We start from the raw sequence: 71,497 nt of genomic DNA on the forward strand, positions 1-71,497 counted from the left end.
CATTTGGGGATTTTACTCGAGTTGCTGTCTAAGAGAAACTTGAAATGTACCCGTTTGATAACAATTGATCCCCCAAGTATCTTATTCAATCTTTTGTCGTTTGTTTAACTTTTTCGGCGATCAATTTCAAGACAGTCAAATAAAACTTTTACTTTTTACTTCTGAACCTACGGGAATTCGAAGTCGAATGAATGAAAGTTTGCCAGTGCCGGAGGAAGGTGTAAATAATTTCAAGTATTATTACATATTTTAAACTTTATTGCATTTTAAAGGGCAACCTTTGAGGTATTATGCTATAAACCTAACTCGACTGGAAATTTCATAAAAAGCTTCAAAGCGTAATTTAGACGATGTTGAAGATTTTATAGACGTCGTAAAACAGTTTCAAGTACAATATAACGTTACTCTAGTTTTAAACTAGGATTACATTTTGTTTACCGTTTAATTTTAAGTGTCGTCTTGGCTTACAAGTCGCAAGTTTTACTAGTTACCTTCAGGTGTATCGCGTAAAAGGGAGATAAAGATATGCTGCTATTAAAGTAACTGCAACGTTTTTATACCTTGCTAGAGCGGAGAGAACAGGCGAAAACTTAACATAAGAATAAAAACAAAAGGAACCAAAGTTCAAACGAAAAAATGTTAGTCTCAACAAAACTCTACAAACGTGGTCATTGTCGGTAAAGTAGGATTACCCTTAGTTTGCGCACACGTCATCAAATCTGTTTTTGGGGAATATGGTAATACTCTCGTATTAACAAAATTAAACAAATCATTTAAACGATAATAAACGTTGGAATTACGGGTATATGTATTTCACAAAATATAAGTTCTTGAGGTAGAGTTGTGCCTTATTTAAAAAAGAAAACCAAAAACCATCTTCCATGCCAATCGAAACTGTGGTAGCTTACGTCTACATTGCGACACGTCAAATTCGACAATTGTTTGCTTCCGTTTTCATTATTTTCTCGCGTTTTGGTACATTAGCTAATAAAAATGATAGTTTCATAACGAACAATTATAGAACCATAAATTCCGCAAGTCTCACTGCGTTTTCTGCGCCAAAACTTGTATAACCCAAAAATGCCATCGGTTTACCAAGAAAAAGTGAGCAACTTATTTCTAATCTTATTTGTTATTTTGAACGAGAAAGAGATCATGGTGATCCACTTTTACCAATCGTAAGAGAGGTGCTTAGTAATATAAAAATTCATGTACGTAACAAGTTTCATTTCACAGAGATTTGCGGATGCAGTCAATTTCTAAATGGGGCAAACCTCTAAAAAGTCCATAAAAACAAGGAAAGGCAATCCGTTAGTGATGTTGATGGTTTCACACTCGCAGCGATTCGGAACTCCATCTACGACATGATCCAACACAGTAAGTTAAAACACACATTGAATAGTTGAATGTATACAGGGTGATTCCTATAGTACCTGCCACCGTTTGGGAGCGTGTAGGTGGTGCGTAGGGGAGTATTTTGATATAGGACACTTGGGGTCGGAAATCTAAAATAAGGGTGCCAGAGCCAAATTTACCTTCTGGATTTTCGCGCCTGTAGGTAGGCAACCCAACCGGCCGGCGGTGCACACGGAGCGATCTCAGGCGGCGATGTGTGGCTGACACTTGATCAGAATTTTGTTTAAACCCACGAAATCCCGTCTGAAACGACGCGTATCAAGTGAATAAACACTATGGAAATAGTATAATAATAGTTGGCTAGATGTAGGAAGTGCATTGAGAACAACGGTGGCCACGTTGAACACTTGTAAACGTTATTGCTTTTGACTGTCGTTTTCCCTCCTTCCCTCCCATGTCGCTTCCTCGCGCTAACTCGCTCTGCATCGCTCCGCGCGAAACGTCGGTCGGTTGGGTTGCCTACATACAGGCGTGAAATTCCAGAAGATAAATTTGGTTCTGGCGGCCTTATTTTAGATTTCCGACCCCAAGTGTCCTATATCAAAATACTCCCCTAGGCACCCCCTATACGCTCCCAAACGGTGGCAGGTACTATAGGAATCACCCTGTATATCCAAATCTTGTGATCAACTAGACCAAATATATATTATTATTATTATAACTTTCAAAATACGTATTATTTCCAAATGTTGATTACATTTGGATGAGATACCAGGGAGGGAGGAATGAACTTAATTCTTTCCTTATTTTATACCATTTTTTACCAGAGCTAGCTGGAAGCAAACGTACCAAAAGTTATAAGGCTACGACAAGGGAACCAGACGAAGAAATCACCAGAAGAATTTGCACCACGATCCTGAGAAAGAATTCAACCCATTACAAAATACTGTGTAATATATTTGCAAATACATTATAAATAAAACAAGTCTAAATTGAATGTATTTTTAACGACGTTGTCGCGCCATTTTTCAGTTTTAAACTTACAGTTTTTATTTTACACCTTTTTTTCCTTTTGTGCTCGTTTTAGCAATAACAAATAAATCAGTAATTTTTGATATTGTTTCACCCCTCTTAACCGGCTTACTTCTTTTAACTTCGGCATTCGGGACCACCTCTACATTATTTACTGTAGACGTCGATTCTGAACCTTCTTCATGGGGCCGGTATTCGGATCCGCTATCGTTAAAAGGATCTGATTCCGAGTCGGCATTTGATCTGTACACACAGTTTTGGAAATTGAAATTGAATTGTGCTAATCAATTTCCAAAATTTAAAATGATTGCCATTTCGTACAAAAGTTGTAGATATTAAACTGTTGATTTCAAAAAACCTTGATTTTTTGAAATCCGACTACACATAATGGCGATGTAGAGATTTTTTCTAAAATAACCACAAAAAGGTCCATAATTCGGAAACAAAAGCAAAAATGAAAAAAATGTACTAAAAAAATTGGACGAGTTTTATAACCTCTATTGCGTTGTCCACTTTGAGTAGAAACATCCTGTATACTTTTAATTTTAAAAAGTTCGAACAAAAAATATCGAAGTGAATGCCAATTTAATGAAAATATTAAAAAGAACATGCAATGAATGCATATTATTTGTGAAAATAAGAATATATCGTTACAAAATTTTACTTTACATGATAAAAAAGCATCTTTAAATAATATATAACTGTGAAACAGCTTTCATTTTCTACACAATTGTTTTTTCTATGGAAAAAAGGTAGTGTGGGGGAAATGTTTATGAAGGGAAGGGAAGTTTTCAAACTTAAAAAAGCCCTGAAGAAAATTTGGTAGGAACTTTCAAAGGGCAAAGTGCTCCATCTTGTGGAATCTTCTGGACGTCTGCTTTTCCAGGCCATATAAAATTCCTTTTGGATCTAGTCATGAATGTTATTTGTAGATTATTACTGTCGGCGGATAACACCTGTCCTGGATACCACTGATCATAAAAAACGACGGCCACCCAATCGTCTTTCTTATATTTCCCACTGATTTGGTTTAGTTCGGTATTTTCTTCCTGTGACGTATTACCCTTAAATATAGAAATATCGGCGCCTATCTCTATTTCATCTAGGTCACTACCATTACATGTTATTTGTTAAAAAAATTTTCATAGACTAAAATTACCTACTTTTATCAAACAATTGAAACTAAAAAAATGTTTTAAAAGGATACATTTTTTTGGACATTTCACATTTGAGTTGATTCTGACTCGGTGTAATAGTATTATGCGGACAGGAAATGGAATTTCTACACTCAAAACTCGACAGTTATCGGAAATTCAACTTCATGGTGTTAGGCAGTGGCTGTATTTTCTTATCTTGTAGTAATTCCACCACTTTTATTTCCGCTCCAGAAATTTGAAAGATGCTTGTTCTTTCAAGTTTTTCTTTCACTATTTCTAGAAACTGCTGAATACACGATAGTACATCAGTTCCCGACAGTTTTTCCGTGACCACACTCAAAAAATTCCAAATACCTCAAATGATGTTGAAGGACAGATGATAATTGATAATTGCTGGTAGATCCAGGAGATTGAGTGGCAAATTTCTATGTAGGCGATGATTTAGAGACATCTTTCGTCCGTTGGGCATCCTCGCATCCATATACCTAAGTATTAAGAAAAGAACATCACGGCATTAAACAATTGTAGCCTTGTTTTATTGCATCGACACCGTGGAGAACAATCAAATTGACAAGAAGTTAGCAGAGAATATACGTCGGATTTGAGCTGAAAGAACCCAAACATATCGAATTAGTGTATTGAAAATCTTAAAAAAAGCTCATAAAAATTGGGAAACCTTTTAAATAGAAAATAGGCACAATGTAATGCACACAATACAGTATTCACATTATTTCGCAAAATTTCCTTTATCAGTTTTATATTTCACCTTCGATTGTCACTAGGAAAGTTCACCGTACTATTTGCATTAATCACGCTACTACACCTTTAGTATCTTATCTTCGGAATGATAATGGAACACCTGGATGTACACTATAAACTATAATGAAAGCTAGTTTTCAGGCTGGAAATTATGCCTTTCGCTCTCACAGTGTGTATCTCTCAATTTATATTTAATGCATGTAAGTAAACATAGTTTGATTCATTTACTTTGTCCAAAAACCTCTTCTTTCAGTTGTGTTGCTAGATTTAAATTCGCCTTTCGCGAACGCGCAACTTCGAGTAGTTGGAGGAAATACTGTGACAAATAGAAGCCAATTCGCTTTTCAGGTGAAACTATTTTAACTTCAACTCTTTCGAAAATAAACAAATACAGTTGGTCGGTAGCACAATGCGGAAAGAAATGTTTATTTGACTATTGAGTAATCGAAGTGGTATACTTGAAACGAATAAAATCATCCACTTATCAGTTATATGCATAGCTTTACAAACGATAATTTTTGAAGAATACGGCTTGGGTTAACGGCTTAACGCTATATCATTTCCAATAACAAATGCGGTTTGAAGATCGTTTGCGCAGGTGCATGTCTAGTGTATCAATTCTCTTGACAATGTAAATAAACACAACTACTCTGAACTACTTTTTGAATTCAAACTGCATTTTTGACCAGACAAAATTGGTCAGAATTTATGAAATTTTCTCTTTCTGTATTTAAGAAGAACACGCTTTTCTGCGCATGGCATTTCCAAAAGTAGGTGTGTTCGTTATTCTCATATTCAATGATTGCTATAAAAAATAGGACCATATTCGAGATCGAATTTTTTCGTACCACCATTTAGGAGTGCGCCATCTCTTCTCCTTTGTAGTTAGAAGATTCTGCTAGATATACTATAGAATGTCCCCAAACGAGAATTCGATATGTAATGTGGGGTTGTATTAGTGTTAAGTAGGTAACTCTGAGAATGTCTCTAGTTAATTTGTTCGACAATTGCCGTATCAAAAATGTGCTAGAATTGATTTTTTGATGCCCGATATCTGCAAGTTTTTAATTCTCGATCGTTGTTCGAGATCTCCTACTCGGGCGTGTATTTCTAGTCCAGTCATTTTAGAGGTTTTAAACCCTCATTACTGTCGCGTGTTGATGATGTTTTGCAAGCTTATGACACTCTTCTTTTAAATGTCCTAAATTTTTGCAATACATGCATTTTCAGGATTTGAAAACGATAACGGTTTATCGACAAGAGGATCGAAAGTCCTTTCCGCGAGTTGCGTTTTTTCTAAAAGTTCCGTAGTACTATTCATCTAATCGCGTGAACTTTTTTGAGAATTTTGCGATGTAAAAGATCGTACACTATGTCATTTGGTAACGGCGGAATAATAGAACGAGCTTTACAAATGAATACATCTGTTTTTAAGTCCTGTTCATGTAACAAACTCACGATGTACGCGAGAAGCTGATCTTGTGGAACTAAAAGTGGTTCGCAGCAAATCGACCGCACTGTAACAGTTGTAAAATAATATTAATATTTCTGTCCATATTTCAATTTCCACCTGTATATTTTCTAAATTTTCTCGAGTCATTGAATGCGACCAATTTCTAGTTACTTTTGCATTTCTGTGTTTGCCTCTCCGATTTAACTTGTTTTCTTGTCGTTAGAGGACATTTAGTTTATTTTGCTTTTTTTATGTTAACCATTAAATTACCTTATATTATGGTCATGTATCAAATACTGCTCTACTATTCGTCAAAGATAACTATCCGTAGCTTAGGCTTGGGTAAAATTTGGAAACTTGTGGCGTCTTCCAGCAACCTGCAATAGAATCGGTCGTGCTAAATTCCCGAATTTGGGTGTTTGATATATTTTCCAATGGTCGAATTGATTTAATATTTAACGGAAGCATCTTTAATCAATCGATTACCCGTTGTGCCGACAATTTGTTTTTGGACGTTCGGTTACAATTTTTTCCGAAATGGACTTTTAATACGGAAAACTCAAGCACTCCAAATCGTAAGTGTTTTCTTGTGCACGAATTGAGGTTACCGATGTTCTTTTTTCTATTGTAGGGGAACAAATACCGACCATATAGTAAATTTTGGAAGCCATTTGGACGTATCCAGTTCTTTTCTTTTGTGTACTACATCCCGTAGAATCATTAAGATCTTAAGGGCAGCCGAACGTAGATCATGAGAGAAATATACCTGGAGCACAAGCTTTGTTACCTCCGTAGGGGTTGTTTTTGGTTACACCAGGAACCTGTGGAATTGCCGACACACTTTATCGTTAGCGGTGACGTACCTTCAACCTTTTTTTTTCGTTTTTGCTGTTAAGACCTAAATATCTATGAACAGTTTATTTGACCCACATATGTATGTGGAAATTTTTACGTGTAATTAGTATGCTTGATCTTTAGGACTGTTTAACTATCAAGTACGAATTACTCTAGAGAAGTAATCACTTGTAAGGTAAAGAGCTCGTTACTACGATTAACTTCAACACCTCAAGCTACCGATTATAGTACATCATTTCAATTTTAATTTCTATTAATTATACTTGTCGTTGCTTAGCGGTACGAGGTGTCACATAACTTCAGGGGTTGTTGGTGGGTTCATTTTTGTGTTAATAGTTCATGGGAAGATTTAATTTTTTTGTATTTTGCATACTCTTTGGTTAATAAACAATAATTTTTCTTGTGGGTCAATTGTTGACTCTTTTTATACTGAAGCTGCCTTTCCTAATTCCGGTGGCTGCAGATAAAATTGTTATCGGTATTAGGTGGCGCCCGAAAGACTTGAATCGAAGCACCAGTAAGTATTAGTGGCGGAGATTTACTTGGAACCTTTTATAATAATTTGTTATCAAAGTTTTTAATTCGCTTACCTACTACCCTGAGTAAGAGCATATCTCTCTACGCTGTTAACTATTTGGCTAACGGAGCTAGCTGGCCGATCAGCGGCGTGTGTTGATTTCAAAGTGCACATGGTATTTTATAGTGCCCTGCATTCTAAGCTTGCGCGTTATAACACTTTTCCAGTCGTTTAGGGTTGTTCGTACCCCTTGGAACCGCTTAGTCGCAAATCCATCTAAAAGCATGTTCGTCCGAAACGCATACGTAATCTTTGTTTATTTCCACGGAGTCAAACAAATCATTTACGTCGCCGTCCTTTGATCTATCAAATCGCGGTGGACATTTTGAAAAGTTGCCATTCGTATCCACCACTGGCCTATTTAATAGTCCTCGGAATTGCGGGTCACTCTGTAATTGGGCATAAGCCCGTTGAGAGCCCTGAACAAGAGAGGGATAATAAATAAATAAATTGTTAATTACTTAACGTAATCGAACCGCCTTCCGCCATATTTTCGCAATTTTCTTTGACCCCCACACGCGTTGGCAAATTGTACGCGTTCCGTGTCAACTATAGTCTCGATTAAATTCCAGTGAGTCTTGAAATCGAGAACAAAAAGGGGAATTAAAACAGCAACAAAGCAAAAGGGTTGCACTTTGAACGTAACATTTGTTGCGAACTCCTCATCTATCCCAGTTGTAAATGCTTTTAATAAACCAGACGGACGTAGATCCAACACTTCACGTGGTTTATTGCTTTAAAGTTAAACAGAAACAAATTTCGTGAAACCTGACCTTTTTTAAAAAGCCGGTGCATTAACAAGCCCAAATGGCATGTGCAACTCGTTTCAGTGAATGATTTATACTTTTAGGTATCTATCACATATAAAAATCAACATATATGCGGAGGCTCAATCATAGATTCGCAAAGAATTTTAACAGCAGCACACTGCTCCTTCTCCGAGACTGGGGCTAGTCTTAGGACGACCGACTTAAACGTACTTGTAGGACATCTCAAACAAAATGGCGCAGCATACAAGTACAACGTGTTTAAGATAACTGCCCACCCAAACTACAACTGGAGGACGTTGCAGAATGACATCTGCATTATGGCGGTGACAATACATAATGACATCTTGCTTTTTTACGACCAAGCTTTACAGATAACACGTGGTTTCCAGCCGTGGAATGACTTGGTACGCCCAATACCTTTAACGAAATCGTTGCCTGCGCTCCATACAGAGTGCATCATTTCTGGTTGGGGAAAGTCACATGAGAACTCTGTAAGTCTAAATGGTACCTTCAACTAAGTCACTTGGTGAGTTTTACATATTTTAGACCACTGGAATGAATGCGCTACAGTTTGCCTACGTGGAAATACTAAATTGTAATGTAGGTATGGAATACGTCGCCATTCGCTACGGAATGTTATGCGCGGGAAGTGTCAACGGTGATGCCGATTCGTGCAACGTAAATTGTCACTTAATTGAATTATACCTAGTTAAAATTAGTTGTACCTCAGGGCGATTCGGGAGGACCTTTGGTCTGCAACGGTCAGTTAGTAGGCGTTGTATCTTGGGGACTTGGATGTGGACGTCGAGGTCTTACAGGTGTATATACCGATGTGTCTAAATATCTCGATTGGATTGCACTCACGGGTACCGCTGCGGTTCGAATCGGTTCCTTATCGCTAGGTTGCGTTTGTTTAATGACAATTTCTTGGATAAAGTAAGGCAATCAAAGAGTATAGTGGTACGGTTTTACCTTAAAAAATAAAATTTGTGATGGAATAACAGAATGTAACTGTGTAATCAATAGCATTAGGTTAATTATTTATTATATTTGATATATATTTTTTGTTTGTTATATGGATGGATGGTCATTTTAATTTGTCTGGTATTATTATAGTCATATATTAGTTGCCAGTTTAACTTTTTAGGCCATCGTACATTCGTAAACAATTTAAAGTGCTGATATGCAAATGCAAACGTCTTTCAAATTGTTTCCGAACTCGAAATTAGTTTAAGAGCCAGTGACAAGCAACCTGTATGTAAATTACAAAATCTGAAATGTTGCCCCCACCTATGAGATGAGGTCTCGCTAAGCCCGGCGAGTGAGGCCCTAGAGTCAGGCGCACCAAGTATGAAAATTTCATTAACTGACTATTTTATAAAGGCTGTCGTTTGATAAGTTCAAGCTATATATTTAATTAAATATAAAAATAACAATAGCAGACGATTATCGCGGTTCCAAGGTCATGACAGACATTTTGTAAATTGACAAAAATTCTTCAGTTGAATAAGCAAAGCCATGTCCGCAATGCATGCCCCAAATTTAAAAATAATTATGGAAACTGCAACAGAGTAAACGGGCTAGAAGCTCTAAAATAATAATAATAATAATAAAACTGTTCATCTTGTAGACTACGCAGTAGTAAACACTAATAATATAACAAAAACATACAATGAAAAAATAAGAAAATATCAAGATCTAAAGGTAGAAATAAAAGAACTCTGGAAAGTAGAGAAAGTTCAAATCCACCCAATAATTATGTCAACCACAGGAATAATACCCAAATCCATGTCTAAACACATACAAGAACTAAACATCGACAAATCAATTATAGGTAGAATGCAACAAACAGTCATACTGTCGATCTGTTACTTATTTAGGAAAACGCTGGAATGATCTGTTCATAAAGGAGATTATTCGAATTGACAAAGTCTGCGAATAACTCCCAATAATAATACCCATCAAGGAAGATACCGGAAGATAATAATAATAATAATAATAATAATAATAATAATGTTTATTTAGTAAAAAACAATTTCACATTGTAATACATCGTCACAAACAATACATTTACGAGGTGGTCTTCACAAAATCAAAAAATTAAGGCTTGGTTGAGTTTTGCACAGACATTAGAGACATGATCGATCCAGGACAAATTAGGATCAATGACAATGCCTAAAAATTTAGCATTGTTGACCCTAGGAATATTATTACCCTTCATCTTAAAGGAAAAAGTACTTGGTGCGGTGTAGACAGAGTGAATTTCTGTGAATACGGTTTTACAGTAATTAATGGTCAACCCATTTGTATGTCAAATTGTTGTAAAACTTTGTTTACTTTGATGGAAACTTCATTTGCGTTGTGTCCACTAACTGCAACGGTGGTGTCATCAGCGTACATGAAAATTTTTGCGTCTTGAATGTATTCTGGGAGATCATTAATGATGAGAAGAAATATTATAGGACCAAGTACGCTACCCTGAGGGGTACCCATGTCTGTGTTGTAGATGTCCGACAGGTTTCTGTGTATTTTAACTCGCAGCTTCCTATGTTGGAGATACGATGATATCCATGAGTTAATGTTTCCTCTGATGCCATAAGCTTCTAATTTGTCGCATACCATGTGACAATCGACGCTGTCAAACGCACTTGATAAATCGAACTGCACGGATACAACTACTCTTTTTTCATCAAGTTCGTCGAATAAATGCTGGATGTACTCGAAATTTGCTGTAGCGGTGGAACAACCTGGGCGAAAACCGTACTGGCGATCAGTGACGATTTTATGTTTGTCCAAAAAGGGCCACAGCTTAGCAACAAAAATCTTCTCTTTTATCCTTGAGAAGACGCTTAGGATAGAAATAGGTCTGTAATTTTTTATTATTTTTGGATCGCCTTTTTTTAATATCGGTGTTATCAAAGCCAACTTTAATGAATCAGGAAATTTACCCTGGACGAATGAAGCGTTTATCAGTTCAGCTAATCGAGTTGATATCTTATGCGCAGTTGCTTTACAGACCATGATGGTGATTCCATCGTCTCCTGAAGAATTCTTATTGGGCAAAGACGTGATAACATTATATATATCCTTAGCCAATACCGGATCAAAAAACATGCTGACAGGGTTGTGTTGTTTGGACGTTGTGCCCTTTAGGCTATTAGGTCGCGGTTGTGAACTACTGAAGTGTTCGGCGAACATCTTACATACTTTTAAGATATCTGATGTCACTTCGTTAGTTGTGGGAATTAATATATTTAATAATTATATATATTATATATAATTAATATATATTAATATAACGTTAATTAAAAGTAACCGTTCTTCAAAGAAGTGACCGTAAATCACGCCCCCTCCCCTCCCTCCAAATAATGGCGTACGTTGATCTGGGGAACAAATATTCCTTAATTTCACAAGAGTTAACGCACACTGAATCGAAATTCCACCAAATTATCTACATTTTTATCCGATAAATTTATCCCAGTCAATCCACTCGCGCGACAATACAAATAGACAAAATATCCAAGGAAATTAATTTTTAATTGCGCCTACTAAAATTACAAACTTCGACATTCTTATCGGGAAAAAATCTTATAGAATTGCCAGATGTCATGTATATAAAAAAAGTAGATTCAATAAATTTCTCTTGCGAAATAAACGACAAAATTACGCGTAAGGTACCGGATACGAATGTCGATGGGACCCTCTTAAACTTAGGAGTCGACGACCCAACGAGTATTTGCGCATGCCGTTCGGACTCCGTAATTCCCCCTCGGTATTCCAACGTATGATTAATATGGTTTTCTCGGAATTAAGGCTCACTAAAATTCCAGTACTGAAAGATACTCATCAGTTGCGGCAATTTTTGGCGTTCAGCAGTTCCGCAAATTGATCCACGTTTAGGCGCATAAATTGAAACCATTAATTGTCTTGCTGAGTCATTTGACGTCCCAACCTGTCCAATGGCAAACCACTAGTAATTCACTTTCGGACACTGCAGTTGCTCGCCATTCCCCACTCTTGTGTATTCCGCCTGCTAACATCTGAGCGTTTTATCTTAACATCACATAGAACTTCGAAACTAGCATCCTATAAGTGTTTTCAACACTAATAAAGTTTGTATGTCACTCACTTGTAAATGTGTATTAGAACCGATTACTGATTTAGTGAAAGTTAACCATTTGATTATAATCTAAACACTATTTGACCCCGTGTGAAGTTATCAGCCAGAATATTTAACAAGAAATCGAGCGCATTTCGAAGGAACCACAGTGAGATCATGAATATAAAATTAATGGAGTATCTGAGGAAAAAATATAGTAACATCATAAAGAGCAGTTGCTTAAGCGGAATTTTAATATCGCACTTCGCATTTTTTATCTTCTGAGCCTTCAGAACAAATCTATTTTGGAGGTCGTGATATTAACATACAAAGAACATTTCGCCCCGAAAGCTGTCTGATAGATTATTTTAGTTTATTGCGTTTTTTACAGGTCACAAAATTGAAGTAGGGGTTATAAAGACGAGGGTTAGTTCGCTAAATTGAGTTACGCGGAATAGACCGAAGAACAAGCGTTTCGTAGGGGTTAAATGTAGAAGAAACAGACACGTACGTGCCATAGTTGCTTTTATTATTGCGGTTCTACTTGGAAGCTTTATGCGCTGCGTATACGTTCCGCGAACCCTCATGCGTAAAATATTACAGGAATTTGAAATGCTTTGCAATAGATGGCTATCATTTCTGCAAAATTAGTACGTATGTGAAATCGTATACAAGAACACCCCGTGGATTATAACTTAACTAACTTCACTCTGTTATTATACCCACAGATAACCCTTTCATCACAATTCGCACATGTTCTGTGTAATTGGGTCGTAAAACTATGTTCCAATTTTTGGGAATGGTAAAGTAGGATAAATGCTGTTTGGACATGTATGTAGAACTTGTTTAATTAGTTTTTTATTATACCTGCATCACAATCTCCGTTTTAAACACTCAAATGCGTGCGAAAAAAGGCCTTTAAAACACGTGCTTTAAAGCTGCTAAGTAACGATACTTCAAGTATGACTTTTGAAACTGTCATCTGGGCGAAATAAAAAATCCTCTTAGGTCGCTTTCTGTGAATGCAGAACATTTCTTTGGCTTGTACCTATCCTTTGGTTGAAGCTTTCACAAACGCGCGTAATTTAGTGTATGCTTCCAAATCTGTTCCACTTTTTAATCGCAGCATTGTTTGAAGTTTTGAATGAATGCACCAAAAGATAGAAGTTTTAAATACCTTTGACATTTCCTTCATATTTAAGACTTTATTCGTAAGTAACTTCCTATTCATCCATGGAAACAACTTTTTCATATTCTGTATAATAGGCTTTACTGGAGTTGGATTTTACACGTACCAACGTTTGTTTAGATTTTACAACAAGCGATTTAATGGACGGTGTATTATCTTTTTCAACGGAAATCGTTTTATTCACAAAGAGGATGATTTTTATAAGCAAACGTCAAGTGACATTTCCATGGCAATCGTGAAATTACGAACACCCAACCCACTTAATTAGACATGTATTCGAGTATAACGTCAATATGATTTCATTGTATTTCCTATTTTTAAATTATACTGCAGGTATAATAAAAAATACTACAAGATACACGTGTATAATTGGTCTTTAAAGCATTTGCAACGTTCAAGGCACTCCGCTTCGCGTCGTGCCATTAAACTCGTTGCGCGTGCTTTAAAGACTTGATTATACACTTATATCTTATACTATCGAAAACTAAAGTTGGGTTACAAGAACTATACAGCGGCCTGCCATAAAAGACACCGAAATACCAGTTGGCTAATTATTTGATAAGTATGACAAAAAGCACTATCTATAGGACAGCGATAAACGTGATGCGAGGAAGATCCGCAACTGATCATAAGACCGATTTTGTTGATAGAGTAACAAGCAGGCTAAGAAGCCAGTATGGTTGGTTCCTGGGTTGCAAAAATTTAGACCGTTTTGAGTGTATATGGTGTGAAGGAGAAATATTGTGTAAAGTTGTGTATGGAGATTTAACAATTTTAATGTAAATATTAGTTATGTTGGTGACATGTACTTACTGTTAATGTAATTAAGTAAAACCTGTACAGTTGTAAATAAATAATAATAAATAATAATATAGCATATATGTTAAAAATGATATTTTAATATATTTGAATGTGTAGGCTAAGCCGTCCTTTAACCGTAAGGATAGATAAAGTGATCACTTTAACCGTAAGGGTAGAGAAAGTGAAACAGATGAGTGTGCCTTCTAATGACATCTGTCATTGTTATTTCAAATGCACGATATAAACTGACGTGCAGAACGTATGACAATTCTGTTTCTATAGAAACGATCACGACGGCAGAACCTAAGCTTGCTATTTTTGACGTCTCTTAATTAAATTCAGAAGCTTTAAAAGTTTTGTATTATACACGACGATAAAGGGAAACTAACCATATCGTGAAAGTTAATTCACTCAATGGTTAAAATATCCCTTTATCGTCGTGTATAATAAATAACCCTTATTAAAGTTAATTAATAAATAGTCAAAAGGTACGCTGCGGTGCTCACACTCGTACAGTTCGAACCAGTCTCATAGATAACGTCGATCGAGCGCATAATCAGCCCTATGATGTATCATAAACGTTATTCCTATTCTATCCTGTGCAGGCTATTCACAAATAATGAAATAACGTGTAAAGTTAACATCGACCATAACCTTTTATGTGACGTATCACGAGTTTAAACCTAAAAGTTATGGCACCCGTTATGCCGCATAGGTTAAAAAGGAAATAAATTTTGCAGCTGATAACAAGAACAACGATATACGAAAGCGGCTATAGTTAGAAAGAGAGAGAAAACGCGATAAAGCAGGCGATATGCGCAAGCGAAATAACAAATGCTGGAACTACAAAACAACTAACATGATTATTTATGTGCGGGTAAGTATAGTGGTAACTATAACTGTGCTTCATTTTGTTGATGCATTCTGTTACAGAACCTGCTACGCAAGATGCAACGCCTGAACGTTTGAAGGTAAGGTATGCCCTCTTAAATTTACACTCACAAACAATTTATTTCTTTTAAAGTTGTTCACGATTTCAATCCCCATGATGAAAACTCTGCAATGGAAAGTGCTGCTACGTTACGTTTTTTAAACTTCCAATCAGTTAGGTGTTTATGCCTTATTGCTACCAGGCTCAAATGTAGGTAATTTTGTAGCGATACTTTTTATAGGTGGGTACCTCTTTCAGATTTGTCGCAGTCGCAGTGATATAAATAGAAGACTGGTATAATTTATTCTACAAGTTAAATAAAAAAATCAATATCCTTAAAAAAATAATAACAGAAACTTCAACCTTAACGTTAATGACAACTCTTGTTACACGTTTCATAAAAGAATAGTTAATTTGCTAAATCTGAAACAGATATGTTAGGCCAAAATTTAAAATCAAATTTTAATCACACCATCATAATAAACAGTTAACTGTATCTGTACAATCCGCTCTAGATAAAATTCCTGCTGTTAAGAGTCTTCTGTACCCACTGCACCCAATGTAAATTTCCACAAGAGCGCCCGCCATAAAAACTCTAGTTGTTTTTCAAAAAAAAATTTTTTTAAAGAACTATTTTATAAATTTAGACCTTTATCTACAAAATGTTCGGACTATTTTTTTAAGAAAGTGTATAGCAACTGAATATCGATTGTTTAAAGATTAGCTGTTTTGCGCCGATTATTGCGCTAATCTGTTTCATTTTTTTACTCGCGATCAAGACGATTTATGGAAAAAGTAAACCGACGGTTTTTTAGATAAGTTCCTTCTAAACATTACCCCAAAAAATGAAATCATATTTTTTGTAAATAAAGTCTGTATCTTGGCGGGCGGTAAACCAACAATTTCAGTGTAACAAGTGCAGAGCTGGGAAGTATTCGAATACAATTGTATTCGAATACAGTATTTGATTACTTTTGGTGTAATCAGTAATCTGTAATCGAATACTTTTTCAATACTGTAATCGTGATTGTAATCTGACTACTTTTAGTCAAAAGTAATCGTAAAATAATCATAATGTATTCATGATTACAAAAGTAATCATGATTACTTTTGTATTCGTGGTTACTTTTTGTAACCATGAATACAAAATGAATACTTTATTTATATTATGATGACAAAGGTTCCTATTCATTCTTACTACAGAGTGCAGGTTGATTACTCATCACCTGAATGAACTGTTATTTTTAAGTCGTCTTGTTTCAGTTCAAAATTGTGAGTTGTTGCAAAAGGTGTGATTCTTTCTTTTTCTGACTTGTAAGTTGTGTAGTGTGTGTACGAGAGACGAAGAGTTTTCAAAAAACAATTGAGAGCATAATTGAAATGCAAGGTAAGGAATGTCTATATGCACGTTAACGTGTATAAAAAATTAAAAACCGAATGCACGGGTGGCGGGAAACTTAATCAGTAAACTATGACGTCAAAGTCAATGTGTTCCATGTTCGATAATTTTTTCATATTAATATTGGACGTTCTGCTTTAATAATTTCGCATATGTAAGGGCTGTTTTTTTTTAATCTTTACTTTTAAATAATATATTGATTGTCTACCCGTTGTTTTGTGATTAAGATAATTTAGGTAATTTCGATATTACTTTTCCTGTGGAAGGGTATTTATGGGTAGCTGGGAGAATCGTTTACGAATAGCGCCCAGATTTATCTGACAACGACATTGTGGAGTAATTGTCTTGTCGGAAGAACTGGGATAACAAACATTTAATTATGTGTGTATTTTAGGAGCAGAAAATGTTGTCGATGATATGTATTTTGCTGAAGACCCCTATGAAGATATTTCCGATGATGACCCAGAATACTATATACCAGAGACGCTAGAACACAGACAAAAAAGAAAAAGGAAGATTTCAGACTACCCAATGCCACACTCGTCAAAAAATAATCGTATTGCCAACACTAGTGCTTCCAGTAGGTCAACGAATCCCCCCTTAACACTAAACACAGAACAAGAGTCGACCACTGTTACTACTCCCACTAGTCCAACTCATAGTGATAAGACCTACCCCACTGCTACAATTCTTGATGGCACATTTTTTAAAGTACGTGGTCCTTCTAATAGCAAATGTGTTGAAGCAATTTGCCAAATTTGTCTTCCAAAGACAAAAATTATAAAAGGGTTCCATTCTACATCAACCAACTTTTTAAAACATCTTGACCGTATCCATCCTAACGATTTTCGGCGATACAAGGAACACAAGGAAGCGAAAAATAAATCTTCATCTGAACGTGAACAGCATAATAGAGCTATAAAGCTGCTATAAAGAAGATTTCCGAGCTTTATCACACAGAATGCAACAAAATCATTGAAAAGTTGAAGACAGTTGACCATGTATGTACAACAGCTGATATTTGGTCAGCTAAAAGGAGAAGTTTTATGGGAGTTACCGTGCACTGGATAAATTCAGACTTTTCAAGAGGATCGGCTGCATTAGCATGCAAAAGAATCGTCGGAACCCACGATTTTGCAAATATCGCAGACCATTTGCAAAACATAAACTTAAAATACGGTTTAGCTGTCACAAAAATAACTGCAACGGTCACTGACAATGCCAGTAATTTTGTGAAGGCATTCAGGCAGTTTTGCTCACTGGAAGAAGATGAGGATGCGCCAGAAGGAGCAATTAGAGAAAAAAATCAGGCAGATGAGGAAACAGAGATTTTATCCAATGATGAAGACGTTGAGTATGAAACCACGAGTTTAAGAGGAGACTTACTAAGTTTAAAGAATGTACTTCCAAATCATAAACGATGCGCATCGCACACATGCAATCTCATTGCTACAACGGATTGCCAAAATGCAATTTCAAAAAATGCCGCCATCAGAACGAGACACATGCATGCCTTCGATAAGTGCTCCAAATTGTGGAAAAAAGCGGGTAAGTAATCGATATAATATATTGATATCAGCAATCGGCATCTATGTAATTTTCAGGAAAACCAAAATCGAGTGAAATAATTTTGGAAGTGTTGAACCACACTCTCAGTTATCCTGGCCAAACTCGATGGAATTCTTATTTTGATTCCATTAGTCAGATTTTGAAGGAAAAACACAAACTTCCAACACTTTTTCAACGACTGGATCTTGTTGGTTTCAAAGAAACGGAAGTGCAATATCTTGAAGAATATGTAATGGTTATGTCTCCATTAGCGGCTACACTTGATTTCCTTCAAGGTCAAAATATGAACTACTATGGTTACCTACTGCCAAGCATCATTTCGTTAAAAAATAAGCTGGAAAAACTGACTGTAGAAAACTTTAGTTACGGCGGACAAGTACTGCTAGAAGCAATTCTAAAAGGAATTAATAAACGATTTTTAAGCATTTTAACATTACATGAGAGAGATGCCGTTTTCGCAGCAGTCTTGTGCCCACAATTTAAGTTAAGGTGGTTTCAATGTATTTCCAGCTCCAATTGCACTATAGAAAATATTAAACACGATATAGTGAAAACTGGAAGCAGAGAATTATCATGTCGTGACGACTTCGACGAAAAATCATCTCCACCATTGGCACCATTAGAAGTCGATGACAACTTTTTTGATTTTAACGACAACAATGAGAATGAGGAAACTGTATCAACCAAAGTAAAAAATAATCATAAACTTGAATTAGAGTTGATTAAATATCTGGATGATAAGAGAAAAAATTTTGAAATGCTGAATGATTATCCACTGCTAAAAAAATTATCTTTAAAATTTAATACATGCTTACCTTCTTCTGCTGCCGTTGAGAGAATGTTCTCCTTCGCTTCAATTGTAAATAGCCCTCGCCGTAATGCGCTGTCTGATGACAATTTTGAAATGCTTGTGTTATTAAAAGCGAATTATACCTACCAATAAATTCTAAATATTCTTTTATTGTATGTATATCGTAATCTATATTTTCCTATAAGTTCGCCGCCGAAGCCGCACGCCGATTTGATTTTCATCAAAATCTATGCTTGAAGTTGCATTTGTGCTTTGTTGTAATATAAACTATTTCTATTGATAAAGAATAATCCTAATCAAGATATGATCCCGGCGTCAGAAAAGAAAAGTAATTGTGATTACAAAAACAAAGTAATCGATTACAATTGTAATTAGTAATCAAACACAAATTATGTAAAGTAATCAATTACTGTAATCAAATACTTTTTTGGCAAGTAATTGTAATCAGTATTCGAATACTTTTTTTGAGTAATCATCCCAGCTCTGAACAAGTGGCGCCGCTGCACAGTGTCGGCGGAAACTAACTAACGACCAAGAAAGGGGTTGACAAAGCAAAAATACCATCTTGTCTCTTGCAACTATAATCGTCTATATACTATAATGTAAAAAAGTTGCGCTTGGGTAAAGAAGACTCTTAATAGAGACTATATCATTCAAAGAATTTCAAAACTATTAGACAAAACAATTAATAAATTTAAAGATAAAAAGTGTCTTACCTAACTCTATTGACTGCAGATAGAGGAAAGTAATATAATCGTATCAATTAATGATTACATCACTAGTGTAACAAAATTTTTCCAAATTCAAAACTATTCTTCGCTAAACAAAAATCCAACAACCAATTATCAAAAAAGTGTAAGAAATGTTATAAAATAATGTCAAAGTACACTCGCGAAATATATTAACCCTTCAAAATTAATATTAAAGAATCCTAGAACACCTCTATTATATTGTTTACCTAAATTACATAAAATTAAAGATGAATCTAACAATTTTATTAACATTCCACTCAGACCAGTCGTCTCTCAAGTGTCCTCACCTACCTATAAGTTAGCTAATTTTCTTAACAAGATATTCAAAGACATTACAAATTTCAAATCCCAATTTCCTATTAAAAATTTCTTAGACTTAAGACATTCACTTCCCAGATAAAAGTTTTCTAGTTAGTTTTGATATTACAAATCTTTTTCCAAGTCGATGAGACACAAAATTAATTAAAGAAATACTTTAGTCTGAACTCAGTAATTCAGATACTGATAACAGATTGCGCTAGAATCTCTATAGTTAGCGCCACTTTGAGTTCAGCTCGCGGCATTATAGATTTTGCAAAAAAAGCCCTTGACTTTCGGGGGGTGCTATGTTAACGCTAGCACCACCATTGTGTTCGATTACTACCTACCAAAAGCAAGCGCTGCGTTGTGGTCTTTACACGTAGCGCCACAAACTGCAGAGCTGGCGCCCAATCCCCAACATTGTGAAGATATACAAAACCATGATGTTTATTCAATAGGTTTAGTTTTACAAAACATACACGATTTAGAAAAAAGTCTAACAGTACATTGCCGAAAAGAATTATTATTGCAAAAACTGTTTGACACGAAATGCCATTGCAAAAATCTCACAAAAAAATTTTTACTTTTGGAACCTTTAAACATCGAGAGCAAAAACGGGGAACTTATGTTACAGCACATAGCCGTATCAGACAAAAAATATATATTACGTGGATGTATAGGCTTTACAGGAGGGTCGACCGTTAACATTAATTTAGCCGGTCACTTTATTGCCTACTGTATCGTCACAACGATAAGTGGGAGGAATTTAATGATTTGGCAACAAAGAGGGGGTCGATATTTGCATCAACGCTTTTCTCATCGGTATTATTGTTCTATACTCTTTAGCTTTAGTTATTATTTATTAAAAAAGTATATGTATTTTTTATGTTTTCGTTACTGGTAGTTGTTTTCAGCCATTAGTATTTATTTTGAAACATCGACGTTTGTTTTATTGTTTTTGTTGGACACCCCTGCACATGTTTGAAATACTTTGTACAGTTTATCTAATATTAATTTGTACGGTTTATCTAGATTATAAGTTATAACAAAAGGACCGGTCTAGGGCAGATAATTAACCTTGGCCGGACCACATTCCTTCAAATAATTAGCGCACAATTAGTTTTAAGGCATTACTCATATTGTATTCTGGATTCATTCTGTGTTTGTTAGTCAACGCAAGCAAATGTTCGCGTTATCATAATAAATCTTAAGAGAAAATATAGGCGGTTTTCTTTAACCCCAAAACAGTTTTATATACAGTGTGTCCGAGATCGGGTGGGATTGCATGGGTAACTTTCTTATTGTTAAAGATAAGTTTTAGATGCTTATTTAAACTTTCCTTGTGGGAATTCAAAATGTCGAGTAGGTTCGACGTAAATTCAAAAAGACTAAAATTGGTCATTTCCTTTAATGTCTTATATCATCGAAAGTAAGAGATATAAAAAAAAGTTTTATATAAAAGTTACTGTCTTTGATACACCTAATTTAGAATTGATGTCAAAACAAAATTCAAGATGGCAACCTTTGAGGAACATTTATCAACTTCCTAAAGTTAAATAGGCGCCATATTGGATTTTTAGATTATTTGATAGATTTTTTAATTCTCTTTTCAACGAGCATGCAATCCCACCCGATCTGGGACACACTGTATGGGTTTTTTGGTGATTGTATATTAACGCTAGGACAGCGGAAGAAAAAACGTCAAAATTTTACTCCAAAAAACAGGTAATTCTGGGGAACAAATGCCAGCCGCCCCTCTGCTATAGGAAGTGGCGTTAGCTACCTCTAGATCCGATGAAGTTAAAATGGTATTTGCCGCAAGCATTGTTTAAATATTTAAAGTGGTAGATGAGGTCAGGTCAGCAGAACGCAGAACCTCAACAGTTTACTCGAAAAATCACAATGGTGGTGCTAGGTGAAAATTCCCCCATACTATTGGAGGGTGGCACTAGGTCTTTAGCTCTAGCTCTGTATTTTTGGCACTATTTCTGACGAACACAGCCCACCAGCGGTTGCTTTTGGAAGTGATCGGAATTAATGGTGGTGCTAGCGTTACCCCCCGAAAGTCAAAGGATTTTTTGCAAATTCTATAATGGGACGAGCTGAACTCAAAGTGGCGCTAGATATACAGATTCTAGCGCAATCTGTCTTTAGTCAGAAATTTGAAATGGTGGTGCTAAGTTAACGGACCCCTACAAATCACGAAATTATATTAAAGAACCGTAAGGAACGAAACCTAAATGGCACTGCATGAAATAAGTTAACCTTTTGTTCACAACAAAAGAACGTTTTCTTTTTACAAAGCACTCTTCTCAAAAAATTAAAAATTCTATTTTTAGGAAAAATGTGATACTGAACCACCATGTGTGATATATCGTTGTAAAGAGAAAAAAAGACGTAATCTCAAAATGTGAAAATGGCGCCCATAAGAAAAACTAAAGTTTCCACGCGTTTCTCCGTCATCTTGAAAGTTATTAAAAACAGGATGCCATACTTGAAATCTCCATTAAAAAGTGTCCGAATAATGTGTTAATTAGAAATGTCTACTACGATTAGTTTATCATAAAAAAATTAAAAACGAAAATCAGAAATTTTCGTTTTTTGCGATATCTTCAAAACTATTGAAGATATTTCAAATTTATTTTCAGATTCTTATTCGGCACGAAAATTGGCAACTTTGCCCCCATTTAACCAACGTTCTATCTCTTAAGATAAGTGAGATCCCCATAGTGGCACTCGAAAAATGGACACCGTGTATAGTTTTTTCACTACTAGAGTCTGATGACATGATTATTAACCTTTTTTCCACTTGTAAAGTAGGCTTTCTCGGCAGTTGTTTGAAGTGGTTCATAATGTGGACATTATTAACTAGTAGTCAATAATGAGAACTGTCACGCTGTCACTTTTAGAAATCACAACTCGAAATTTCGCTCAATAAACGTTTAGACATGTTCTCTAAAATCAACCACTACATTACGAAAATGAAGGTTTCAGGACGATTTTGGGTAAAGTTAATTGATATGATATGTACAATATAGACGCGATCGCCAAACTGACCGATAGGCAACACACAATACAAATTAAAAATATACAAATGGGGAAATTTACGCCTACCTTTTAGTAGAAGTGCAGTCGTATAAAAATACTGGGGCTACATAAATAAAACGCGTGAAAATTACTATTCACGCGAATTAGTCGGAATTTTTCCACGTACTTACATAACGAATTGACAAACGGCAAGTTTAGAGAAACAAGTTGTTAGTGGCAATAATTTATTGGCAAATTCTTACAGATTCTTATGAGTAATATGCAAAAACTGAAGTCACTTACCTTTTTAAAACTGGTAGAAATTAACTCAGAAATAATAGAAGTTGCATAATGAGCCTATTATTACACCGAAACTCGACAAAGACAATACCTTCAGTAAAATACATCGTTATAGCCTCGTTTTAATTCTGGACAAAATGGAGTAAATGAGCTCTGAATGGAACTAAAAATGTTTATTGCGTCACTTGAACCATAAAAGTGGCGAAACACTTGTAAATTTTCTCAAAAGCAATTTGTGGAGCTCTATAACTCAACCTGGAATATAAGCTTGATGCATGACAGTTTTCCAATAGAGCACTATCCTCAAGTGATTTTATCATTTCCTTTCTAAAAATATAGTAAATTCACCTTTCTTGCAATACCTACCTAACAAAAACTTTTTGCTTGACAGATTTTACGCTTTTATATCGGCTCGCGACTTCGGATTATGGGAAATAAAAAGGTGGCAATTTATAAAATATGTCAGCCGGTAGTAAGTTTGTTTTTATTTCTACTTTCGTATAAAAATATAGAGATAGCTTGAATGAAAGTTCGAGACGTTTATGATTGATGCTTATCTAAAGGTCTATTTTATCTGATCGGTAATCAACGTCTCATTCCCTGCGTCGTGTCAAAGCGATTTCCTCTTTTAAGCTTGAATTTGCGATCAAATAGTATTCGCGAAAAAGAGTAATAGACTTGTTTCTTTTTCTAATTTCATTAGGAAACGGTGATTTATCTTTTATGAGAGGCTTTTCCAATATAGATACATATAAGCAGTGTATGGGATAGGTCGGTTTTGTACTGAAGACGAGTGTAGTTTGTTAAAAAACACAATAGTTTTATGAAGTTGTGTGATTTGTTCTTGAATGGTAAATACTCTTTCCCTTGTCTAACGCATAAGTTTTGTGATGCTGGATGCAGAGGATTTAAACTAATGGGAAACTCCGAATAACCCATGGAATTTTTGGCTTTTGAACCATTTCAACGCCTTCACGTCTTGAATTTTTCCATTCAAACCCACACGTATCGTTTTGAAGTCCCCAAATTATGATTTGATTTATGTCGACGACAATGCATTCACGACTTATTCCCTCCATTAGTTCCTCTAAGCAAAGTATGAAATGAATCGTAATAAGTCTCATAATGGAAATACACACTTTGATCACCATCCATTTTCAACATCCTCGTACAACACATATCACTTGCTACATCAAGTCCTATTTGCAGAATTTTTCTTCCTCTATTATTTAACGGTATCGTCGTATTATAAAACAGGCGACTCTTTTCCTCATGCAGCCGATTGGCATATTCATGTGTCGTTATACCATAATAATATATCGCACAAGTTTGAAAATCTTGATCATTGTCATATGTCACCTGATAGCTCGGTGACAGTGAAACGAGACTAATTTTTAACTATCGCGCTATGGTATTTTATGCACTACGGAGATTATGTAACTTGTTCATTTAAGTAAAAATAAATTTAAGGACTAACAACTTATACAATATCCTCCTTATCTTATTCATTTGTTACAGAAGCAGTATAAACAATTTTATTAAAGAACTAACTTACGAGGAATCTGAGGAGTTCCATAACTTCGGCCGAATGTCTAAAACAGATCTCGAATTTTTGTTAAATAAAATTAGAGCTCTAATTAAAAAGCACGATACTCAAAGGAGAATCGCTGTACCATCAAAAAAGAGATTAGCAATAATGTTACGTTATTTGGCAGCAGGAGTTAGTTATCGTAGTCCTCACTTTCTTTTTAAAGTTTCGCATCAAGTCATCTCATTAATAGGGCCTGAACTTTGCAAAGCTATTAACTCTTTACTCTCAAGGATCAAATTAAGGTAAGTAAGATAAACTGTCTATTTAAATATATATTTAAAAAATGGGAAGCATAAAAGGAAACCTAGTACTGTGCGATCAAAAATTAGTTGCTGTCGAGTCACCTTTGGAACTTTTGTTTACATGGGAAATCGTATTTAACTTGAACTTCCAAAGGCGACTCGACAGCAACTCATTTTTGATCGCCCGTTATTTAAACAATAGGGTAATGTTCATTCAACATTCAAGAATGCAGTCTATTTCTATAATACTATTTCGAGCTACAAATTTTGTAGTAATAATAAGTAAGGGGTAAGCAAGGGTCCGTTAACTTGGCCCCCCCACCGAGAGATTTGATGGTCGTATTATTTTAAAATGAATGCGCTCGTTATGCGCTCATATGCGCCACCGATAATAACTCTTGCGCCATTATCGTTTTTTAGAAATCCGAAAAAACATTTGGGGGGGCCAAGTGAACGTAGCCCCCCCCCCAGTACGTATTTTGTCTCTTGTAACTAGGTCACCTGATACATTTTGTTATGAGCTCAATTGCGCCACTTGAATTAAAGCTAGCGCCTTTACGGTTAAGCCGTGACAAATTTTCAAAAAGTGGGGGGGCCAACTTAACGTTTTTAAAAGTTACTTTTTTCAACATCTTTTCATACGACATTGTACTCTCAGGTATGCGCTGAAATGCGCCGTAAAAAGATATCTTTGCGCCATTATTGTTTTTTGGATATCCTTAAATATATTTGGGGGGGGGGCCAAGTGAACGGAATCCCCCATAACGCATTTTGCTACCGGTATTTGTGCCACTTGATACATCTGGTTATGAGCTCAATTGCGCCACTTGAATTAAAGCTAGCGCCATTACGGTTAAGCCATAAAACATTTTTAAAAAGTGGAGGGTCTAACTTAGCGTTTTCAAAAGTTATTTCCGGAAGTGCGTCCATTTTGAAAATATTTTACATCGATTCGGCCTTCGGAGTAACTCCTAAATACAAATTTTTAAAAACCTACTTATTTTACTTTCTCAGAATCGTTTAACTAAAGCTCCCAAAAAAACACCCTGTATAGTGTTTCTGAAACACTATAATGGCGCCAAGATTTTTGTTTACGGTGCATTTTAGCGCATGATGAAAGGTACGATGTAGTAGAAAAAACATGTTAAAAAACGTAACTTTTGAAAACGTTAAGTTAGCCCCCCCCCACTTTTTAAAAATTTTTTATGGCTTAACCGTAATGGCGCTAGCTTTAATTCAAGTGGCGCAATTGAGCGCATAACCAGATGTATCGAGTGGCACAAATACCGGTAGCAAAATGCGTTATGCGGGGTTCCGTTCACTTGGCCCCTCCCAAATATATTTAAGGATAACCAAAAAACCATAATGGCGCAAAGATATCTTTTTACGGCGCATTTCAGCGCATACCTGAGAGTACAATTTCGTATGAAAAGATCTTAAAAAAAGTAACTTTTAAAAACATTCAGTTGGCGGCCCCGCTTTTTGAAAAATTGTCACGGCTTAACCGTAATGGCGCTAGCTTTAATTCAAGTGGCGCAATTGAGCGCATAACCAAATGTATCAGGTGACCTAGTTACAAGGGACAAAATACGTACTGGGGGGGGCTACGTTCACTTGCCCCCCCCCCCAATGTTTTTTCGGATTTCTAAAAAACGATAATGGCGCAAGAGTTATTATCGGTGGCGCATATGAGCGCATAACGAGCGCATTCATTTCAAAATAATACGACTATGAAATCTCTCAGTGGGGGGGCCAAGTTAACGGACCCGGTAAGCAAGGATTCTGAATTCTGCCAACTTGCACTATTTTCTTATTGTGATTGAGTTTGGTGGACAGTGGCTGAAAATTGTTGAATGGTATTGGCTGGAGATGGTCGAATGTCTTAGGCTGGAGATTCTGGAATAATATAGCTTGGAGAAAACAGTAGCTACCTAGGTAAGTAGAGTTAAGGATATATATATTTTAATTAATTGTATGAATGGATTGTTTTAGGTTATCCTTCGACTGTACACATTTTCGAAGATTGACTTCCGACCCGGACCCGGTCAAATAAAATTGAGGTACCCGTCTCGAACGCACTGTATATGGACGAGTATTTGGGCGCTCTCCGGATTTATTTATTTCTTCTAGGAGTGAGAAATGGAAGGTAAAAATAATGTTTTAATTTTCAGAGCCGTTTTGATCGCTGATAAGGAAAGCCAGCTGCAGAATATAAGTGTGAAGTTTCTAATTGTTCCCGTAGAGATATGTATGTAAATTTTTTTGATAGCATCCGACAGCCCTCGGCATGAGGAAGTAGGGGAACAATTAATATTGTAGGATTTCAGCCCCGTTAATTACGTATTGGCCGATTTCAGTTTCTGTATATTAATTTAAAACTGGGGAAGAAACCAGCAAGGTAGCTCGTTTGAACGTAGAGACACCTGATAAAGTATCCTGTTACTTGATCCTCAAATTCCAGGACGCGATCGGTGTTAATTGAATTATCGAATTTCAGAATTTCAACCGGGCCAATTAAGTGAGTGTTGAAATTCAGTTAAATTCAAATTAAAGTTAAGTGGGAGAAGTAACTCATTCACTTTCCTTACTATCTTTTCCAAGAGTGCGCACTTTGGTTTCGATGATGCGCGTACGCGAGTGATTGTTATAACGTCGACCAAAAAATAATAACGTGCGACTCTACTAACGCAAGTGCATAGAAACCAAGATTAAAGGTGTCTACCACAGGGAGCTCCCGAAGAAAAGGAAGTCGAACAACACAGTAAGTGACAATTCCTTGTTTCCTTTACATCTTTTGAACATTGAGTATAAATAACAGTAACTAATTAAATGGGTTGCAGTAAACGTTATCAGAGTGGGTTATGGTTGGTATCGTTGGAAGCGCGCTCATTTATCCAGACGTTCGGACTTTGTCCCCGATTTTTAGCACAGCAATCATCAAAGTCTCTCTTTAACAGTAAGAATAGATGATCACTTTAACGGCAAGGGTAGAAAAGTGAAACAAATGGTTGTGCATTCTAGTGGCATCTGTCATTCTTATTAAAAATGGAACGCGGAGCACGAAATAAAATGGCGTTCAGAACATAAAACAACATTGTTTCTATGGAAACAACTGAAGAACCTAAGCTTGCTACTTTGACTGCTAAATTAAATTCGGAACCTTTAGAAGTTTTATTATGGCTTCTGAAATAATGTAAAGTTATGTATAATACACGGGATGTTTCCCTTAATCGTCTTGTATACTAAATAACTATTATTATAACAAAAATGTATTCATTACGCTCACAGCGATTTCGAAGTGATGCTTTTTTCATTTTCTGCATAATTTATTAGGAGAACTCCGTTTGAAATTGTTTATGTCAGATGCAAACATTACAAAGATCGCATTATTTTTATTAGCTTATAGGTATCATATTATATACGAGGAACCAAAATATAAGATTAAAAGTCGTAATCTGCGTCCATTGTATCCACACGTCACGACCTCACAACAGAACGCTCAGACATCATTCAATATTTCACTCCTCGATGATCGATGACAGCCTCTCTACAATACGTTCATGCTCCAATAAATCTTAAAATAATTAACCGCAGCAAAATTAATTAGAGGACTTTCCTTTACGAGACTAGGAAAAGTCATTAGCCCTAGTTAGTGCCCTACTAAATTTCATTCACTGTTTATCTACGATCAAGTGCTTAATTACAAAGCAATTCCAACTCTTTTAATGTAGATAAATGTTTCGGAATTCCGGTTAATTTATCAATTGAAGTTAGATTAAGGTTCGACCATCCAATACTTACAAAGCATTTCGCGTGATATTTCAACGAACTTTACACGCTCATTTCCCTTAAATACATAATGGTTTAAATTAGATTTTCCATTCCTTTTTTCTCCTTATTGCCGTTTGACACGAAAGATCCCTTAATCTAAGTAGTAGCAATCATTAGATATTCAGGGTAGAAATGACTTCACTCTTAACAGAATAAAAGAAATAAATAGATCCAACTCTAAAGTAAGAGGTTAATTGCCAATAAAAATACTTTTATGCTATGCTGTGCTGCTATCATACCAAGATGTTTAACAACATTCTTAAGATGGGTTTATACAATCAAAACACCGATCGTACAGAATGGGATGACCGCCGTACGGAATGGAATGGCGGCCGTACGGAATGGACTGGGAACAGAATCACCGGTTAAGGATGTGCGCGTCAAAGTGGCGCATGCGCACTCTTCAAGGACAGTTCAATGACGATAAATACAACATTTTGTCTGTATTATACCGTTATTTTCTCTGGTCTAAGAAAGTAGGTAGCTATCGATCGAAGTTCATTCCCTCCTGTTCAAAATCCAAAGGTTGCCGACTGGTCCAAGAGTTCAAAGTCCATTTCTAGCTGTCCAAAGTTCAAAGGTTGTCGATCAAATTCCATATCCAGCTGCTCGCCGACCAAACGTCGCTCACTGTTCTGTTTCGTAACGGCGCCGTATGGAGCAATTTAAAAATTGTTAAAGATTAGTGATGTGTACATGTTTAGTTCGGGTGTAGTCGGTAAAACGACGAATATAACATTTTCTTCATAGTGGTAATTGATTTAGGCAGTGGCGCCGATCGAAAAAACATGTAATGGTGACGTAATACTGAGCCAGTGAACTAGTAATGGATAAATATATAAAGCAGGAGGCAATAAACTCATTTGCGGAAAGATCGATGATAGTGCAATGCATGGTATGTAAGTCATAGGGCAATGGACGTAAATTAAATAGCGTTATCACAACTCACCTGCTTCTACTGTTGAAGATGAAGTACCTAAGTACGTAAGTACAAGTTTCATTCATGTCTGACTTAGTTATGAGTAATTCAATAGAGACAGGGAAATCCTTTCAATGAAAAAATAATGTTTTTTGACCCAACCCGAAAGTGTAGAACCAAACGAGAATCCGCTAGAACGAAGTGAAGGAGAAGAACAAGAAATAAATAATACGTAACGAGAAGTAATACTTTATACATCCAATACATTCCGTTGCTGACGGCCTCTGCAAACCAACAAACTAACGAAAGCAATCACTTTGGAAATTTTATTGCTTCTAAGCTGAGAAGTACCGATGAAACAGTTCGATTACTACAATTCTTACTATTCCTTTCCAACTCAACCCTACGCAGCACGATAGAGTTCTTCAAGCAGGTCCTACTACCGGTCCTCTCAATTGCAAATCATTAAAGTGCTTATACAAACAGCCTTTTCAGAGTGTGGATACTAATAACTGTGGAGAACCTTCTCAAATTGTGACTACAAAGAACTGGACTGGACTACAAAACTGGAGGTCAGGAATGATTATCATACACTTCTCATCATAACTGTACTCGTTTTACACATACAATCTTAAATCCATTTTTTTCAATGGCACAATTTTTTTTATTGGTTTCAAACGTTGCTTTAGATTTTGATAGCAATTTATTGAAAGCACGGCGTGTTCCCGCCATTGTTCTGTTTACAGTCACCTTCCAAAATAAAGAGTGCCATTTTTTATTTCTATGTAATTTATAACTATAGTTGATATCAAATACACATAAAGAGTGGTACCATCTTTAGGAAAGATCTTGCAAGCACCTGCTGTGGTTATTTCTTTGTTTTAGTTCCCTCCACTTTGGGAGGTGTTCGTTCAATAATTTCCTCATTAAGCAACGTTAACACGCCTTTCTGCTTGGGCCAACCTGCAAATAATGGTGATAGTACATCTGGGATTTCGCATATACCTACTATATGAAACGTAATTTCAGATTCGTCGTTGCGTGACCTTAGAAGATTACTCTAGCGAATTTTCTAGAGCGATATCAGGGCGCCATCAAGTTGATAGTTACCGGCGATAAGCAATGAAAGCGGAAATGCATTCTGTTTATTGTTTGCTACATAAGCAAACTGAATTGTGTTCAGTAAATCACGTAATTAAATTTAGGTTACATTACAATTACACCACCACAACAGCTGACTTACCCTTCTTAATACATTGAGCACAACTCATTCTAAACGTCAAGTCCGAAGTAAAATACTTTGGTTCAGGATATTTCCTCAATGCATAGCTCAATATTTCAGAATCGGTCCTCAGTTTGAACGGTAGACCAACATCCAAACCTTCCATGCTATCAACTTTTCTACAAATATCGTACGGGTCCTTTTTCATTCTTCTTTTCGCTTCTTTTAATTCACCGATATCTAATTCATGTAGAAACGACTCGTTCTCTTCAGAGCCATCTTCGGAATCCATCAAAACTAAAAGTAAGATTTTCTCAGCCATCAGACTTATCGCTGTGAAATACGTTATGTAGTCCCAAACTTTATGAAAACAGTCTTTGTTGTACCACCAATACACTGCATAGTCCTTTTCATCCAGGGTTGGATAGATATCATAGATTTTGTCACGTAACTCACTAACGATTATTACGTTTTGGTCCAATTCAAGAGTGCACTTGTGTAGTATACTAGCACACAACTTACTTATAGTGAGGAGAGTGACTTCCATTTTATTTAATATTTCACAAAAAATTTTTATGCCAAATTAGGTGAGTGGTACCTGTCACGTTGACTGATTTACAGTGGTCCAACTCAAAATTCATGTCAACCCACCATTGCATCACATTTGTGTACAAAAAAACGTTAAATATAAAGGATTTCAATGAAAGTCTTTCCAGCCGGTATGAGACCCATAATTGCTGCTGCGTTTCTGTTTTGGATACCAACGATCAATTTTCGAATATTTGTGTACTTAATAATGATCTGTAATCATAAAAACGAATACCCTTCACATCAGCAGCAGTAACGTGTTAAATTGATTGTACATGAAAAACATTGCTAGCAGATTAGATAAGCATGAGAATTTAAAAAGAACACTTGATGACCCGGATCAAAACATGAACTTACAAATTAAGTGACCCTCGGAGACTATAACTGAATTTCAATCCATCATTTTGGATTATGAAAAAAGAAAAGGTAGGTGTAAGTTACATATTAAGAGATCAGTCAAGTTAAATTTGAGACACCTTTTGTTACAGCCACAGATTTTAACGACAATTGGAGGAAGGGAAGTAAAACACACCATACAGATGCGAAATGCTCCTGGCGAGGCCAACGTGGAAATTTTCGTGTTTGCTTGACTTAGCTTCAATAACCCTTAAAAGTAATTGATAGTTTTACTATTATTTAGCAGTATTTATAGATTTGAGCATATTACGCCACACTATAATAGCCTTGATTATCTCAAAATAGAAAGTAGTTTTACACTTACCTTTGCTACTTTGTTATACAATTTGATTCATACCTTCGTTCCAGATTATCTTTTTAAATTGTTAGTAAAACGAGCTGATATGCATAATGTTGCTCTTCGAAATATCAATACCCAGTACACTACACCTAAACATACTACAACAAAATACAAAAGTTACTTTGAATACACAGCCCCGTGCATGTTAAATAAATATCATGTACTATTTCAACTGTCATCTGTTCATCAATTTAAGGAAAAATTTAGAAATCATTTGTTAAATTCACAGAAATTAGCAAATTAAATGTGTAGCAAAGTACCCTTTTTGTAGTTTCCAATTAAGAATTATTACGTAAAATAATAACACTTACCTATTTATAATAATCAAAAATACCAATCCTTGTCCATTTTTTATTATTTTTATTATTATTTCGATCAATCTATGTCTATTTGTGTTTACATTTTTATAATTTTAATTTAAATTGTAGGTATATAGAATATAATAATTCTTGCTTCATTATTGATTTTTGTTGTTTATATACATATATTTTATTGTTTCTATATTTAATCTAGTTTTGCATGTTTATAAGACCATTAATGTTGTTATATAGATATATTTTATTATTACTATACTTAATTTTTTGCATGTTTATAAATGTTTATAAGATGTTATAGTTGAAAGTATGTCCAGGAAATATGGCAAGTTTTTAGGCAGGATTGAAAACCGGCTTTGCCGAATCTTGTCCTTTTGATTACTTAATAATCAATAAATGTTATTATTATTATTCTTCTTCAGCTTTAGATCGTACGTCATATTACAGAAGTTACTCAAAATACATACAACATCACTGAAAGAAAATTCAAAGTGACTTCCAGCGAATGGTTTCATACTGCAAAATTACACTATGACCACGTCGTCTTCTTTCATTTCGTACTATTTCGTAAAGGTTTCCGAGTTCTTTGTTTTGGTAATTCTCTTTTACGAGTATATCTTTCAGTTTGTCCTCCATGTATTTCCTCTTTTTTGTTCTTAATAACTTTTTCAACTTATTTCTTTCTCTTTGGTATGTTTGTTGCTTCTGTTGTTTCTTTTGTCAGCATCAGTAAGCTGAGTTTTCTTCATTCTTCTATCTCTCTTGGGTATTCGCTATTTTCTTCTATTTTTTTTGCTGCTTTGTTACATTCCTTTGCTGCTTTGTTTAACAGTGTTTAATTTTTCCTCCGGTTTCTTCTAGGTTTCTTTTATTCTAGTTTATCTTTCAACTGTTTGTATCCTTCTTGTTCTTCTTCTGTTATTAGCCTTATTAGTTCGACCTTCTGTTTCCGGTTCTTTTGTTTTTATTTTCCGGGTTTAGTTATGAGATTTTGGCTCCTGCCATAAAATGATCCTGTGTGAACTTGGCCCCCCAACTTTAGAAAGCAAAATTTTTTGTGATTGAAATGGATTGCGCTTCGTTTGCGCACAATTGCATTTTGTTTGCGCGCTGCCGGTTTCAAAATTAGGAAGGAATCAAATTCGGGGGATGCCAACTTCACGACTTCTCTCCAAGTTTACAAATTTCACTTTTTTTCTTGTGATCGTTTGCGCATGTTTGCGCTCCCAATACCTTCGTTCGCGCCCCCGTCGTTTTTGAGTTATTCCAAATACAAAATTCCATACTGGCCCCCCATTTTTCAAATTTGCCATTTTTTTTCCATTTGATCGTTTGCGCACAATTGCATTTTGTTTGCGCGCTGCCGGTTTCAAAATTAGGAAGGAATCAAATTCGGGGGATGCCAACTTCACGACTTCTCTCCAAGTTTACAAATTTCACTTTTTTTCTTGTGATCGTTTGCGCATGTTTGCGCTCCCAATACCTTCGTTCGCGCCCCCGTCGTTTTTGAGTTGTTCTAAATACAAAATTCGATACTGGCCCCCCATTTTTCAAATTTGCCATTTTTTTTTGAAACCGGCAGCGCGCAAACAAAATGCAATTGTGCGCAAACGAAGCGCAGTCCATTTCAATCACGAAAATTATTGCTTTCTAAAGTTGGGGGGCCAAGTTCACACAGTTATAAAATGATCAGAGTCCGCATCTGATCCTCTGTATGTTCTTTAGATCTGTTATCATGTCTTTTCTTCCTTCCTTATTAGTACGTGATCGATGTGATTAGTCGTCTTTCCGTCGGGAGGCTTCCATCTTGTTTGATGTATTTCTCTCTGATCATCTCATATCTAGAAACGTTTCAACTGCCCTATTGAGTTCACCGTTGAAGGCTTAGTATATTTCACTTTTCGCATTGGAAATGCTTATGTTTTGTATGAGTAAAAAGCTACTGGTTTGTCGAGCAGAAAAGAAGACAATTAGTGTCGCATCAAGTGATGATTTCCCCGTACTCGACAGTAATCGGTAGATTCAGGAAAAGTCGCGGATACTGTCGATACGGTACTTACTTAACAGTGCGCAAGGGTCTCGTTAATTGAATCTAAATTTATCGCACATCGCCCGTGATGGTATTACACGCATGTTACGACGCTTATTATTTAGAATGGTTACGTTTGCGACACCAGCGAGCTTGCGAGCAAGTGGAGCAAGTGATACCGTATGAATAAGGGTTATTTGTGTTTTACATATGGCGTTGTAGGGTTATTATTTCCAATGCCTCCAATGGTTGCAAGGATTGCGGAATCTGTGAATTTTTTTAATAAAAACTATGTTTAGCGCGTAATATACTTTAGTAGCATTTGTCACTCTATTAATTATTTTGGCTAAAATAAGATAATGCCGCTTCCATGTATACATATCTACAGAGTTTTATGTTTTGTCCACCAAAATAAAAATAATGTGACAAAATGTGGCGACTTGCACAGCTATAACACCAGAGGAAAACACAAAATTTCAACTTTCAAGCACTCCCACACTTTTTATGAAAAATCCCCGTATTATATGGGATGCAAGTTTATTTAAGGCGTCGACTACTTGGTCATTAGCCTATTGTAAATACTGTATAAATCATAACATGTCGAATATATTTGCAGACCTTAGGTATTTTATTACATTTTTAAGATGTTGTGGCTGTTTGAGTATTTCTCCTACTTCATCTATTAAATGGCCCATCAGGCAATCTTTTCATTTAATAGATGAAGTAGGAGAAACTCACATGTTATTGCTATTTATGTTGTTTGTTATTGTTACTGACGTGTCCTATACATTTTTATATGTCCACAGGAAATAAAGATTATTATTATTATTATTATTATTATTATTATTCCATTTCCCCCTGCTCATTAATTACCGACCCCAGATACCTACAGTTTTCTTCTTGCTTGATTGTCATGTTATTTAATTTCACATCCACCCTTTGATGTTTCTTAGCTACCACCAACACCTACGTCTTTCGATGTTTATCTTCATGCCGTACTTTCGGAAACCTTCACTCCAAATATCCAGGTTGACTTGCATGTCCCTCTCTGTGTTTGCCACAATTACCAAGTCATCAGCATATAGCAGTTCTGACACCAATACTCGCTGTAATTTATATCCCAGGCAGAAACAGTACGTCATTAAGTCGTCGGTGTGACGTAAATTACAAACGAAGACGTAAATTTCCCAAAACTGGACGTATTTATTACGTAAACAAAAACACCAAAATATTACGTAATATACTTACGTTATCTTTCGGTCGCAATAACGTCATGTTTTTATGTGATAAAATAAATTCTAAAACTTCTGATTATTGTATCAAAATTCAAAATTCGTGAAAATAAATTGATTTGATTCAAATCTAATGACACGAAAGAGTAAGTACAAGAAACAATACCTGAAAACGGCAACATCTTACACGCGCATTGAAGCAAGCTGGCATCGTGGCACCTTTTACGCATTCGCGCCATTCCAATGTAATGTTAGGTTAGGGTGTTGATGTGAATCACGTTTTATTGCGGTAATCATAATTAGATTGCAAAGGTAAATGTAAAATATTTGATAAGTATGTTAGTTAATTAATTTACGTACAATATGACCATTTGCCTCGATTATTATTTGCAGGGCGAAATGTTTTCATTAGTGGAATTTGCAGAGGAGTCTGGAGGAGGCTTGGCCATTATTCGGACAGAGTGGTTTACCCCTCGCAAACAAGAAGCGTTTTGGCCACCTACTAAACAGTCAAAAACATTTGAAAAGGTTCTTCTAAATGAAGATCAAGTAATCGACAACAAGTGGAAGCTTTGTTTCGTTCGGCGCACCTTATTTGAGTCAGGTACGTTTTATAAATTTAGATACTGGTAATATGAATAAACTGTGGAAGCATTTTGGCACATTGCATGGTTTTAAGTCATGAGAAGCATAACGATACACTTTTCCATACCATAATACTGTCAAGACGAATTGCGAAGTACAAAATTAGTAATGAATGGGATTAGGCCGATATGTAGCACACGGTTTACGCAACTACCTATAATGTCATTAACATTATAGATAGTTGCGTAAACCGAAGCTGAGCTGTTGTTTATAATTACCCAAGTAACTTTAGAGCAGCTTACATGCTGATCGAAGTTATGAATTTCATATCGATAGTATAGTATACAGAACCCTAATAAATACTTTTATCAAACAGACGATTATGAACGTGTAAAAAGGAAGTTACCGAGGGCCGAATATACTTCTGATCTACAAAGTAGTGAGGCTGAGGTTGGAAGTCAAGGTGATGCAGACCAAGATAAATTTCAAAAAAGGAAACGTGCACCTTCTCGTAGACTACTTTCAAGTAGTAGTGACGAAGAACAAACTTCAAAGTTTCCTCGGCCACCTACTCTTAACTTAAACAAACAAAGTAAGTGTGACCTAAAACTGGATTATTTTACTTAATGCGTATGTTATTGGTATAAAGTAGTAAGACATGTACCATCTCCAAGGCAATTAGAGATCTGCGAACCTGTTCCTGATCTGAGTAGTGAACAATCCATAGCTTCCACGTCACAATCTTCACACAATGACAACAATACAACTCTAGCTTCTTGTTTATGTAGGTAGGTACCTAAATAAAGTATAGTATCTTGTATTTTTTCTTTTTAGCTCTTCAAAAAAAATTAGTCAATGATATTATTTTTATCAAAGAACAAAACAAATTAATAATAGAATTGCTGCGACAGCAAAAATTGACCCAAGAGAAAATCCAATTTGAAAATGCTCTACCGGCAAATTTTCCTGTAAAGTTGCCGGTCAATGCTGAACAAGAAATTCAGCTATTGGAACAGTATTTGACAATACAGGACAATTACGATTTACTGGTAATAATTTTTTAGCATTTACAGTAGCATTATAATTTATTTTATTGTTTCAGCGTTGCCATTTATCTACATTTGGTGGAAAAAATATTAATGACACCACTTCTAATATATTAAAGAGAGTCATAAACGATAGTGTGGCATGTAGTTACAATTATCTGGGCACTAGGTCTAATAAAAAGCCATTTTCTCAACTATCTTTAAAAAAGGTCGTTGTTGGTAAGTTAAATTATTATTTTTTTAACTTTTGTTTACAATTTGTTGCCAAAGATGCAGTAAAAGCAAAGCAACCACAGGCTGTTGAGTGTGACATCGAACAAGTAATAAAGGGGTGGTTGAAGCATGCACCCCAACGTTGCAAGCTTAAAAAAAGTAAGGATACTGTTGAATCTAACACTTAAGCTGTATTTTTTAACCTCATCAAGTACCTATGTAAAAATCGTACCTTAAGATTTACATTTAGTTTAATTTATACTTAATAATGTTAAAACGACGTAAAGGTAGTGTTGGAAAAAGGCAGATGTATAGGCGAATTGCAAACGAATTTAAGGTAGCCCTGCTGACAGATAGTACTTCAGTACAACAAAGTCTTTCAAAAGTACAAAATAAACTGAATTCTTCCGATTGTCAGAGAGATCAGGAACATTTGTCTGTAACAACTGATTTTGATCTCTCAAGTTCACCTATCGAACACAGTTCACTTATGTGCGAACTTCAAGAGAACAGTGATTTAGGGATCAACAGTTCCAATAACATTGACTTTGTTACTACAAACGGTTTATTGGATGATCAAAATACTTTCCAAACTCAAATTATAGAGGATAATATGCAAAGTAATAATGACAATAGAGATTCCTGTTCAATGCATTCTAATGTTGATTCTAATAATATAAATTCAAAGTTAAGACTGTGGGCTACTCAACATCATATAACACACTCTGCAATAAACGATCTTTTAAAAATTTTAGCTCCACACCATAGTGAATTACCACTTTGTAGTAAAACTCTATTAGCTACCCCCTTAAGAACAACTACCACTAGGAATTTTGTAAATGGTGAATACTGTCACTTGGGGTTAGTTGAAGGCTTGAAAAAACAAATTGTGAAACATAATTGCCATAATTTAATACCAACTTCTTTGGCATTAAATTTTAACATTGACGGAATACCTTTATTTAAGAGTAATCGCATGCAATTGTGGCCTATACTATGTAGTATCTTTAAATTTGAAAATGACCCCTTTGCTGTGGGAATATTTGCAGGTAGTTCAAAACCCACTCCTATTGAAGAATACTTGGAAAATTTTGTCAGTGAATTAAAGGACCTGTTAGAGAGGGGATTTACTTTTAACAAAATTCATTACACAGTTACAGTTCGGTCTATAGTTTGTGATGCGCCAGCTAGAGCTTTTTTAAAATGCATCAAGTCCCATAGTGGGTATTCATCTTGTGACAAATGTACGGTTGCAGGTGACTATTATAATGGTAGAGTAATATTAAAAGAGCTTGATTGTCCAAAGCGTACTGATGAATCTTTTTGCAATAAAGTGGATGAGGATCACCATACAGGTGATTCGCCTCTGTTAAAGTTGAATATTGGTATGGTGACCGCATTCCCTACTGATTATATGCATTGTGTGTGCTTAGGGGTTGTAAGAAAGTTGTTGAATACATGGATAAGTGGTGACTTACGTGTTCGATTGAGTAATCGTACTGTTTCTGAATTGTCGCAGCGGTTAGTTTCATTAGCAAAATGTATTCCTGTAGAAATAAAACGTAAACCTAGGTCACTATCAGAGCTTTCTTACTGGAAAGCGACAGAATTTCGTTCATTTGTTTTATACATTGGCCCAATTGTTCTTAAAAATAAAATTGATATTGCAATTTATGATCATTTTTTACTTTTGCATTGTGCTATGCAAATTTTACTATGTGCAGATTATATCAAACAATTTGGACTAAGTTTTCCGCGAACTTTTTTATATCACTTTGTTAAACACTGCAAAAGAATTTACACTCTTCAGTTTTATATTTATAATATCCACTCTCTTTTACATATAACAGATGATGCAGAAAGATTTGGAGATTTAAATTCAATTTCGTCCTTTCCTTATGAAAATTATTTAGGAAAGTTAAAAGCTTTAGTACGATCTGCTAATAAACCTTTACAGCAAATTCAAAGACGACTACATGAAATGTTCACAATTCCAAGTTCCCTGAAAAAGGATATCCAATGTCATATGGAACATCAGTTAGGACCAATTTTAAATATTAATTTTGAAAAACAGTACAAAAAAATTCAAATCAATGATTTCACACTTTCAATTAAATCACATTGTTCAGCAGATTCTTATTTCATAACTAAAAACGGACTTGTAGTTGAAATTTGTAATTTCTTATACAACCCCAACTCAAACATTACAATTCTCGGAAAAGAATATAAATGTTACCAATCATTTTATAGCTACCCTATTGATTCTAAATTACTAAATATATTTGAAATTAGTGATAAATCTGAGTTAATGTCAACATACAGTATTAATGATATTCTTGGCAAATGTACTTTGCTTATTTCAGGGAGTTCTCAAATAGCACTACCTTTGCTTCATACTTTGTAACTTTGTTAATGTAAGAATGTTATTGTTTCTGTTTTATGTAGGTTTCATGCAATGTAACTATAGGTACTCGACATTTGAATAAATTGATATTACCTAGCTACAATTTTTTAATGGTTTGAATTTCCCCTATGTCCCAAATTGGTAATTTGGTTTACGTCTCAATTACGTTAATTATTCAGAAAAATGACGTATTAGTTTAAGTCATAATAACGTAAAAATGTACGTTATACGGACGTAAAAATTTACGTAATCGGGCTGTGACTTATGCACGTTACATTTACGTTTTATTTACGTCATTATTATGGTTATTTTGACGTAATTAGGTACGAAACATCGACGTCTATATTACGTACGGTTCTGCCTGGGATACTCCCACATTTACTTTGTTGGTTTTGTATCTCACATATTTGGCTATTTCATCAATTAGTGTAATAAACAATAATGGGCTTATCACACCTCCTTGTCTGACTCCGCTTTTTGTATAAAATACGTCAGCCATATCCCTCAACCTCTTTTCCAGTATCATCTCGTATACTTTACTGACCACATTCAGTAGCGAAATTCCTCTGTAGTTCGCGCTATCATGCCTGCTACCTTTTTAGCGCATTTTTGCAAATTTATTTGTAAAAAGTAGCTTTTAATCTCACTTTGGCTGGCAGGCTGGCTGGCCGGCTGCAAATGTGGGCGCGTAGAACTCTTGTAGAAAGGCAACGGATGTACGTGTATCTACAAGGCCGTGAAATTTGTCAACCTTAGGGACATGGCTACATGATGTGGGGTTGGCGACATCTGGGCGTCATCCTCGAGCGTAGTATACTAACGTGAAGGTTTTTCAGTTTTTCCCTATCTTCTACTACAGTTTTGGTCCGATTCTTTTCAAATTGGTGTCGTCGGAAAGATGTTGTAAACGCGCACAACTCCTGCGGAATTTTGTTTTTTGTCCTAGGGGCGAAATTAACGACCTTTTGTGAGGCGCGCGCGCGTCTTCGAGAAGTAGTCAACTTCGGGCGTCTTTTACCTTCCGTTGCGAACTCACGCGGTTTAACGTTTCGTAAATCTCGAATCGCTGTCTCTCTTTCTCGTGTCGCCAATAGAAGCGAATTGCGGGTAGGTGAACGGGACGTCGGAAGTGGCTACCGTCAAAGGGAATGTGGTAGCCCCCGACACGATTTTAACTTTAAAAGCGAATTGCGGGTGCACGCGGAAAGTGGGAAACGGTTAGTGAATGTAGTAGCCTTCGACAAGATCTGTTATTGATGGTTGAGCCGAAAGTGGCTAATAGAATCCTGATCTGCCACACAAAAATGCGCTGAAGTCCCTTCGATCTCACACGAGGACTTTGATAATTTTTTATATATCGGTAAAATAGTTGCAAGTGCCTAGTCATGTGGTATTCTCTCTGTTTTAATAATTTTATAAAGAAATTCTAGTCCGGCGGCCTTACCGTTTCTTAATTTACGCACTGCTTTTGTACTTCCTCCTTTCATTCTGCTCCCTTCACTATAGTTGGCCCTTTTTCGTAGTCGTTTTCGTTGGTATCCCCTTTTAGTACTTCCATAAAAGTATTGTTGCCATCTGTCGATTATCTGCTAATCCGACGTCAATAGTTTCCCTTCTCTGTCTTCAATACATAACTTCTTTGTTCCTTTGTCTTGTCTAAGATTTTGTGTAGTTCTGTAGAGCAACTTAGCATTCCCGCTACCATCTCTTTTCCATTTTATTACCAAATTCCTCCCACTGCCCGATTTTGGCAGCTTTAACATTTTCTTTCCCTGATTTTTTTGTTGTCTGTATTTTTCGTAATTATTCCGAGTTATTGGCAAGATATACCCTCCAAAGGATTTTTTCTTAGCTACTTCGATTTTTATGTCCGCATTCCATCATGCCGTTAATTTACCCTTCCTTTCTCTAGTGGCTCCGCAGATTTTTTCCCCCACTTTGCATACTAAATTTTTAAACGTTGCCCACAATACTTCAATATCTTCTTCCTTCTTCCAATTAGTCTTCTGTAGTTCTTCATTCAAAATTTTATTATATGCTCTCTGAGTTGTCACCTCCTGTAGTTTGTGTACCCTGGTTGTATTTCTTTACCTCCTTTTCTAAGCCCGTCCCACTCGCACCCTCTTTCCTCACTTTAATTTCCACCAGAAAATGGTCTGAACCTATCTCATAGCCACGTTTTACCCTTACATCTAAAATTGAACTCATATGTGCGATTTTTACCAGAACTAGGTCTATAATTGATTTTTTATTATACCTGAATCACAATCTCTGTTTTAAACACTCAAATGCGTGCGAAAAAAGGCCTTTAAAACATACGTGCTTTAAAGTTGCTAAGTAACGATACTTCAAGTATGACTTTTGAAACTGTCATCTGGGTGAAATAAAAAATCTTCCTCAGTCGCTTTCTGTAAATGCAAAACATTTCTTTGGCTTGTACCTATCCTTTGGTTGAAGCTTTTACAAACGCGCGTAATTTAGGGTATGCTTCCAAATCTGTTCCACTTTTTAGTCCCAGCAATAAGTGAAGTTTTGAATGAATGCACCGAAAGATAAAAAATTTAAATACCTTTGACATTTCCTTCATATATGCCAGCATTATCGATGCATTTAAGACTTTATTCGTAAGTAACTTCCTATTCATCCCTGGAAACAACTTTTCATATGCTTGATAATAGGCTTTACTGGATTGGGATTTTACACCTACCAACGTTTGTTTAGATTTTACAACAAGCGATTTAATGGACGGTGTATTATCTTTTTCAATGGAAATCGTTTAATTCACAAAGACGATGATTTTTATAAGCAAACGTCAAGTGACATTTCCATGGCAATCATGAAATTACGAACACCCAGCCCACTTAATTAGACATGTATTCGAGTATAACGTCAATATGACTTCATTGTATTACCTATTTTTAAATTATACTGCAGGTATAATAAAAAATACTATAAGATACACGTGTATAATTGGTCTTTAAAGCACTTGCAACGTTAAAGGCCCTCCGCTTTGCGTCGTGCCCTTAAACTCGTTGCGCGTGCTTTAAAGACTTGATTATACACTTGTATCTTAATATACTATTTACCCCTAGACTCCATTACACGGGTAAATTTGTGGATATCTTTATGTTTGTAAAAAGTATTACATACTCGCATATTATTTAATAAGCAGAATTGAATAATACGTTGCCCATTACCATTCAATGCCTTTTCCCCGAAAGCACCAACCGGATACCCTTGTTCGTTACTTATACCTATTCGGGCATTTAAATCCCCAATTATCATACACCTTTGTTTCACTCTGTCCGTTCCATCCTGCAAACAGTCCCAAAAATCATTCTTAATTTCCTTACACTCGTTTTCCGTAGGGCCGTATGCAATAAGAATTGACCACATGTTACATTGACCTGACTTTGTGAAACCAATTCCTATGAATAAGTGCACCCACCCCTACCTGTGCTCGTTCCGTCTCCTTCACTCCTTCAAAAATCAAATAGTCCCCTTTTTTATCTTAATACATCCTTCTCCTTTCTTTTTTGTTTTTGTTAGTCAATAATCTCATCCTCCTTTGTGTTCAGGCTTTGCGTATTCCATAATCCGAATTTCCATGTTTCGTTCCCTGCTATTTTTATTTGTCTTTGATCTTGGTTTAATTGCTGTTCTGCGTCCCTATTAATTGCCGTTTTCGTCTTTCCCCTTTTCGAAGTTTGCCTCTTCGAATAATATTTGTTGGATACCCGTTTCCTTTCTCGTTTCCATTTCGCATTTCCATGGTTGTCGTCTTTACTATCTGCTGAGAAATGCCTGTCAGTTTTTTGATAGGCATCCCGGACTTAATGTCCTCTTTGACGATATCTCTTGCGGTGACCTTTGACTTATAGTTCTTCCCTTCTTAGTCATATCCTCCCCGCCTTCCTGATGCTCATCAAATAGATCTTCCACTCCTCTCCATTTACTTATAATTTATTATATTTTAGGTGATCGTTAATTTGCAAATGCATTTGTTTCAGGAAGTGATCACATCCAGTTGTTATAGAAGCCTAACTCAGAGGTAAGTAATGGACAGGTCAGGACACATGGAAAAAAAGCGTATGGTAGGGAACTGGTGTCAGATTCAATACCAGAAACATAAACGCTCACATTGCCCACAACTATACCTGGTGATGAGAAGACTTACTTTCGAACTTCAAGCCTTTATCACCCCCCCTTCACTATTTTGTTGGGTTCATTCACTCGCCCCCTTTATTAAAAACAATTGGGTTGTACTCACCATAGAAGATAATGGAGTAAAACGTTAGTATAAATTATTTTTATTTTAGAAGACTAGTTAAACATTAATTTGCAGTTAAATCGTAGCTAATCTAATTGAACTATTAATACATTAAACGGTTTACTTTAATATTAAAACTACTTAATTACATATTAACTTCTACAAAAAGCCGTTTTTAATAATCTCTTAAGCCTAAGTCGGCAAGTATCTTAATTTATACTCAGATGGTGAAGGATAAAGAAAATATGGCAGTGGTATTATACCAATGTGTCTTACAGAGACTGTACCTAAATTACAATATCGTCTGAGTAAATTGCCTAAACAAATAGTCAAAGCATTTAATTAGGAAGCAATTAACTGAATAATGAATCAACATAAATTCTAAGCCTACATTTACTAACTCTACCTACTGTGCAGTACGTCCAAAAGAATTACGCGAATTTATTTGTAGGTATCACAGATATTTCTTAAAGGTATTAAAGTACGTTATTAATTGGTTGTTAAGTGGAAAGGTAAGTATCTTTTCAATCTGCACGCGCTAATTATTTACACAAACAATCGCAAAACTGCTGCTACAAGAAAGGTGGGTAAAGCGAAGTTCTTAGCGGCCGAATTATCAGCTACAACGGTGGTAACCTTCTCAACTTCCATCAGCTTCATAACTTCTAAATTCGATGGCGTCTCGTCGATAGTTTTATAAAACCTCTTATCCATCTCGCTGCCGACGATAAATTTCTTATTGTTGTAAATTTTGGTCTGGTTTTTGAACAGCCCCTCGAAATTCTCCGACTCGTCGTCGTAATTAACTTTAATAAACGACGTGATGGTAATTTCAAATATTTTGTTGGGATCGGCAGGTAGAGAAGGTATTTCGCGTCGTTTACGCCCGTATCCTATTTGACCATCGCTGCATTCCACCTACAAGAATTTAAATGTATCCACCGCTTGGGATGATATTAATTGCGCATTTTCGAGGACACACCAGTATTTAATGTGACAATTTTTTTACTGAATCTCAACTAATGAGGTACACAATATGCGCTAACTAGGCAGACTTACCCCTTGGCACTTGTCGAGACAGACGTTCACCGTACATTTAAATTGGACGTAAGTCGACTCCGGAAATTTGAAAGCTTTGAATTTCGCTGTTAGAAAATCTCCGTCGACGGTATTGAAGTTTTCAAATAAGAATGGATCCACCGTACATCTAAAATTTGATTTATTAGTACGCCCGTATCTTTGTGTACGATATGTTAATTGGGTAATTGCTGAATTAGCATGATTAACATGACGTAAATTAGGAATGTATAATTCATACACAACGCTACTGGAAAGGTATCAAATTTAAATGCAGGTATTTGCGACATGTGCTATAAGGTTTTTTTTTGTGATACTTAACGTAAGTGACTAAACCATCGTGTCAACCACTGACAATACCAGAGCAATAAAATTATCGATCAATATACTAGAATTACACTATCAAACCCTAATTGTATACTTGATGCCATTTAGTCACAGGTTCCTTTGCTTCTCCATACGACTCACTCGCGATCAAACGACTGAAATACTCTATGGGCCGTTTGTACCATGATAGTTCAACCTCAGTTAATTTGACTGAGTGAACAAAAAAACTTGATTGGTTCCAATCAGATTTCTTAATTATGCCAATCAACTGAAGCGGAGTTGAACTATCAGGGTACAGTGGCCCATATGACACCTATGGCTCACTGACTTAAAACCTCGGAAAGTATCAATAAGTCGATCTAAAACCAACAACCTACAGCTTATCTAGAATGGAAGAGTTTTATGGTAATGGGTACGCTTCGTTCGTATTTACTCGGAAATCTTGTGCATATTCGTAATTACAACGATTTCGCGTACGTGAAAATCTCGTTTTTCTATTTTGCAGTAAAATAAAAAAGGTGAGTATAACCGTTTTGAGTAAAGTGAGTACAATTCATAATAAATATTGTGCTTTTAGGTTCGTTTTCGACCATGTTTCTTTTAAAGGAAATTCCTTGGCCAATAAGGGAAGAGGGCCGGTATTCGGGCGTATGAGGGGTATAACAGGTATGTAAAAAAAGGGTAGTAGAGAAAACCAAAACGTATAAAACGTATAAGTACTAAACATGTTTCCATAATTTTTAATGGAAATAGGATATCGATCCATTCCATTCGAGACAGTGTATCACCTCACAAAAGCGCGTGAGTAAGGTTAATCCATGATTAAAAATATTGGAATGTCAGAGATCTATATGTAATGTATGTATGTAATTTAATAATTAGATTGTCCAGTGTGCTATATGAACCACGCATCACCATTACTCATACCGTTCATGTGTCACATTAAGTTTGCGATTCCTGTCATAATCCATTGCTTCAATAAACCATGCATTTCTTAACTGTACCTAAAATTTACAGCAATCCTTCAGTCGCACTAAAAAGTCCGTCCTCCCTCTCACTATTAATTTCAACTATTAAGATCATACTTTAGGTCAATTTCTATGTAAACACAATGTGTACGATTCACGGTGTAAAATAGAGGAGAACGAAATAACGGCGCGCGATCGTGATAGACTGAGCCTATATTTCCGTTTTTTCTTGCATTGCATCGGCAATAAACTGGATGTGTTTATACTAAAAATAAGGATTTTGCATTTTTTTCAGATCTGTTATTGGAAATGCTGGATGCATTAAATACAGGGTGATCATTTTGTCTACATCACTTGATATATTTCAAAACAAGATTTTTTAAAGAAGGTTTTTATGGTATCCAAAATTATAAAAGGTTTGCTAGCAATTAACGTACTTTAAACCTGTGGCCAATGGCGTACCTCTGTATGGTGAAGGAAGGCATATTTTTTTTATGGTAATTACTAGTTTTCGTTAGATCAAATTTAAGAGAAACGCTAAAATTAAGGAATATAGTGTGTTAATTAATTTTATATTAATATTCACTAGTTTGCGTTGAAAAAACGATATTCTCTTGTTAGTTATGTCAAAGGAATTTATTGGATGAAAAATCATTAAAAATTTGTATATATATATATATATGCTTCAAAATTATTTTCAGTGGCGTGCGTCAATTGAACTAAGAGGGTCACTTTTTTCATAGAAAGAACAATTTCCCTTAATTTGGGTCTTAAAAAGTGAAATGAAAACTAGTAGTTGCCATTAAAAAAATAAGACCCCCTTGACCATGCAGAAGTACGCCACTGACCACAAATTTAAAGTTCGTAAATTGGCAGAAAATTGTATTGTGCATATCATAAAAAACTTTTCGGCAGAAATTGTAGTTTTGAAGATATATTTAGTGTACCAGACAAAATTTCCATCATTTTCGATAGCATAAAACGCTTCATTAAAAACATGTTGTTTTGAAGATATATTCCGTGTTCCAGACAAAATGTTCACTCTGTATACTAAAACATTGAATTTTTAATATTTTTCAGATTTATTGTTAATTAGCTGTAGATAGTTTCTTGAAGATTTTATATCCGATATTTCATTTTCTTTCAAAATATGTGAAAACTACAAGGTATTCTATGTCAAAATGTTATTTTATTAAATCTAGTTACTCGATAAGTTTTTTTTAGCATCAGCTTCTGCTATTTGCCACATACGTCTCATATATCAAACATCACATTTGTTATATCATATATTGAGGTTAATTGTTTTTATAAATTTAGTTATCGAATCGAAAACTGCTTTTTTACCTTGGGCCAGGACACATGTAATGTTTAAAGGACGTTGGACACTCGATAAGTTCGATAATTGAAATCCTGAGAAGGAATTATTGATATTTGTTAATTTAACAGAGATGTCCAATCAAACATATATGGACTTTAGTTTCAACACACTATACAGTGATATTCAAATGACAAAAATGCGATCCACATAAGACATCGTAAACAACTTTCAATTTTAACGGAGGATATGAAGCTGAGTGTTTTAATTTTTGTGCAAGAGAATCCCATAAGAAACTAATTGGAAATGACGACCGAATTTAATATCTCTTCATCATAAGCATAGCCTAAATGCATACTATTACTGTTGTTTTTATTAAAAAATCTAGATTGACAATACAAAATGCGTGCGTATGTTATTTCGGTTGTATAAAATTAGGTTTCAGAAGGATTTTTGTCATTTAAAAGTAGACATGAAATCCCTATGTCTAATTCTAAATGAATAGCACTGTATATTTACGTGTGCTTATTTCAATGTTTCACTGAAATGAACGTGCTACTGTCCTCTATCGCGGTATTTAGGAACTATAGATTTTTTGTGGTAAGTACACATTTTGTCTAATCAACCTGCGTACATCGGTTAGAAAACGTCAGAACTCATCTGTACTTTTGTAGTAAGTAATTTTTTAGCGTAACACAACGGATGCCCGTTACTCATCATTTACCCACGAGTGGGTTTTGAACGATGATTTTGCCTCCTACTCATCGTTTCATACAATCAATAGTTATGTATTTTTGTTTTTGTTGTTTCATAACTGTCTGTACGTATTTTTAAGTTTTCTACTATTATGAGTGTTTTCTTTTGTTTCTTTGTTTTCAGATTACCTTTCTCTGCTCTATCGCACGTACCGTTTTCTTTCGACTGATTTATTTACAATGTTTACAAGTGCATATACTACTATACGTCTTCAACAACCTAGTTCATTTATCATCAAGATTTACGTGTTAAAGAAACGTGAAGGTTTGAAGCTGTCAGTGTTTGTGTTAAGTGTGCAATATCCTAAACCATTCACGACCAGATTTTAGGAGGAAAAAAATGTAAGTAAGTAATTTTAATATTCTCTTATTTTTAATTGTCGCCGTCTGCGTACGGATCACAAGCTTTGTAAGCTTCTCTTTATTTCAGGAATGTTGTGTTAATTTTCAATTAATGTGTTTCGAAATAAATTTTTGTCTTTGTCAATCAATTAATTGTGTTTATTTACCCATTATGCGACCCGCATAGTCTTTATGTCACATTTTTCTATTCGTTAGAAGAAAATCACATTTTCTTCACCCTTTCAGAGAGGAAAATAGTTAATAATATAGAAAATAATATATTATTTCGAAAGGGTATGCAAGAGTTTAGATATTACGATTGAATTATCACTTTCTAAACGTAACAAAGCCAAAGCTTTGCTAAACATGTACCGAAAAATTGTGAAACGTAAATTACATTGCATTCTTTAAGAGATCGCTTGAAAGATTACTTCATTTATGCAGTCACAAATAAAACAAAATTAGCACCCATTTGTTTTCTGACAAGTAGCTCAGTTTCCCAACTGGTTAGGCCGCCATAAATTGATTCGTTAAAATTTTTAAACACAGCCGGAGGTGAGTACTTATCCAAACAAGCAGTAAAAAATTGGCGCGTTTATTGCAAATTTGCATCTTGGAGGACTATTAACAAAGGATGAAGATAATTATTAAGCTACGATGGTTTGGCCGTATTAATTACTTATGTTAATGTTTTAATTACAACATGTATTAACGGTCTTACTATTATAAAATAATTGTATAGTACAAATCGTTTAACACCATGCAAACTAATTGGGACTGATTAAAGTTTCGGAGCGAGTTTGTGGGCTTTTATAACGCCAGAACAAAACGTTACGTGTAAATTCATTACGTAGTGTGTACCTTATTCTCCAGATAAATCGTTTAGATATGCTTAATTCAACATAAACCCTTTGCTAAAAGCATACCCGTTATAAATAATCGTTTCCTCTTGAGTGTTAGTGTCTGTAACTTGCATGTGGGTTACTAACAGGCCATAAACAGCGGAGGAATTTTTATCCAAGAATATTTCCATTTGTAATGGGGTACCGGGGGAAACATTTAGCTCGCCGGTCACTAATTTACCGCCTTGGCGTACGCCAACCCCAAGTATCGGAACGGGAGCTTTTGTCGTAATGCTACTTGTTATTTTGAGATCTCTGAAAACGGCACGAATTTAGAACAAACTCGCCATAAACCACAATGGATATTTACTCGGGTTCCTGAAATCCGGCGGGCAGCACGTTACGTTTCACGACGGTATGATTGGTGATCGGAAAAATTGAACATTTAACGTGTATAAATTCCTCGATGTGCGGCTGTTGAATTCCTCCAACTTCGCTTGTGGATTCGATAATTATAGTTTTGTAGAAGACCTGCTTGCCCTACGGCAAACACAAAATGGACATTAGTGGGTTAATAGTAATTTGTTTTGCAACAAAAAAATTGCAATATACTTACAGTTATTTGATTTATGGCTCTTGTTATCCCGCACTGATAGAAATCGGTCAGATTGAGTTGAAAAACGGCGGTGGCCTCCACTGGATCGGTCTGAGGTAAGCAGGCGGGATTAGGGTAGCCTTTCAGCCCTTTTAAATAAATTGCTTTGGTGGACGATTTCATAGGCAGCTCTATTCGCATCAAATTGGGTGTACATTTGACCTTTGGCTCGACTGAAATAAAAAAGAAGAGGGAGATTAATTTATTTCCAATTGATTATAACAAACTATGCAAATTAGTGGTTTGCTAAATTGAATTGAAGATTTTATTCGAGCTATTAATTATCGTTTATAACTGACTGCCTTGCAATTACATAGTGTGCTCGGTTAATACATTCCATCCGGCTAGCTCTATGTCATTTTATTTGTCTACAGTTAGAAGCGAAAGTAGTAAATCTTTGATAAAACACTTCTACCACTTTTACAACTTCGACGGAAAGTTGAAATTGATTCCGAAATTAGGGAAGTACGCACACGCACAATCCATAAAACGATAAAATAATAACGTAATTACATTTTCGGTTGTTTGGATTTACTTTATTGCTTGTAATTTTATTATCCTTGATAATTTAATATCCCACTATTTATTTAAGGAGTTTTGACATGACCACAGATTATTTAGCCATTTTTACACCATTAGGATAACGTTCAAAGGCTGTATAATAGCAGAATAATAGGCATGAGAACTGAGGATGAAGTATTTAATTCTGTTAATTAACGCGTAGCTCCATCATTTCGCTAGTGTATATTTTACAATGTGATCTTATAACGCTACACAAATTGCAATCGATTTGATTTCATTTGCTTTAAAATTACTGTATAGTTCTTCTTGATTAGAATTCTTCTTTAGACTACAGCTTTAGAGCAACAGTTTGCTACAATTGAATCGTTAGCCATTTTCAGATTATTGTTTCTGTTTCCGAAATTACACCGTCAATATATTACGCGGAGCGTTGGATTCATAACAAGTACTGCTTAGCAAAATAATCGTGGCCCGAGTTACGTTTCGTCTTAAATTTGATGATGTAAGGCAATTGATAAACAAAGGATAATTGTACTTTTTCTCAAACAAGTTAATTAACAGAAGAGAAATGTTACACTTAGAGGGTACCTATGATTTCCTAAACGAAAAGTGATTAAGAGCGAGAAACTAATTGCTGGTGTAAGAAGACAGTGGTTTACACAAAATTATAATTTGAAACCATGATACATTAATTAATTGATGCAGTTTTGTGTTATAAGTACGAGGGTAGTTTGATAAGTCAGTGACTTTCTGAATTTATCGCACATAAACTTTAACTGCAACACTACTCCCGTCAACTGTATGAATATTTGGACATGAAAAAGCTTTTGGCGCGATTGGTGCGGTGGTGTTTAGCCGCAATCCGAACGAATTTTTGCATAGATCAAGAAGCGTTTAAAATTTGGTAATTCGTTACGAAGATTGTCGCCCTGAGAATATTTATTTCTGGGTAGGAGTTGGAAAAATAAGGTAGAAATTAAGTTTAGAGCCGCCCGTTAAGGAAAATAAGAGGCCGTATGTGGTGTGCCGTTTGCAACCATTCCCGTAGTAATACCTAAATTGTTTTTACAGCTGCCGAAACCTCTTTTACCAGGGAAAAAGAGAGAAAATCAATCTTATTCAGTTTTAGGCCCGTTAATTACTCATTAATAGTTTTAATTTTCTAATGGTGTACGAAAACCAGCACTAAAACCGGAAAGGTTGTGCAGTGTACGAATATTCAACGTGATAGGAGACCCCGCCGTTTGATCCAACATTCCAAGGTTAAAAGGGCCATTACTGGATTGCCTAATTTGGAGAATTCATTCCGACTATTTGGATAAGTATAATTAACCGTAATTAGTTTGCCTGGGTTATAGATAAAAGCGTATGATTAAGTCGAGATTACATCTGTTAGGCGCACCCTTAAAAAACTTGAATTGTGATACCGATCCCGTATTTTTAAGACGTCTGGTTTACCGAAATGTAAGTAAGGCAAAAAATTTGCGTTTCGGATATTTTCCGTTTCTAACCGAAACGTAAAATCTTTTACCTTTGGGTGTTTTATCGAAACGTAAGAGATCTTTTGCATTTGGTGCTTTATTGAAACTAATTGCTACTGCTCCGTTAATTGCAAGGTAAGTTTTTTGCCACTTTCCGTTTCATTAATTATAGGAGGAGAGGTATTGTCTAGCTTCCTGCATTTGCTTTCCCGTAGAAACCGCTACCGCATTCGATTACTTACTGTTCCCGCTTAGGGAAATTGCTGTGCGCTTTAAGTTTGTAGCCTACTACTGCCGCCTTCACCCCTACGGATTTTCACTTATAAACTGTCGCTATATGTCGCATTTCCTTAAATATCATTTTTGCAATTATACCGATTAATTTTTTTGTGTAAAGGAGAACCGTTGGTGCGCGAACTTCCGGCGGAAAAGTTCGTCGTTCCACACCAGAGATCAAGGAACAATCAAGACAATGTGTTTCTTCAGGTGAACATATACTAACAAAAGCCAAGGTGGGCCTGTCGGCCAACAATGTCATGGCCACAGTGTTTTGGGATGCACGCGGTAAAAGGGTAAAACCATCACCGGCTTTTGGATAGATTAAATATTGATTTGAAGCAGAAACGACCTCATCTGGCAAAGAAACAAGTGCTGTTCCATCATGATAATCACCACGGCAAAATTCGAAATTGGGCTACAAGCAGCCGATTTGTACGTATCAATCAACATTTTACTTCTGCTAGTGTAAAGTCATTTTGAGTATTAATTACGGTTTTAGTATACTATTTACCCTTGTTTCAGACGTTAGACATCGCTACCGCAATATTTATGTGCCGCACTATTCACTATCCCTCTCAATTGTTTGTTGTGTTGTTATCTGTTACAGATAAGTTAGAAAAGCGTGCTTTTGACCTCAAAAGACGGTTACAACCAGAGTTCAAAGCTAATTTCTATTTGTGATGACTCCGTTATATACCGTTTAATTATTATATACCATTAACCATTGTTGTTTTATGCGGAAGCCCGTTTTGATTTGGATATTTTCCTGACTACGAGTTGATCTCCTTTCTGCTAAAAATTGAGTTAAATTTAAACATTGACATTTCAGATCTAGATCGTTTATTAAATTAGCATGGTTATCACGGCTAAAATTTACATCAATTCCTTTTGTTTTATACTCTGAATTAATTTTTGTTTTTGTTTCTTTTAAATCCATATAACTAAAATTCACTTTGTATTTGCGATCAATCACTAATTAATCGATGTCAATTTTCTATTCCTACTTGCTATCTTCTTTTCAGAGATTTATTTTAACGTAATTTCTTTTGTGTGAATTCTAATTCACTACTACACATAGTCTATTTCCAAGTTTAACGTGCATTTACAGAAATATAGAATGAACAGACCGCGATTTCATAGAGCTCTAACAAAGTTGCTTGAAGGTTTGGGTAAGTTAATATTACTCCTCATAAAGATGCTTGTTTCATGCCGGTGTCCAAATAGCCTTTCGGGAAGTACTGATCTGTACATGGAAAATGCGCTAGTTACTCGCCGTAGGGCTAAATCTTTTTGCTTGTTTTCTCATTTAACAGATATTTTAACTCTAACGGATTCTGAGATCTCAATTCTGTACACGGTAAATATGCCACCAATCGGTTTCAGAACCTGCAGAAGAGTTTTTTTTGTTACAACATCACTTGTAAGAAACCCTTACAAAGTAGGTAGGTAACGAATGAACATTATAACCTTCTTCCTAAATTAAAATCACTAACGGTGAGTATGCATAATTGATAACTACGTGAAAAAGCGTTCCTGTCATATAATTGACTATGATTATAACTGATTAGCATAATTAAGGTGGTAAGTTTATTGAGGTCAATAATACTACCAACCATAGACACGCATACTATGTTTTCTTCGATTAATATAATAAATAGTTACTTATTGGCTTGACATTCATAAATGCCGCACCATAGTATATGTTAAACGATATTATTGCTTTATTTACGATTATAGTATCGTTTAAAACTGTACATAGAAGTGTTTTCTCACGATGCCCTCATAAGCCTCGCTATAATCATTTTTACACTTTATTTCTGTTAGGAAGTTGTACGGCTATTATGGGACAAAAATGGTGCCGCGTGCCGTTAAAAAAACCTGTACACAGATAGTTGATTCATTATGAGAAAAAAATATATATGTCAATCGTACCTAATAAATATTTTAAACATTACCTACTAGATTCCGCTTTAATTTGCAATTATGTCTCGTTTTCGATTTCCGCAATAATGCAAGCAATAAAAATGGAATTTGCGGCTATTGCATTTAAATGGGAAAAGTTCAGTAGTAAATCTGGATTTTTGGTGACAATTAGCGAAACGTTAATTACGTCTACTACTGCACATTGCATCTAATTACTCACTAACTTGAATGCAACTTTGTTAATTACAACTTATTACTAGACCATTAATACAATCGGTTTCTACGAAAGGTAGAACCGACGGCGACGGCGTCCGTACCGAGGTACTACTTTTACTGCATAAACTCAGGATTGCACGCGGATACTTGCGATACTACAAAATTCTACGCTTAATAATTCAATGAGCTTTCTCGCCATAATCATAAATTTTGCACGAAAGGTTACTTAGAGAGTAGCTTTAGTTGCTGGAGAACTATATGGTCAAAGGGTGTTTCTACTAGTGCTGTAGCATGCCAAACGGTGCTAGCACAAATGTAAGATGCCAAGGTTCGGTTGCTGATCTAAGGTAGGCTTGTTGGGCGTAGGTCACAAAACCTAATTGAGCAGCAAAGAAGATTGACCGGTAGGCGCCACTATATTTAACCTTAGACAATAAAGGAAATAAACTTTAATTGGCTGAACCATTGCACCAATACACATTGTTAAAATCAATTTGAATTATTAAAATTATTCGGAGCCGAACAGAATTGCCGCCGTGAACCCGAAGTTATGACCACACGGTATATGTGGGGACCACCTCTGGTGAACACCCAATATCTAGAAGCGTTTTAAGTTGGGCGCTTCGTTACGAAAAGTGTCGTGCCGTAAGCATTTGTCTTAGTTCTGAGGAGTTGAAAACAGAAGCTAAAGGTAATTGATTTAATTTCTGGAATTCGCCGTTTGTGACCGTTCCCGTAAAGATATTTCAATTGTCTTTGTTGTGTTCGAAAGCTCTTGTCATTTAGAAGAAGAGGGCAAATTCTAGCATTTCAGCTACGTCGAACAATTATTTGCAGGTTTTTGTTTCCTATGGTAAATTAAAACGAGCACTAAAACTGCAAGGTCATGCAGGTTGAAGCCGTTATCAGGTTGATAAGCGACCTTTATGCCGACCCGAGGAATAGGTGTTAATTGGCCTACCGATTTTAGAAACTTAAATCCGGACAATTAAGTAAGTCAAATTAACAGTAGCTAAATAAATGTATTGCAGTGAACCCCATTCCACAAGCGCTCTTAATTGATTAGAATTTTTAGACCAATTACATATTTTTAGGACGTCTGGAGGCCGCACAATTAATTTAAGAAGTTTTAATTTTTGAATATGGATAATCGAATACGCTGTGTCGGTTGAAAAAACCGACGCCACGTGCTCTCCATGGCATAGTCGAATTTTATAAAAGGTAAAGCAGTTGTTTAAAGAGGATATATCTTTGCACTTTTGCAATCAACGTCTTATAAGTATACCGTGATTTTGAGCATTTCCGTAAATTTATTTTACATTAATACCGTTTAATTTTTGCTTTTACATTAAGTTTACCGAACTGCTTTTTCTTGCACAGTAATTTCTACCGCTCCGTTTAATTGCAAGTTGAGCTTTTTGTTACTTTCCGTTTCATTAATTATAAGACGGGGATATTGTTTTCCTGCATTTGTTTTCCCGTAGATACCGCTACCGAATCCGATTACTTACTGTTTCCACTTAGGGAAATTGCAGTGCGCTTTAACTTTGTTTTAGCATTCGCCAGTACCCGGTCGCCGCTTGCCCTTTGGAATTTCTCGAGCCTCCGTTTTAGTTTGCCCGAGGCTTCCGAGACCGATCCGTAATGCGTGATTTGTCTTAATGCCATTCGCTAGCGAAGTAGTCATCTTAAAGGTAAACGAAATGTATGGATGAGTAAAATTTAGGGTTGAAATTAGGATGCTGACGGAGTACTGCTCCAGCATTCGTCTTTTGACGTTTGACTCGTGGGCAGAAAGCTGCACATAAAACCAATTATGAATTGTACCTACTCGCTGAAAGTTCCGTTCAAGTCGAAAAGGCAGTTTAGTGATTCGTTTATTTTCAAGGAGCTGTGATTGAGCGCTAATTAAAGACACTCAATAAATTTCTCTACTTGAACGACATTAACAGCAATTTTGCGCTACCGATCGTATCATAATTCGTTAAATGCGTTAAGTGCAAATTTATTCACGGAATTTCCCATGCATAACAACTTAATGATATCAATCAATAAGAAGTTTGTAGCTGATTGACTATTAATTTGATCTACTTGGCGCTGGATATAAAACAACAAACCGGATTATATTAGGGTTGTTTGGTGGAAATACAATTTCGACCTGCAAAATTCTAACATCAAATACTTTTACTACCAATTTGGTAACATCTCTTACGGCTAGTTTCATTTTTACTGTACGTTGGCCACAATTCGAGGTAGAAAGTGGGTTAGTAAATTACCCAAACGAGAAATTTGCAGACAAACAAAAGAATTTATCAAGAGAACTGCGGTTCGTTCTGACGTTTTGGATGTAATCTAATTTAGTATATTCGTATGTTATCCGTTTATACTTCTTTAATATGTCATTGCAACGCTGATTAATGTACAAGAGTATGAAAGGTGATGTGTATTAGTTAACTGTAGGTAATTACACCTGATCCGATTACGATCACCGGAGATATGAACATATTAATGCGATATCCGAGAGAGATTAATGGTATTTCTCTATTTTCTTTAAGGTCAGGGCACCCACTTTGCTAGATACTATATTAGTGGATGTTAGTGGCTGTGGAAAAATTAAGAATGTTTGGTTTGAACGAAATGAAAATGGAACCCGGAGTTTAGTGCTATTTTTTCTCAATTTTTAAGGATCATAAAATCGCTTTCAATTTCTGTGTTTTTAAGTTAACCAAACCAGAAGGCAAAACCTCTATTTCCATATATAATAATTCATCACTTCTCACCATTCACACTACAATACAATAAAATTTAAGAAGAAGAAATAGAGTTAACTACATATTCCTAAAGGAAAATTACAATATAGCACACGAGATAAATTCTAAACAGACTAGTACTAACCCAAAGCAGAATTTTCCTTTGTTTGCGCGCACGTCATCAATTCTGTTTTAATATAAAAAAATCAGTTTAAACCACAATAAACGTAGGTACGTTAGTTTCATAGCGAATAATTATAGAAGCATAACTTCCGTCGATCTCACTGCGATATTCTGCGCCAAAAGTTGTACAACCCAAAAATGCCATCGGGTTTACCAAGAAAAAGTAAGCAACTTATTTTTAATGTTATTAGTTACAAGTTTCATTTCAGGATGCCGATGCATTAAATATAAGCCTTCTATTTCACAAATTTGTAAATCGGACAAACCTCCAGAAAGTCCTACAAGGTAATGTAAAAAACCCGTTAGCGATGTTGATGGTTTCACACCATCGGCGATTCGGAACTCCATATACGACATGATCCAACAAAATAAGTGAAAACACGTTGAATGGTTAAATGTAGATAGGTGTTTATATCAAGTGTGCAAAGATTTTTTTATATTAAATTAATATTTATGTAGTTACTATAAGTAGTTTACGTTTGTAATTCAGAACATCTCACGCTTCAATTACTTTTGTAAATTATAAAAGAGACTTGTTACATGTGGCATATAAGTCTACTGTGCAAAGTTTCAACCCAATAGGTTGAAGGTTTTTCAGGGACAGAGAAGCGTGACCCCACGGGGTCATTGGATTTGACCAATTTTCAATAGGCTTATTACTTGTGGCATATAGGTCAACTGTGCAAAGTTTGAACCAAATCGGTCCAAACGTTTGACAGTTATCGTGTTCACGGACCGACAGACACCATCGACTCCCTTATAAAGCTTGCATCGCTTTGCTCTGCCGCTTAATAATCCAAGAAAAGGATAATGGAGTTACCCAATATTGCATAACGATGGTCCATTTTTAGATGCGTAAGTAAAAAATATGCAGTCTGTGTCTTTTTAGATGAAACGTGGGTACTTGAAAATGGAACAATATGTAAGTCCGGGCAAGACGACAGTGCAACGTGTAAGAAAAATTTGCTCCCAAATTTAGAAGAACCATCGCTGACTATTATGGACAATGCTGGTTATCACAGTATCTTACTGGAAAACTTGCCAAAATTCTTCCTAGACTACAGCACAACTACAGGCATGGCATCGCGACATAGACAACCTGTTGCAAACAACCCACAACAAATTTTGTAGTAACTAGTCAATAGAAGTCGTTGATGTGATGTAATAGTTATCCTACTCACAATGCAGCACTGCCTACACACGTATTGTCTTCCATTGATTGCATGATACTATGTAAACATACTTAGTGATGACGTCATAATACACTGATGAGGTGCGCAAAAATAAATGAGAATCCTACTGTAAATATGAAAACCCATCTACTCTTAGTTTTTAACAAAACAAACATACAAAAAATAATTTAAGCTGCAGTCGAACTCTATTACCTACATAAACGAAAAGAATCTAATAATAATCGCTGACGACGTCTCTGTTCGCCGGAGCAGCAAATGCAAATCTTCTTTCCACTTCAAATGTCAACGCCGCTACTCAAGGCTGTACACCGGATTATTATTCTTATCCGTATTCGTATCTAGTATATGATAACTTCGCAAGTATCTCTCGCCTAATTTTCACATATTGTATCTCAAATTAAGCTAATGCGAACGCATTTTAAAAACGAATAATCATTTTCCAAATTAGTTACGCAATCAATATGAAATCTATACTATATTCGCTCAGCCTTTGGCATTTCGGGTTTAACAACAAAATACAAAGTCGGTTGAAATCTTAAAATCACTAATTTTGTACTAAATAATAATAAATGAATGATTAGGTTTGAACAATTATAATTTCTCCTGCATCTGATCGCCAATTTTTATAAGCTATTCAAGCCGGAACAAATGTAACGATTAATTTTCTTAATATCAAACATTATTATTGTATATTTTGTTTAATGATCCTCGTAGCTTTTTGGGAAGCAGTTTAAAACACGTTGGCTGCCAACTACGAAATAATACGTAGTTGGTAGTCTGTCCTAGGTACCAACTACGGAATTATACGTATTTTGCAGCGCTGCCTATAGAAGCCGTCTACGTTCTTATTCGTAGCAAATGCGTGTAGTATAAGGTATGGCGGTCTATGGGACAAGAATTAAAAATAAGTACTGGTCGCTGTAAACTGAACTTTATTCTCGAAAACGCAAAAAAAATGAGCCAATTCTGTTATAATATAAATTTACAGATCTTACGTGTGATAAGCTTTAAAACAATTTTCCACGCAAAGAGCAGGTTTTTCTTCACACACTGGACAGAAGTAACGTGTCTCACGACGTTTTTTGTTGGCGGTGCACACTCTGCAAGGTTTTGATGGCCGGTTTTTCTTTTCAGTTGGGGGTAAACTCTCCAAATAATGAAATGATCCAGGATTGGGCTTTTTATTCGGCTTAGGCATATTTTCGCCAAGCAAACTCTCAACAACCTTTTCTCTGAATTGTAGAGAGGTAATTTTTGAAGAAGTTGCGTTCCGATAGATTATGTATGCGTTGTGAATATATATTTCAAATATATGTAAAGCAACTTTCTTGTGCCATCTTATTGTCTTTCTCAGGGCGGAATAATAAGAAAGCATTTGATCTGATCGATCTACACCAGACATCCCATTATTGTAATCGCTAACTATATTCGGCTTCAGAGAAGTTTTTCCATTGCGGTTGCGCACAAGCTCCATGTCGACTTTGTGTTTGTTTGAAATAACAAGAACATCTCTCTTGTCCTTCCATTTACAAACTACCACTGTTCCTTTGCGCTTCCATGTAAGCTCTCCTCTTTTCAACTTTTCAGCGATGACAACTTTTGGATTTCCCTTTCTGTTGCTTCTTAGGGTGCCACAAAGGTATGTTTTCATTTCCGAAAGTAAAGTAGTAAGTCTCACTGAGTTATAAAAGTTATCCATGTGTAAAACGTGTCCTTTATTGAGATAATCTTTCATAAGATGTAACACTACCCCAGTTGAATGACCAACATTTTTGTCTTGAATATCAGATTTGCCACAGTAAATTTTTATCTTTTGAACTAAACCATTAGACTCGCATAATTTGTATAGCTTGACGCCGTATTTGTGTTTTTTATTTTTGATGTATTGCCGAAAGAATAGTCTTCCTCGCCACAACATCATCGACTCATCAATGCAGATGTTTTTGCCTGGTGTATAGTTATTGCGCATAACCTTATTGAAATGAGTCAAAATAGGTCGAACTTTATATAGTCTATCATCAGATGGAATTGAATTGTCGGAACAGTGCAGAAATCTCAATAAAGCTTGAAATCTGTTTCGGCTCATAACTTGTCTCCAAAAGGGAATGTTGTAAAAGACGCTTGTGCTCCAATATGATGAAATTTGTGGAAGAGAACATGGACCCATGTGCAAAAGAAGTCCAAGAAAATTTTTCATTTCTATAATATCGGTGTCCTTCCATGATAACATTCTAGACGACTTGCGCGTACGTGTTTTACCTATTTCTTGGCGGGCATAAATGTTCGTTTGTTCCACTAGTAACTTCAAGAATTCATCACTAAAAAACAAGTCCACAAGAATTTGAATATTACAGTCTGTGAAATCAATTTTTAGTCCCACTTGTTCGGAAAATGGAAAAGTAGGGGGGTCTTCAGCGATGTCTGTCCATTCATCATCTTCTAATAGTTGATCTACGTTGACATCGTACTAGCGAGTAAGATGAAATCGAAACGTCATCACTGGGGTTATTTTCATCGTCCACTATTTCATCGGACACCTCACTGTTGCTTGAATTATCGGATTCTTCACCAGAACCGCCATCTTGAGAAATAAAACCTGCCCATTCCGCCTCATCATAGTTTGCAATTTCTCTCAACTGATCTTCTGTTAGTTTTCTTTTGTTTGACATACTAAATGGTTAACCAATAAACTTTTACGCAAATATACTGAGAAACTATTGTTCAGATCCACTATTCACAAACACGTTTGCTCAACTCCATAAATAACCAACAAACTGCACCGTCCACGTAATTGTAGTATTGCACATACGCGTGCGTGGGTATAGGTAAATAAATCTCAATGAAAAGCGCAAATTGGTTCATACGAGTTATCTCGTAGTTGGTTCTTCAAAAAGAATTTCTATCACGGGTACCAACTACGAAATTATTCGTAGTCTCATTTTTTTGAAAAATGAGTTTTGAAAACATATTTGGACAATATCTTTTCATTATTTATACTTAATTCTACGCAAAAAATGATAAAACTGTATTGGGTTTTTTTGAACAGTTTTATGGAAATACTCTGGCAGCGAACGTGTTAATAGATGGCTCCATCTGTTGTCGAAATTTGAACCACTCAATTTTAGCGCGCATTTTTCCGGACCGTGCTTTTCATTTGCCGACATTCGACTTCTTCTTTCGTTTGTGAGCTGGAACACAGTGCATTTCGACGGAAAAACATCCGAGGCGTTAGTGAAAACGCATGGAATTAGAATTACCGCCATCCATATTTTAGTAATCTTTCGCAATTGAATTCATTTAATAGGGGGATTCCGCAGTATTGGACGGATTCACCTTTAACTCCGATATAGAGAGGATATAATTGTTTTTTACTTCTTGGTAAGTACGCCATCTGCATTTTATGGTCTTGAAGTGTATCTTTTAGGTTTTGGCTGATATTTGACATATTGTAATTTCCATCGACAATTGTTGCATTCATCTATAATTAGCCCTCTTATTAAGAGGTGTGTACATTTTACGTCATCAACGAAGGGGTTACCTTTGATTTTTTACTCTTAATTGTACCAGTTTTAAAGGACGAGTTCAAATTCAATCTCAACTTCCTGATACATTTTACTATACATAAGTAAACTTTTGCTCGGCGTATGAGTTTGGATTAAGGTCACCATTTAGTTGCGAGTCCCAACGCCTTTGACATATCTTCCACCTGCGGATAATGAGCGGCCATTGGCTGGAGTTGGGTCACCAGGTCACGAGCGAGATTTGATATCGGGATCGATCCTCAAAAAATGAAACAACTTCCGTAACTTTTAGCGTTGTAGTATTAACTATTTTCGCCCCTTCTGGGTTATGCTATCACATTCAATTAATTTGTTACCTTTAGTACCTATTTGTTATCTTTGCGGTCTTGGTTAAGTTATTATCGAGTTTAAACCGCTAATATTATTGTAGACCACCACTTCCTTCTGGAGAGGTTGGCCGATTCAGTATCGTTCTTGTGATAGCAGCTTACTGCAAAAATTAATCTATAGAATTTAGAAGTTCTATGTGTGTAAATAAATAATTCTAAATAATTTACAATGTTTTGAATTTTATTTATTGTACAAGCAAGAGTTTTCACTTAGTGCCTTTGAAAGTTTTTTTTAAATTTCGTTCATTCGTCACCGAAAATCCTCAATTTCACTCACCAGATTCAGAAATAAGTAGAAGTGGGGCACTCTCAGCCATCTTGCATTTTGTGACGTCACAAGATCGTGACCTTGAACTGACCCTGGGATTCTCCAAGATTATGACCCTGGATTTTCCCAAATTCCTGGTCTTGAGCTTTGGACTAAGATTATGGGCTTGGATGCTGGCACAAGGTCATGGCCTTCAGTTTTGAACTTTGGCCCAAGGTCCTCGACACTGGCCCTAGTTACGCCGCAAGGTCATGACCTTGAAATTTCATCGGTTGCGTAGTTAGGGACCATCTTTGTTGTTCAAGGCCGGGGCCTTGGTACCGTAAAGCGTTTAATAAGTACATAAGATGCTGTATCACAAACTTAAGCTATTCTTAAAAAATGACAAGTTATGCATTTCAAATTTTACAAAAGGGAAAGCAAAGCAAACAAAAACTATATATAATATTTTTATCATTTTTGTTTAAAAATCCTTATTTTTTGATTTTATACACACATATTATTGACACACGAATGAGATGCACAGTTATCACTATAAACGCGTAACTTTAGGAGGGAGGTAATGGGGCTGATAAAACTGGTAATAATACATGTTAACGAGCGCACAGGAACAGCCGAAATTAGAAACCTATTGACGTAACAATCGAACTGGTACTTATATTGTAACATGGACTCTAGATGATAGAAGACTGGAACACAATAGTGCTTAACAGAAGACGCGGCTTTTAACTATAACGATTGAACACGTGACCATGGTTATTTCTCCAGGGAACGGGAGTAGTTAAGGCTTACAATATGACAAATTTGTCTCTACTGCTCCCTTTAAATCGCGAATCAGAATTAATTAAGAAACCCCCTTCACCAAGACGTTTGGAAAAATGACAAGATTATAGCTATTTCTAAGGTTATTTTGATTATCCGAGGACTAGATGGCTCCATCAATTTTTGGAATTTGAACCACGCAATTTTGGAGCATATTTTGCTACGCCGTGATTTTTGGTTGTCACCAACAACTGAGGCGTTGGTTGGCAACGCATGGAATTTTAATTGCCATCATCCATATTTTATTAATCTCAGGATTAATTAAATTGGGGATTCTAGAATAGTTAGTAAACAGATTCGCCTCGAGATTCGCCTTTAACTCCGTAGGAATATATTATTGCGTTTTTCTTCTGTATCGTAAGTACCGCCATTTGCATTTTCCGTAATTGAAATGTACCTTTTCTTTAGGCTGCCATGTGTTATAGGTACCACAATTTTTTATCGACGATTGTTGCATTCAACTATAATTAGTCCTCTATTTAAGGCTTTTAATTTTAGTCTTAATTGTACCAGTTTTAAAGGACCAGTTCACATTCAATCCTAAGTACCAGCTTAACTTCCGGTTACGTTTTACTGTACATAAGTACATAAGATTCTTGGTCGACGTACGAGTTTTGAGTAAGCTCACCATTTGTCTGCGAGTGCCGACGCCTTTGACATAATATCTTCTACCTGTTGATAACGAGCGGTCATTTGCTGCAAATGGGCCACCAGGTCATAAACGGGATTTTGATAGCAAGAAGCGATCCTCAAGAAAGCGACAACTTCCGTAACATTTAGCGTATTAGTATCAAATATGTTTGCCCCCTATCATATTCAATTAATTTGTTAACTTCAGTACGATCTCGGTTAAGTTATGATCGAGTTTGACACGTAATTATTATTGTAGACAGACTTCTGGAGAGGTTGGCCAATTACATACCGTACATGTTATAGAAGCATATTACTAGTAGAGCGCGGCCCTTCAGCAGAGCTGTACAAAGGAATTGGTACAAAAGGCTTGGAAAACCCTCAAGCTCTAAAAGAGCTTGCAATTCCAAGGCTTCAAGCCTTTTTTAAAAACAGGGCTTTGGAATTTACGTCTAAAGCCTTTTCGCGTGAGCTTGGGGCTTTGGATTTCAGACAAAGAGCTTAAATTTCGTTTAAAAGAATTGAAATCACTTTTTCATTGAAAACTCCATTTTAAGGATGCAATTCCCTTTAAAGAGCTTCAATTCCTTTTTAATAGGCTTGAAATCCTCTTTAAAAAGGCTTCAATAGGGTCTTCCTGAAAAAAAATATTGTAACTTTTTTGTGTCTTACTGTAAAGTTTATAACCTGTAATTAAACATCTCGTATACAAAACTTTTTTTTTCACTACTAGCGTCTGATGACATGATTATTAACCTTTTTTCCACTTGTAAAGTAGGCTTTCTCGGCATTTGTTCAAAGTGGTTAATAATTTTTTATTATTAACTAGTAGTCAATAATGAGAACTGTCACACTGAAAACTCAACCCGAAATTTCGCTCAATGAACGTTTAGACAAGTTCTCTAAAACGAATAATTGCCACCATTCGCAATTTCCAGAGAAATTACATACCATTATTACATTTTGAAAAAATTCGAACGAAATTACTCTTTGAAAAATCTCAATGACAGAACAAAATACGGCCTGTTTGACTTGTACTTCCACGTACATTGACAGTTAAATTAATAAACACAAAATTCTGTCCAACCGTTCACTTTCTTATCAATATAATATGTTAATTTAGAGGATTTAAAGTGCTAGTAGTGAAAAAAATAGTATATATACCACGGTAGAGAAGTCTATTATTGCCTTCGCACCTTACACCCCTCGGCGCAAGCGCCTCGAGATGTAATCTTGCTGCTCAGGCAATAATAGTGGACTTCTCTACCTTGATATATAATGTACTATTTCCTAATTGCAGCATGTCAATAAACAACATATAATATCGTAAAACTTTCAAATTTTGTCATGCAACGGACGACATGCCGATATTGGCCGAGCGTCGCATACGTCACTACGCGGGTTGCCGATCGGGAGTTATATTAGTGCACGACACTGATAGGAGTTCGATTCGACTTATTATGGCAATCTGCCATAAACCGAGTTCTGACTGGTTCGTAAAGGGGCAGTTAGATAGTCTGCCAAAGGTTGAAGTGTTAATGGTCGCCGCCTTTTTCTCGAAAAGTGAGTTTTTCCATGCCACTCGGTTGAGTGGAGTCAAAGCCCACAAGCAAATCTGTTATGGTTCATAGGAAGTATAACATCAAGTTATGTGTGTATAGTGCAAGGTATAGTGTAGGTACCTAATACAGTATGCACCTTACGGATTTCAACGAGAAAATTAGGGTGTTGGATATGTGGAAGTGAAAATAGAGAAAAATGTGTGCGCTGCAAGGGCACAGATATGCCCAGAACAGAATTCGAAGTAAATCATATTCTGAATTACAATTACAATATTATATATCTATGGATTTTCGTCGATAACTGACTGAAAGTAAATCGACATTATGCACTTTAATTAATTAGAATCGTCTTCACAACAATACAAATGGGATGTCAAATTCGCGGTATCACGTCGAACTTTTTTCGTATATTTCCTGTTGGGACATTTATATACAATTTATTAGGTTCGTGATGACTTCTGCTATCACGCTCAGGTACAAATGCAATAATTATTCGACGCTTTTTCCGTCAAAACGACGTTTTCTTTCTCTGAATCGATTGTAAGCAATGCTACGGCTGAGCGCCAACGCGCGTAGTGACGTCACTGCAATGTGGCGGTCATTCGAAACTTTTCAAACGCCGTTCATTTTAAAATCGTGTTTGCTAATCCCAACGATTTCTCTTGACAAAAAAATGAGTACCACTAATATTTTTAATGTGCTTGGAGTTCATTTTCAAGGTTTTTGAAAAAACGCGGAAAACCCCATTCCTTATATGCCTCCCACTCCCACATCATTTTTTAATTCCAATTTTTGTGAGCTTGCACTTTGCAGTACGTAGAACTGTTAGAATATTGTAAAATTTTGCAACCAATAGCAGTCACGTTGGATATTTTTCAAGGTCAAAAAATACCTTTTATGGGTACTTATTGTCGTCTGCCTGTTCTTTACACATCAAACTTTTGCAACTAAAAACACAAAATCTAAAATTAACGGAACCCATTCTAAATGAATGCATTAATGTACTATCTCGCCGATTTTAGATAGTAAATCTGAAGATGCCATTGTGGCAACTTTTACCATACTAAAATTTAAGTTGCGTTGGTATAATGCTATAGAAGCAACAGCTACGAAAGATTTGGAGGCCATTACACAATTGATTATAAAGGCTGCACAAGATCTTCAAGATTCGGATGAAGAATCTACACAAATTCTTAACCAAGCGGTAGCTACTGATCCCGACCCTGAGGAACTATTTTTCAATTTTGATAATAATGAGGAAGTTGCGACGCTGGCAAGTGCGCGACGTGTAACAAATATTGAATTAGAAGTTCTCCATTATCTAAAAGATCCCAGAACGGACATTACCAGCATAAAAGACTATAAAACTATAACTAATTTATTTAAAAAATTTAATGCAAGTTTGCCATCAAGTGCCGCAGTTGAGAGGTTATTTTCATTTGGGTCCTACATTAATTCACCTCGGCGCCATGCGTTGAGCGACAAAAACTTTGAGAATCTGGTATTATTAAAGGCAAATACCAACTTTGATGCCCATTTGTCGTAATGTGACCTGTAATGATTTTAATGATTTTTACCTTTTACCATAATTACTGTCTACAGTGTCTATACTGAATTTATTTTTTTGTTATGATGGAAAAAATCGTCTTTTATTTATTTTTTGTAAGAATAAAATTTTATTTTTTATAATGCACGTAACTTGTTAAGTAATTATTTGTTTGTTTGTTTGGTGGGACGAGATCTAGAAATGCGAAGGAGTTAAGAACTTTAGTTCGTTCTTTAAAGGAGTTCGGTTTCTTTTCATAAAGCATTTCAATTCCTTTTGCGAAGGAATTCCATTCCTTTGCCAAGGATTTCAATTTCTTTTAATTCCAAATCCCAATTCCTTTTCCTAACGGATTTCAAGTCATTTTTAAAAAGGAATTCAATTCAATTTCAAAGGGCTTTGAGCTTAAGGCTTCGTAACTTTAAGCCTTTTTTAAAGGGCTTTGGAATTTTAAGCCCTTTTCGTGCTAAGAGGAATTTGAGCTTTCCATTCACCATTCCTCTTACACGGGCTTGAGGGCTTTGGAATGAAGCCCATTTCAAAAGGGCTTTGCACAGCTCGGCCCTTCAGGCATTATTAAATTAATTATATACAGAGCTCTGCTGCTTGGGAGGTTTTTATTTGTTTGTAGGTTTTGGGATCCGTGAACTGAGCTCACTTCTTGGCGTCAGCATAACTTATGTAAGGTAAGAGTTGCCTTAAATGTTTTACTTGTACTTGTACCCCGAATGGGATTGGTTTCGACGACTGCGCAGCCTCACCTCGCCCGTATGTTTCGCTCCTGGATGGAATATGAAATTGGTTTCGGCAGCTGCGTTGCCTCACCTCCCACAATTTTACGTAATCAGAAACCTTCGTGGACATACGTTCAACCATTCTCCAAAGTTTCATCGCAATCGAATGTACGTTTAGGCAGGCGTAAGAGACATGCATACAGATAGACAAACAATCGTTTTATTTATATAGAATTGTTGTTTTGCTTTTGTTGTTCAAGCTAATTAAAATGAATTGAAATCTAATTAAACGTAAAAAGGAGTGAAATTCATTTCTTTTTGTATTCATCAAATAATTTTTTGGGTATGTCTGAATGGATGCTAAAACTAAGGGAAAGCTACCGCTAAACATTCCTCCTATTGCCATTTATGTCACTTTGTTTTGGTTAGAAACCGTTTCTTTATTGGCAAAGTTCAATTGCGGTGCCACTTTTCATTTCTATTGCTAAATTTACTATTCTTTTATGCGCATATTTAATTAAAGTTTGTGCGAGTTGAACTTGACGTTGTAAAGAGATTTTCTCATTTCATTATGCTGTTTTAGCTTGAAACACACCCAGCGTGTTTATATGTACTATTTTCTCACTTAGTCGCTCCTTTTTAAATTAGCATCTTTGTACAGTATTGATAAGAGCTAAAGTTACGATAAAAATGTGTTTCACTTCGAAAAACTCCACGTTCATTAATCACGCAGCGACTATCCGTAAAACGTGAATTAACAGGTGTTTCATAAAAAAAATAAAATTAAAAAGGAAATAAATTATAATTAACTTAAAAACGTAATAATAGGAAAGATTTAACACCTAGCTACCATAAATTTAAAATGAAATAATCTCCAAAGTACTAAAGACATTCAGCTTAAAGCGAGAACATCTGTAATGAGGTTTTTTTTAGACAAATTGATTACCTAATACTTTTATTTTTAAATTTAACGTTTTGTTAAACTACACCTAAACTTTAAGCGTTATATATTGATACCACAGTCCTTGCAAACGTATACTACAGTAAGGTATTTTAAAAATGTATAGGGATGTGTCTTGCCTTACTACCTACACAATACAGCTTCTTTTAAAGATGAAAGGCGACTGGGTAAGATTAATGGCGCTTTTTCATCAGCATGACATTATAAACGGGAAACCATTGTGTAAAATACAAGTGCGATTATCAATAAAAAACAAACCATTAATATGCATATTAAAAAGTAGCGGAATGCATGCCTAGAAGCCATCGAAAGATATTTTTTTTAAAGCGCTATTAACGTAATCCCTCTTTGTATAAATGTTTTACTAGCTGTTTTTTTAATGGCATCTGCCCAATTAAGGTGTCAATGGATCACTCGCAAAAAAATGTGTTATATCGCGATGTTAGGCGTGAATTGGTGTTTACCGCTTGATTTGTATCGTGTAATTAATTTTCGCGGTTTGGACACATGCGAATCAACGCTCTAATAAATATGAATTGGCTCGGATCAAACTAAGAGCGGCTACATATTCTACCTCATTACAGAAAGAACTGCACGCTACACTCTTCCATAGTGTCCCCTTCACTAAAAGCCGAGCACTTGATCGTTGTAGCGAATAATGTGCCGTGTTTATATATTCCCCAACAAAATCATTGCACAAATATCGATTTTGGCACACTTTGGTCGAAATCACGAAAATCAGTGTAAGTGTATACCTACATTACTTTGACACTCGTTTAAACTGCTCGAAGTAATACGTTTAGAATGTTTAGATGAAACCGGTGGACACATAACAGCCTGTTTATGTTCAGGAACAAAAAATTATTTACATATTTCCGTGTTGCTGAAAATGCTAAGGATAGCAGTATCTCATTTTTAAAATTAAATGATTTGCACTAACTAAAACAATAGAAATGAACACAGAGCGATAAATGGCGAACAAAAAAGAAACAAAATAGTATATTATATACCAAGGGATTATACTGACTAAAGTGTGTGTTTGTAACGATATTTTCTCGCCGATTGATAATTTCGATTATAATCCCGTTTATATTTGAATTTTTTTCGCGCTAATCCTCTAGTTTGGATGTAAATTAGTTCTGTAGTGTAAAGTATTCTTCTTGTAGAATTCTCATCGCCTATCTTCGTGCTATAGTTCTTTCAATAGTTAATTATGTTACCGGTCTAGGTCATGCAGGGTTTCTTTAATTTAATTTTTGGGATATACTGGAGCTTTGCTGAAGTTTTTCTCTTGTTACTTTACCTCCAAGCTTTGCTGACGCGTGCCGTGTTTAAGCCGTTTACGGCTCTCTTACTTTTTACTTCTGATTTACTCTTTACTTTTACCTGTGACTCAATTACACGAAGTTCGTTGACCTACGCTTCGATAGTTTATTTACATTGCTATTGGCTAGCAAATTAGTTATTTGTGTCTTGTGTAAAGTATTTAAAGTAAGTATTTTTCTTGAATTTAACGTCACTTTTATGCTACCCTAATGTCATATACTGATGTAAGGACAATCTGTAGTCGACCAAAATTTTGCTTTTGGTGGTGTAAAGTCATTCGTTACTATGACTCATCGGGTTATAACATTTTTAACTAACAACAAACTGAACACTGACTTTGTCCTTTTAACCGCGGGAGCGCATGTGTAAGGTTCAAACGTAATCGGTCAAAACTTGTCCCAAAATTTAATGCTTTTGGTGGTGTAAAGTCATTCATTACTATGACTCATCAGGGTTATAACATTTTTAACTAACAACTAAACTGAACACTGACTTTGTCCTTTTAACCGCGGGAGCGCATGTGTAAGGTT

General features: G+C 35.7%; 6 protein-coding genes and 1 long non-coding RNA gene across 22 annotated transcripts; 4 read left to right on the top strand and 3 right to left on the bottom strand.

Annotated features, from left to right (window-relative positions):
- The first annotated feature begins 4,382 nt into the window (after positions 1-4,382).
- Positions 4,383-9,033, top strand: LOC116181054 (trypsin-like). Of its 2 annotated transcripts, none has more exons than XM_031501298.1 (6): positions 4,383-4,504; positions 4,558-4,652; positions 8,040-8,282; positions 8,331-8,450; positions 8,506-8,637; positions 8,679-9,033. In XM_031501298.1, the coding sequence occupies exons 1-6, from the start codon at positions 4,456-4,458 to the stop codon at positions 8,727-8,729; spliced, it is 690 nt and encodes a 229-aa protein (XP_031357158.1). In that variant the 5' UTR covers positions 4,383-4,455; the 3' UTR covers positions 8,730-9,033. The 2 variants fall into 2 exon arrangements, with proteins under 2 accessions (XP_031357158.1, XP_031357148.1); XM_031501288.1 differs by having other exon boundaries at positions 8,690-9,033.
- Positions 9,034-17,820: 8,787 nt separating this feature from the next.
- LOC116182404 lies at positions 17,821-18,890 on the top strand. The gene is made up of 2 exons (XM_031502965.1): positions 17,821-17,926; positions 17,983-18,890. The coding sequence occupies exons 1-2, from the start codon at positions 17,884-17,886 to the stop codon at positions 18,888-18,890; spliced, it is 951 nt and encodes a 316-aa protein (XP_031358825.1). The 5' UTR covers positions 17,821-17,883.
- Positions 18,891-24,670: 5,780 nt separating this feature from the next.
- On the top strand, positions 24,671-33,316 carry LOC116181080. 2 transcript variants are annotated; one of them, XR_004147201.1, is made up of 7 exons: positions 24,671-24,970; positions 26,795-26,905; positions 26,963-27,731; positions 27,811-29,785; positions 29,836-30,292; positions 31,659-31,956; positions 32,019-33,315. It is a non-coding gene; the product is annotated as an uncharacterized LOC116181080 (long non-coding RNA). The 2 variants fall into 2 exon arrangements; XR_004147200.1 differs by having other exon boundaries at positions 26,963-29,785; positions 32,019-33,316.
- LOC116181065 lies at positions 30,445-31,578 on the bottom strand. Of its 3 annotated transcripts, none has more exons than XM_031501322.1 (3): positions 31,329-31,459; positions 30,964-31,275; positions 30,445-30,683 (listed from the first exon to the last, which is right to left on the bottom strand). In XM_031501322.1, exons 1-3 carry the CDS (start codon positions 31,375-31,377, stop codon positions 30,589-30,591), a joined length of 456 nt encoding a protein of 151 aa, XP_031357182.1. In that variant the 5' UTR covers positions 31,378-31,459; the 3' UTR covers positions 30,445-30,588. The 3 variants fall into 3 exon arrangements, with proteins under 3 accessions (XP_031357182.1, XP_031357191.1, XP_031357171.1); XM_031501331.1 differs by having other exon boundaries at positions 30,964-31,239; positions 31,287-31,387; XM_031501311.1 differs by having other exon boundaries at positions 30,448-30,683; positions 30,964-31,578.
- A 2,463-nt stretch (positions 33,317-35,779) lies between the features above and the next one.
- On the top strand, positions 35,780-40,202 carry LOC116159694. 12 transcript variants are annotated; one of them, XM_031472731.1, is made up of 7 exons: positions 35,781-36,200; positions 36,256-36,466; positions 36,824-37,039; positions 37,097-37,231; positions 37,282-37,496; positions 37,550-37,712; positions 37,764-40,202. In XM_031472731.1, exon 7 carries the CDS (start codon positions 37,975-37,977, stop codon positions 40,108-40,110), a length of 2,136 nt encoding a protein of 711 aa, XP_031328591.1. In that variant the 5' UTR covers positions 35,781-36,200; positions 36,256-36,466; positions 36,824-37,039; positions 37,097-37,231; positions 37,282-37,496; positions 37,550-37,712; positions 37,764-37,974; the 3' UTR covers positions 40,111-40,202. The 12 variants fall into 12 exon arrangements, with proteins under 12 accessions (XP_031328593.1, XP_031328591.1, XP_031328590.1 ...); XM_031472730.1 differs by having other exon boundaries at positions 35,781-36,196; XM_031472727.1 differs by having other exon boundaries at positions 35,782-36,174.
- A 4,350-nt stretch (positions 40,203-44,552) lies between these two features.
- Positions 44,553-50,834, bottom strand: LOC116166780. The gene is made up of 5 exons (XM_031481912.1): positions 50,623-50,834; positions 50,377-50,546; positions 50,091-50,321; positions 45,440-45,587; positions 44,553-45,298 (listed from the first exon to the last, which is right to left on the bottom strand). Exons 1-5 carry the CDS (start codon positions 50,800-50,802, stop codon positions 44,927-44,929), a joined length of 1,101 nt encoding a protein of 366 aa, XP_031337772.1. The 5' UTR covers positions 50,803-50,834; the 3' UTR covers positions 44,553-44,926.
- A 9,365-nt stretch (positions 50,835-60,199) lies between these two features.
- Positions 60,200-61,877, bottom strand: LOC116182496 (piggyBac transposable element-derived protein 4-like). Its single transcript, XM_031503060.1, has 2 exons — positions 61,709-61,877; positions 60,200-61,659 (listed from the first exon to the last, which is right to left on the bottom strand). The coding sequence occupies exons 1-2, from the start codon at positions 61,875-61,877 to the stop codon at positions 60,200-60,202; spliced, it is 1,629 nt and encodes a 542-aa protein (XP_031358920.1).
- Positions 61,878-71,497: the final 9,620 nt, after the last annotated feature.

Source organism: Photinus pyralis, unplaced genomic scaffold (assembly GCF_008802855.1).
Source record: "Photinus pyralis isolate 1611_PpyrPB1 unplaced genomic scaffold, Ppyr1.3 Ppyr1.4_LG1, whole genome shotgun sequence".
NCBI classification, from domain to species: Eukaryota; Metazoa; Arthropoda; class Insecta; order Coleoptera; family Lampyridae; genus Photinus; species Photinus pyralis.

What these genes read in the sequence shown, in the direction of transcription:
- LOC116159694 (XM_031472733.1), top strand. Translation starts at nt 37,975, where the DNA reads ATGTTAAAACGACGTAAAGGTAGTGTTGGAAAAAGGCAGATGTATAGG.
- LOC116181054 (XM_031501288.1), top strand. Translation starts at nt 4,456, where the DNA reads ATGCCTTTCGCTCTCACAGTGTGTATCTCTCAATTTATATTTAATGCA. An exon ending in GAAGCCAATTCGCTTTTCAG is followed by an intron (nt 4,653 to 8,039) that starts GTGAAACTATTT and finishes TTATACTTTTAG; the next exon opens with GTATCTATCACATATAAAAA. An exon ending in GTGATGCCGATTCGTGCAAC is followed by an intron (nt 8,638 to 8,689) that starts GTAAATTGTCAC and finishes GTTGTACCTCAG; the next exon opens with GGCGATTCGGGAGGACCTTT.
- LOC116182404 (XM_031502965.1), top strand. Translation starts at nt 17,884, where the DNA reads ATGCATGCCTTCGATAAGTGCTCCAAATTGTGGAAAAAAGCGG. An exon ending in CAAATTGTGGAAAAAAGCGG is followed by an intron (nt 17,927 to 17,982) that starts GTAAGTAATCGA and finishes TGTAATTTTCAG; the next exon opens with GAAAACCAAAATCGAGTGAA.
- LOC116166780 (XM_031481912.1), bottom strand. Translation starts at nt 50,802, where the DNA reads ATGCGAATAGAGCTGCCTATGAAATCGTCCACCAAAGCAATTTATTTA. An exon ending in GAAACGATTATTTATAACGG is followed by an intron (nt 45,588 to 50,090) that starts GTATGCTTTTAG and finishes ATCAAATTTTAG; the next exon opens with ATGTACGGTGGATCCATTCT. An exon ending in GTCTCGACAAGTGCCAAGGG is followed by an intron (nt 45,299 to 45,439) that starts GTAAGTCTGCCT and finishes AAATTCTTGTAG; the next exon opens with GTGGAATGCAGCGATGGTCA.
- LOC116181065 (XM_031501311.1), bottom strand. Translation starts at nt 31,489, where the DNA reads ATGGAAGTCACTCTCCTCACTATAAGTAAGTTGTGTGCTAGTATACTA. An exon ending in TGCTCAATGTATTAAGAAGG is followed by an intron (nt 30,684 to 30,963) that starts GTAAGTCAGCTG and finishes CATTATTTGCAG; the next exon opens with GTTGGCCCAAGCAGAAAGGC.
- LOC116182496 (XM_031503060.1), bottom strand. Translation starts at nt 61,877, where the DNA reads ATGTCAAACAAAAGAAAACTAACAGAAGATCAGTTGAGAGAAATTGCA. An exon ending in GGACGATGAAAATAACCCCA is followed by an intron (nt 61,660 to 61,708) that starts GTGATGACGTTT and finishes ATGTCAACGTAG; the next exon opens with ATCAACTATTAGAAGATGAT.